Raw genomic sequence first — 64,560 nt, forward strand, 5'->3', positions numbered from 1 at the left:
TTATTGGCGCAAGGGCAGCTTGGCCAAAGAGCGCCAAAAACCAGGGTTTTGAATATTTCTTTGGGGGTATACTTCTTTTAAATAAAAGGGTTAAAAATGGTGTAGGGGGCCATTTAATTAAAAGCAACCTATTGGTGTAGAGGGCTATACTACTAAGAACTATAAGTGGTGAATGTAAATGCAGTTTAGCTTTCAGTGAGGGAGATCGGTGAAACAATTATGGTCAATATAAAATCTTTTGTAAAAACCCGACGCTAAATAAATACTCTAGGACACGACTTCATGCAAACATGGGATTGTCTGCAAGGAAATATGCTGGGTAAATCGGGATGTGGTGCGTGTAGAGTTCTGGGAAGTGTTTGCGTTTGTCAGCGTCGTGTTCTTTGCGTTCGACAAGGTTGTGAATAACGGTGCTTGTCCTCATCTCGAACATTGTCGTCTTTGTGTGCCATTTAAAAGGTAAGAATGTGTGCCGTGTGTGTGTCCTATACTTATGATTTTGTTCCGCTTGTCAGTTATGTATTTGCCTATTTTTGGCTTAATTATATGAATTTTGCTCTCTGTCTGTGTGTCCCATTCTTCTTGCCATTGCTTGTGGAGTTTGCGTCTGATGGCAGCCTTTAGGACAGTGCAAGGTGTTAATGTCCCGTCAATCTCATAACGGTGAGTGGCGGCAGCTGCTTGTCGGTCAGCAGACTCATTGCCAACTATTCCGCAATGGCCGGGGACCCAGAAGGTTGTAATTTGGAGCCCCATGGAGTATGCACACATAATAGTCTTTAGAAGGTGGTTGAAATATGTATGTTTGTGGCTTTTGTCAGACGTTTGAGCAGTTACAACACTAAGCGAGTCTGTGTATATAACTGACATAGGTATTATGCTTCGTATTATGTGTGTAACAGCCATAGTAATACTGTATGCTTCTGCAGTGAATACGCTTCCATTTAGGTTCATTGTTTTAAATGCAGAGCATTTCTTAGCCTCGCCTCTTCCTGCGTCGGACGGCGTCCACAGCTCCGCGTCCGCAGCAGGTGCAGCTCTCCTCTTTCCCTCCTCTCTCTCAACAGCAGCTGGCGCGCGCATGCGTCGTAGTCAGCCCGTTCGCTCCGTCGCGGTCTCGGCGTAACGGGTGCGTGATAGCAGCGCGGTGGGGCGTGGAAGGGCGCGCGCTAGTTGCGCATACGCGCTCTCCCCCCCTCCTCCCCCGTACTGCTCTCCCTCTACTGCGCGCGCTGCAAATATAAAGCGGCTAGCAGTCGCTCGTGCTTCAGTCACTGCGTTGCTCCTTCCTTCCTTGGTTGACGCTCGCTCCCACGTTTACTCGTGTCTGCTACTCCAGCATCACGGAAGAAGCGATGGAAGCAACACTGCCTTCAACCAGTACTGAGGCCCCAATGCTCTGCATTTACTCGTGTTCCCCTCGCGGGAAGGCGCGGGAATTTTTTTGAGCAGCAGAAGTTTGTTCCAAGTGCCGCACATGCTACTGCAGAGCGTGTTTTGGATGCATCAGTGTAGAATTCTGTGCATTGATATTCGTCTTGCAGACTTAGGAAGTGTTGTTGTATGGGGGCCTGAGGGGCTCGGTTCTTGTCAGTTTTAGTAAATGACAAGTCGCAGGACACGGGTAGAAGTTTTCAAGGTGCAACAAAATCCGTAAAAACAGTTTTCTGAGTGTCCGTGAAAAATATTCCCAACTCAGCGGCCTCAGATCTGGCTGTAAAAGAAAAAGGTTGGGGCAGTGAGGAGCGTTTAAAAAAAAATTGCCCCCACCTCCCCGAAGGGAATCGTGAGGAAGTGCGAATGCATTTCTTGCGCCGAGAGTACACGGCGTAGTAATTGTGCCATCGCCTTGAGAGGCGCAGTACCAGCGAGGGGGAGCTGTCAGGCGAGGGGAGAGGCGCAGCGATTGCTCCTCCGGTGACTGCGCTGCCGATGTCTCCCTGAGTGGCTACGATCGCGTGACCCGGGCCCTCGCCGAGAGAAGGGCTGGTGGAGTGGACGTCTTCCTAAAGCGCTACCGCCCCTTCAGTGAAGAGCTCAGGCGACAGCAGGACCGGACCCAACTCCTGGTCTTACAGCGCGCCGACCTCGCTCCTGATGCATCGCCTCGAACGTGTCCCACTGACGACCCGTGGTCCTTCGCTCGGAGTGGAAGCCGGGGCGAGTACTGCGGCGTGTGCTTGGTTGGACACGTCTACGCCAACTTCCTCTCGCATGCCGTGTGTACTTCGCCGCTCAGAGACGACTCGGGGCAACGGTCAGTACGGCGTTAAGGGACAGATCGTGAACGTGTCCATCGACGTTCCGAGCGTGGTGGAGTGTCTTCCGCGGCTGGTTCCCGAGGACGTTGCGATAGACGTACACGTGAAGCAAAGGCTGGTGAGTCCGGCTACGTACAGGCGCGGACTAGTAAAGCGTGGTAGCATCTTGGCGTGGTTGAAGCACCTGGATCCGAATTCGATGCGGTACAACGTTGCGGAAAGCAACATGATGATGATGCGCACTTATTCCAGGCCAATCTCCCACGTGGGTATGTGCCATGTCAGCGACCAGGCAGCGCGCGCCCATCTCCCCCCGTTGCTAAGGAAGACGAAAAGCGCACGCACCCGCAGCTGTTGCTATGCGGACGGCGGAAGGTTCGGGGTCGCTTATAAAGTGCATTCGCACTTAAAATTCTGGTAGTGTGATCGCTTAGTATGGTGTTACAGGGATGCTGAAGTAGCCAGGCCACTTTAACGGCATACAAGAGTGCACTGAATTTACGCTGGTGTTCTAGGGACAATATATCAGACTCAACATGAAGACTTAAAACAGGACTCGTATGAAAAGCACCTGTAGCTAGCCGGAGTCCTAAGTGGTGAAGAGCATTGACCATCTTGAGGGCTGTTTTTGATGCCGACTGATACACAATGCTTCATAGTTATTTTGGAGATAATTAGGCTACGGAATACTCTCAGTAAGCATGTCTTGTCAGTGCCATAGGACTGGTGTGATAAAACTTTAAGTATGTTTAAGGATTGCATGCACTTCATTTTGAGTTGCTGAATATGTGGAATGAAAGTGAGCTTTCTGTCGAGCAAAATACCCAAAAACTTCTGTCTATCGTTCACTGGGATTTGGTTTCCATTGAGCGTAATGCACGGTTCCACTACGATGCCTCACTGCCTAGAAAACAAAACACAGGAGCTTTTGTCGGTGTTGAACCGAAAGCCATTTTCGGCTGCCTGTTAACTCCTAATTGTACCTGTCTTTCGCAAACTGCGACATTACATGATTTGAAACTTATCTGGATGTCATCCACATAAACAGAAGAGAATAAGAGCATGGCAAGACAATTTTTCAGGGAATTCATTTTGACGGTTCCACTATGGTTCCACTATGTTCAGTACAGTACTGTACAGTACAGTACTGTACAGTACAGTACAGTACAGTACAGTACAGTACAGTACATTCAGTACAGTACAGCACCAGCGAAAAGGAACAACTCAAGACACCCTCCGGAGGAATGCCATTTTCTTGGGTAAAGGTTTGCGTCAGCGAGTTAACTACACGAACTCTGAAAATACGGTGGTTTAAGTAACTTGTAATGAAATTTAGCATGTTTCCGCAGATTCCAAGCGAGTCCAAGTCCAATAAAATTCCGTGGCGCCACGTAGTAACATACGCCTTGTCTAAGTCAAAGAATACCGACATGCAAGTTTATTTGTGAATAAAAGCGTCTCGTATAAATAAGATTCAAGGGTAACAAGATTGTCGTTTGTGGAACAATGTACTCGAAAACCTGTTTGCTGATTATCCAGCACACCACGAAACTCCAAGAATTACAGTAAACGCCGGTTTATCATCTTTTCTAACAATCTACACAAGCAGCTTGTAAAGGCTATTGGCCTGTAGCTGCTAGGTAGACCAGGGTTTCTCCCTTGCTTCAGCACAGTAATGACAATTGCCTCCTTCCATGACTTTGGAAGTCGTCCTGTTTGCCATATAAAGTTAAAAAGGTAAAGAATTGCTTCAAGCGTGTCTGGGTGTAGATGTTTTATCATCTCGTATGTTATGTTGTCTGCCCCTGGAGCTGTTTTCCTACATGATGATTGAGCAATGGAAAATTCCGGTTTTGTAGTGGAAAATTACAACCGCGTGATGTTTTCTTGCTGTGAAGAGGCTTATGTTCTGCAATTTTTTATGGAGAAGGAATTCTGTTGAATAGTGCGTAGAGCTGGAGATATGTTCAAAATGCTTGCCGAGGGCGTTGGCCTGATCCTCTAGTGTGTCACCTGTTGTGCTAATAGGTGGGCGAGTGTTTGTGTTCTGACTCTGAAGTGCTGAAGGTATCCAACAGCTCTCTATGCACCTTTTCAATGAAGCCTACGGAGACCGGATTCATATATACACCGATGGCTCGGTAACGAACTCCGGTTCTGCGGGAGCTGTAATTGTGCCGGCCAGATCGGTAGACATTCAATTCAAGCTGTCCAATTTAACAACCTCAACTGCATCCGAACTGACAGCTATTCGCGAGGCTCTTCTCTACCTAAAGCAAGAATTACCACAAAAACGGGCTCTGCTTTGCGACTCCAGGCCAGCTCTCCAGAGTCTGCACTCTGCTCTTCGCCGCGGCCCGTACGAACAGCTTGTGGCCGAGATTCGTCAAGCGAATGATTTTCTAACAAGGCACGGGCACAATAATATTTTTCAATGGCTCCCTAGCCACTGCGGCATTTATGGGAATGAATGTGCAGAAAAAGCGGCTCATCATGCCCATGAAAGTGCCCAACTGGCCGACATCCCGTTGTCGCGCCATGATGCAGCAAGGTCACTGCGCTCCATCGCCCGCGAAATCACGCTGACCGTTTGGAATACGCCGCAGTTTTCAAACCCCCGCCTGTACTCGCTCGATCCTGACCTGCAGCGCCACTTACCCACTAACATGCCACGTTCAGATGCCACCCTACTGTGCCGACTGTGGATCGGAGTTGCTTTCACTAAAGCTTACTCATTCACTATCGGCATGACTGACAGCCCTGCATGTGACGTGTGCTCCACGGACGAGACAATAGAACACCTCTTGTGTCACTGTGTCCGGTTTGCAACGCAGAGACTGCACCTGTCAACCGCTTTCCGGAAACTCGACAACCAGCCATTAACTGCGCAAACTGTTCTGTGTCACAGACGTAGCCCATCACAATCCGAAAAGGCCACTAAAGCACTACTTCGGTTCTTAAAGGACACAGGCCTGTCTGAACGATTGTAGAGACACTGCACCGTTGTTCATTTGTTATTTGGTTAGTTTACCGTTTCAGTTTAGGCTTTATTAGCGCCTACTCTTTTGTTTTTGTAGTTATCTTTAATTTTTCTTTTCTTGCTTCTCAAGCTCTATTCCTGTCTTTTCAATACCCTTTCTTTCCAATACCCTTTCTTTCCTTCCCCACTTCCCATGTGTAGGGTGGCCAACCGGACTGTAACCTGGTTAACCTCCCTGCCTTTCATGCACTGTATTATCCTTCCTTCCCTCCTTATTCATCTCCATACATTGTGTGTATCAGTGAATGAATTTCTGGAGGTCAGGAATGTTCTCCAGCTCTCTGTTTTTGCAGCACGTCGCATTCGTCTCCCTTTGGCTTTTGCTCGTTTAAATGCAATGAGGTTTTCAACTGTTGGATATCTTCTAAAGGTTCCCCAAGCTTTATTTTGTTCTTTGCGTGCAGTCCTACACTCCTCGTTCCACCATGGTCTGCGCCTGTTTTTTTGTTGTTGTTGTTTATTGAAGCTCGAGGGATGGAGGAATGTGCGGCATCGATTATATGCGCAGTAATAATGTCTGTGGCTTGGTCAATGTCTAGATGCTGTATGGATGTGTAAGAAAGCTCAGACAATTCTTTGAACTTCTTCCAGTTTGCTCCCTCTTTAAACATTGCTGGGAGGGTCGAAATTGCAGGGTTGGGAGCTAATTTCAGTATGACAGTAAAGTTATCACTGCCATATGGATTTCGAGGGATGCTCTACTCAACTAGAGGAAATAGAGTGGCTGACCCCAGCGCTAGGTCAACAGAAGAAAATGTATTATGTGCTGGGCTGAAAAAAAGTAGCTTGTTTCTTATTAAACAGACAAGTGCCGGAGGACAAGAATGTTTCTTGGAGTCGCCCTCGAGGGTCAGCCCGTGCTGAACCCCAGAGCGGGTGGTGAGCATTCAAGTCCCCTACAAATAAGAATGGTGCTGGAAGTTGATCTAATAAACTTTCAAACTCTGTTGTTGTTAGGTGGTAGTCGGGCACAATGTGTTGAGCATATAGTTGTTAGCCTACCAAAAATAATGGCCCTCATTGCTACAGCTTCTATGTTGGCTTGTAGGTTAAGGTTTTGGCAGGCAACCGACCTTTAACAACTAAAGCTACACCACCTGATAAATGAGTGCAGCCGCCTGTCTTTTCGAAAGATAGTGTATTGCCTAATAAGGTAAATTGTTGACTATTCAAATGTGTTTCTTGAAGACATATTATGCTTGGCTGGTACTCTGTAAAAATTTCATCTATGTCGCCAAGATGTTTGATTAGGCCCCTACAATTCCAGTGAATTAGGCTTTATTTCAGATTTTATTTGCTATAAGAGGAAGTTTAGGGCGTTGTGTTTCTGGAGTATCATTTGTTTTTGGGTGGTTGAACTCTTGGAGGTGGCTTTTTCTGGCGCTCAAGGGAATGGCGCCTTCCTTTGTACGTTTCTAAAGACGGCTACGCCGGCGTCACATCCATCTCTTCATCTGATGACAAAGGAGTAGCTGATGGGTAAGGCTCCTTCACACTCGCATCCCTAGGAGTGCTGGATGTGCGTTTCCACAGAAGGCTGCAGCAGCGCAGCGTTCGCGGAAGAAGAGCCAGCGACTCGCACATCCTTGCCCGTCAGGCTTTCAGGGGCTAGTAGAACAGGACTGGGGAGTGAAGACTCTCTCACGGCGGTGGTGGTGGACGCCACTACCACCGGTGGTCCACCAACCGGCGGAGCAGTTTGCTGGGCTGCTTGAGGCAACCCACAGGGGGGCGGGGGCAGGACCATGTCTGCACTGCAGTAGTGGGTCGCTGCCGAGAGAAAACGCCGCTCCGCCCCCCGGAGAGCTGTATCGGCATATGCTCTAGACGAGAGCATAGCGTGCTTTTTGCGCGCTTCGGCAAAAGTGATGTTTTCGGTGACTGTATGATTTGCTTTTCGTTTTTGAAAACGTCACAAGACCGGGAATGGGCTGCTTCGGTATTTCCGCAGTTTGAGCATTTCAATGTGTTGCTGGGACATTTTTCGGTTGGGTGGTTGGTCATGCTGAGCACATTTTCCGCATGTCAGCCTACCTCTGCATGTGGTGGTACCATGCCCATAACGCTGACCCTTGGAGCATCTACGAGGGTTTAGGATGTAAGTGCAAACCTGACAGCGAATGAAAGCAGCATTGATGGTCTGAGGAACAGAGCTTCTGTCAAAGGTTAGTACAACATGTTTAGTCTTGATCTCTTAGCCGTCGCGTCTCATAGTAATTCGTTTTACAGCTGTTACACCTTGATCACGCAGTACTTCAAGAAGATCTTGCTCTGTTTCATTCAGAAGTTCTGTTTCAGATATTACCCCGTTCGAAGAGTTCAGGATGCGGTGCGCTGAGACAGCTACTTTGAGGTCACGCCTGATAGACTGGTCTAGAAGCTTGTCTGAGTGGTTATTATTGTATACTTCGACAAGTACATCACCTGATGACAGTCTCTTTGCCTTATAATTGCTACCAATAATAGATTCAATGGATCGTGCCACGGTGAACACGCACTTGCTTGCGAGTGCAATTTCATCTTCAAGAGAGTGAATCACGAGGAATTTGGGAAAATTCTGTGTTGCACGAAATATTTGGCTCTTGTACAGTAACTTATTTGCTTCGGTGCGGACCCTTTTCGGAGCCCGATCAGTTTGGAAAGGGCTCTTTGAAAATACCATGCACCTTAGTATAAGCAGGAAACAGGAGTACTTTCTCCTTTGGCGTTACCCTGATGGTCAAAGAGGTCCCGGAGCTCCCTTCTTGGTACACAGGCAGAGAGCCCATCGGCCGGAGCTTTTCCAAGACTCCGACGGCCACCGCTTACGGCTTCTACCCTTCACCTTTCAACACCTCGCCACGGTTGGACACAGCTTATGTATGGGAGCTCGGGGTCCGCGGTGTCGCTCCTCATCGTCACTATGAATACTCATGGTGCCCCGTGTGGAGAGCTGTCAGAAGGGCTATTGTAGTAAAGGCCAGCTAGTGTGGCATGAGAGAGCGCATTCAGGCATAGCCCAATGTATGTAGCATCTGTTAAAAGAGCTTTACTCATAGATGCAACCGGGATGAACACGAAATATTGCACTCTGGACATACGTCTTTTGTGTGCAGCACCTGTCAGAAGAGCTTTGCATGCAGAAACGGATTGGTTGATCATGAAAGACTGCACTCTGGAGAGAGGCATTTTGTGTGCGGCACCTGTCAAAATGGCTTTTGTAGGAAAGGTGACCCAGTGAGGCATGAAAGATTGCATTCTCGCATCAAGCCCTATGTGAGTGCCTTCTGTCACAACAGCTTTACTCAAAGATTCAACCTTGTTATACAAAAAGATTGCACTCTAAGGAGAGGCTTTTTTGTATGCTCTACCTGTCAAAATAGCTTTACCCAAATGGCCAGCCTGGTTAAACTTAACAGATTGCACTCCGGGCACAGTCCCTACTGACGTAGCGCCTGTGAGAAGAGCTCATAGATACAAGCTGGTCACTCACGGAAGAATTCACTCTGACAAGAGGCCCTAGCTGTGCACCTTCTTACAGATTTTCATTAAGGGGCCTTGATTGCTGATGAGAAATTCCTTCACTTGCAACCTGTACATGTGTAGCATTTGCGAATTAGCTTACTCAAAGCAACTACTTGGTTTTTCAAGAACAATCACACAGTAACATAAGGCCCTGTATTTCTAGTTTCCATCAGAAAATTTTAATTAGGCAGCTTCTCAAAGCCTTTCCAATAATCGTAAATGATGGCACCTTGGTAACAAACTGGAACATTTCGCAAGCATTGTAATCCACAAGCAATTGCACTGTGACAAAAAGCTGTTTGCTCTGTATATCCTGAGGCATCTTTCAAAAAATGTGAAAGATTTATCCTGAAACAGTCTGATGCCAGACGCTTTTGTCAAAAAATGATGTTCATAATGTACAGTCATGAGCTGAAGTATACGTACCACAGGAACGGTTGCCAAAACTGATCACTCCATCATCTGGTCGCACGGTGCATGCTGTCGAGACCGTGCACAGCGCAGGCGCAGCCTAACAGTACGGCACCCATGCCGCTGTCGCTCGTTTCTTCAAAGTTGCCTCACGCTCTGACAAATTGATGCCTGGGGGGCCTGATCCCCTTTTGTTGTCTGCAGACCAAGACACCTTCTGCGGAAACGCCGCGCTGGCGCAGTCGGCGGCAGTGCATCTCCACTGGCACGCTCATGATTATCTCGTGCTTGAAGTGTTTTTTTTGCACTGCCCCCCCGTCATATATTGAATCAGGAAATGAAGTAGAACGAAATCACTGTGCAGTCACAGAAAATAAGACAAAACACCATCGCTGCCGTGTTTGACGATAGTCGCGAAATTATATCGCTCTGAGAATGTAAGCGAACTTGTAAAATTATTCATGCTAGCCTTACAGGCTAAGGTTTTGACAAATACTGCTGTGTTGAGGTATGTACTGCATTACTTTAAGAAACTTCCTTTGCTGTATGCAGCATGCGTGCCATTTCGCAATTGCTTGGGAAAATCCAGTGTCACAACTTTCTCAAGTTCGAGGAACTCACACATACATTTATTGTTCAGACTCCTATTCAATATGATACAATTGAACTGACCCTTGAATGCCCAGCGACTATCGAAACGAATGCAGACTACATTCTCCAATTAGATTTATTTGTACTTGAAAACACTATTGACAGTTCCTGCACACTTCTGTGACAGGAGTTGAAAGTGAAGAATTTGATTCAAAGGGGGATCGGTCAGTAGATGACTGAAGATAAAAAGATTACTAGCCTATTGTCGATGGTATGGAGCAAGAACACGACAATATACTTCAAAAAAGTCCAGTTCATTTACACGTAATATTTGCAAAGAAGTTCCACAGGGCTGTTATTCTCATATGAGGGTACAGACACATGAAGGGGTGCATCAGACACTTGGTACTTCATCGGTCGCTCCCTGACACTCCCGAATACCTTTTTAGATGCGGAGCATCTTATAGCGGTGGCCTGTCCAGCGTCGGCGTCGTCGGCGTCTGCACTCACACTGCGCATGTGCAACTCTCCTCCTTACACCCACAGCTGTGCGATACTACACTATAAAAAAAAGAAATAGTTACCGGCGCCCGGTTTACATCCCACGACTCTCTGGCCGCAACGGGAGGTACGCGGTGCTCTTCCCAGTACGTTACGAATCCGGGACAGAAGTAAGTGCTACGAACGCGCCTTATGTACTTGACTCATTCAAACTACGTTAAGAAGCTACTGATACAACGAAGGCGCGCAAAGCTGAACGTCAACGGAAAAGACGAACTGAAAACTTTAGAGGAGGATGTTGAATTTCCCGTGGGAAAGCTGTGGCGGGAAGCGCCACGCGCCTTGCAGCTCAACCAGCCCCGTCCGCAGCGCCTCTGATGCTGATTGTGGCAGGATGCCCCTAGGGATTGGCCAACCAAAGAATCCATCACGAGATAGGTTCGCGTTCAACCACCGTCGTCATCTTCCCGTAGGGGAACCGCCGAAGAAGAAGAAGGAGAAGACAAAGCTGCGAAGAGGAGGGCGTGTACGTTGCTCTCAGCCGGTGCACCAATGTCAACAACCTTTACCTCACCAACGCTGACGGTGACTACCGAATCTACCACAGAGACAACATCTACAAGAACATGATGAACGAGTTTCGGCGCCTCGAGAACCACCACCTACTCACCGTAACACAACAGTACTTGCGTGCCTTTGTCACCGGTGTGGACCCGGACGCAGAATTCCCTCTGGCGCTAGTAAAAACCAGATCACTCAAGAGAGAGAGAGAAATGACCTTTATTGATTCGTCCTGCGAGAAAGGTGCGGGTCAGGCCACGCAGGGCTTCGGAACCACACGGAACCGCCACGATGCTTCTCATCCTCTTCAGGGTTCCCCACGGGAGGTGTAATTTTTTTTCAAAACCTTCCGCTATCCAATAAAAAGTACCGCTGCCGAACCCGCTTCAGCAGCATCACGAGATTCGCCGAAACCACTATGAAAATCTCCTTACAGCAACCACATTTCTGCCTGCTAGGATAATTTTGTGATACCAAGTTTCATCGATAACACAAACGTAGGTCGATTGCCGACTAGAAAAAATTGCGTTTAGTTCCTGCAGCTAATTTGGTTAATACCTTCATAAAATACAAAAAACTCCTCAGCCGTTTTTGTATATATCCTACATCTTAATAACTTCAGTTTATTAAACTAAGAAATAAAGCAACGTGGGTAAGTCAGCTTCGCTGGATTCATTCATGTTATCAATGCATTAGTGGGCTGCATTTTTTTCCTTTGGGTTTTGATAATTTCGAAGCAGTTTTTAAATGCTCCAAGAACAAGATCTACAGTGAAACCTCGGTACACCTAACTCCGGTTTAACGACATTTTCAATATTGTAAAATTTTTTAAGTTCTCTATCAAACCTTTGCTAAATCCATGTATTTTTATCTCGATTTCACAAAGTCATTCCGTGCAGTGCTTTCAATTTAACGAAGTCTTGGCAAGAAAGAAAGTCGTTGAGCATGCCCGCGTTCGCAGTCAGCCCGGCGCTACCTACGACGTGGTGTGCGCAGTGGCTACTGTTACGTTCACTCGGGTTTACGGAAAGGGTTGTAACAATTTTTGCTGTGTGAGCTCGTTGTGGAGATGCGCTGTGCATTGGCCTTGAGGGGAAATGTAGGCACGATGTCACGAAACATGTAAGAAGCCGTACAGTCGCGTGCAATTTGAATGTAATCGCGCGAGCGTCGACCGACAACGATGTTAAAGCGCTAGACACATGGACGACTGGTGCACGCGATTTGCATGCGACTGATCCGCCAAAATAGGTCCTAACAATTAGTCGTAACGATCAGTCGCATGCGAATTGCGTGCAGCAGTCGTCCATGTGTCTAGCGGTTAACGCCCCCGCGCGGCTTGTTTTACTGCTCTTGGGCCCTTGTTTAAGCATTCTTCTCTTCCTCGGTCGCTGCTTATTCAAGCGGCCATCACTCCCGCGGCAAAACCAGTAACCCCTTCCTCTTTTATTATCGCGCTCGTAGCGACGACATCCCACTTGTATCTTACAGCAGTTCTCTAAAAGGTGCGCACAAACACATTGTTGGCAAATACCGGACATTTATAACAATGGGTGCTTTCGCTGCTCACGATAACTGAGAAGAAAGCCCACACGTGATTACAACCACACAAAATCTCCACAAAGCGAAAAGGGTGGTTACTAGCCACGGGAGTGATGACTGCTTGAAGGAACAGCGACCGAGGTAGAGGACAATGCATAAACTAGGTCCCAGGCCACCGAAAAATACCGCGCTGGGGCGTTATCGTCTTTATTTATCGAAGCTCGCGCAATTACTTTCAAATCGCACGCGTCTGTGCACTGCATTTTAAGTAGGGAGGGGGGGGGGGATTTCACGACCCCAGATGAACGCGGCCGTAGTGTTTATGCCAAGGTGCCCTATGGCGTGCCTCATGCCGGCGAACGCGGTGAAGTAAACGCATTTTGCTGACGTGAGCACGGAGCGTATCCTAATATATTTGCCATGCTTTGCTTATGCGCTTGCAGACGCACGTATCCGTCATTACCAACCGCGGTGCCTCAGTGGCTAAGGCGTAGTGCTGCTGAGCGAGCCCAAGGACACGGGTTCAATTTTCGGCCGCGGCGGCCGCTTTTCTGAGGGAGGCGAAAAGAGAGAATGCCCGTGTGTACGACATTTAGGCGCACGTTAACGGTAACCAGGTGGTCAAAATTAATCCGGCGCCCTCCACTACCGCGCGCACACCTCATAATTGATAGACACCGTCAAACCGCGTAGGTGAAAAGCATGCATCGTATCGAAACGCACCCCACTGACTCTGCCAAGCTTCGAATTGGGCCACTTGGTGATTAAAAATATCGAAATATGATGGGTGGGAGGAGGCATTTAGCCTGGCCAATCAGGCTTTCGGTGCGCAAAGTTACGCGACTCCGCAACTGCCAGTCACCGTGTGAATGTACTGTGTATAAAGGCCCATATACACTTGCGACAGGAGCAACGAAAGCGGTGCTAATTTCTTTTCTTGTTGCTGCGACGAAAAATTGCTTGAATCTACATCAGCTGTAGATTCGAGACAACCAAAATAGTTCAAAAGCAGGCTGAAATTCTTTTTTTGTTTCTAGTAATGTAGCCATATATATGACTACATAAACCACGAAGTTTGAATTTACATGTATTTGACTTCTGCCGGGTGGCTCCAAAAAGAAACCTGTAATTGTTGCTTTTGGTTTTGCAGGTGCTGACCGAGGAGTTAGGGAAGCGTTTGTAGCCAAGATGTTCCTGGCATGAAGCGTGATGGGCACATGAAAGGTTTTACTTACATTGGAGGTTATAAAGCGCTAAATAAAGAATTTTCAATCTTTGCCACATCGTTCCATCTGTTTTGCATGCCGTACTTTGCAACATGTAATCTATTTCATTCAGTATATTTGTTTTAAGCAGCCTGCTTAACTGTTCAATACTTCACTTTTTTAAGCTAACTGTTTGTTCTTTAGCGTGCATTAATGCTGGAAGTTTTGTCTTTAGCAATGTAATGGAAATATCCCAAACATACTCGGTATAGATTCATAAAGCTAATAGGGTAGGTTTCAGTTTTATAGTAAGCTTGAGAAGCTTTACTTGCTGTAAATTTTAGTGCTTTATTGATAACATGCCTTGACGTACTGCTCCAGCTTTAAGAATACTAAATACAAAAGCCCCTTCTGTAGCTTGTTTTGGCAAAACCCTTATTATAAATGCTTGTACCACACACTGTGTGGACCGAAGCTCCGCACCCTATTCATTATTTTCTTGGCGAGAGTGGGAGCAGTGATGCTTGCAGTAGAATAATACAGTGGAAAGTTGTGAGCTTATCGTAACCGCTTTTCAATACGGAACCATGTGTACACTGTGGGCTGTCATATTGAAGGATCCTGTTCACCGAGGTAGTAACTGCCAGCTACAACTTGTTCATATTTATGTTGACACAACAGCCCGCAGTGTATGCATAGTCCTTATTGAAAAGTCATGAGTATAAGCTTGCAACGTTCCACTGTATTATGCTTCTGTAACATCACTGTTCACACTCTTGGCAAGAGAAATATGAATAGGGTGGGGAGTTGTCTGTCCACAGAGTGCATGAGGCAAGCATTTATAATTAGGGTTGTGCTAAAACAAGTTACAGAAGAGGTTTTTGTATCAAGTATTCGTAAAGCTGGAGCAGTGCTTCAAGGCATGTTAACAACAAAGCACTGAGGTTTACAGCGAGTGCAGGTTCTCCCTGATTCAAAAAATTTAGGGCTAGCAGCGGACGTCGGGCGGACATCCAATATCCGCATTTCGCTATCCCCTGGACATCCCCTGTACATCTCAGTTTGGAAATGTCCGATTTTGAACGTCCGCCGGATATCAGGACATCCGGCTGGGACGTCTGTCGGACGTTCGTACGATAAGAAATTCCTTAGCATCGGACCATCGCACGGACGTCCGTAAAAACATCTGCTGTGTTTCTGCGGATGTCCAGCGGACGTCCAAATGTCCGACACCGGATGTCCAACGGATGTTTTAGGGACGTCTTTGGTCCAATGGGAAACTTCTTTTACTAACCCCTACTGCTGTCCATTTCACTCTTTCGCTAACCTTAAAGCCAAGGGCTTCCGGAAGCTGGATGGCTCCATCACTGAGGGCTGGACGGATACTTTTGCACTCCGTTACAATATGTTGCATGGTTTCTGGCTTCTGGTTTCACATAGTTCTTCCTGTACCGGCTCGCGGATAAGCGTTTTTGTCCGCAAGCAACCCGCCCCGCTTCAAATAGCAATGCACTCCCTTTGGTGTTATCGAATACTTTTTTCACTTGCGATCTCCTGCTTTCCAATCCTGTAGATATCTAAGGACTTCTTCGCATCCATCCTCTTTTTCCAGGTCGTTGTCTCTGCTTCTCTCATTTTGTTTTTATTGCCTTGGTCGTTTCCCCTGCACTTCCAGGCTTCATTTACTTTGTCCTGAGCCTTCTGGTTCTTTTCCTCCACTGTGTGCCCACGCTTCATTGTTGCCTACGCCAGCGCCCTGTGTGCTTAGGCTGCTGAAGCCTACTTCAAGATTTTTTTTTCTACGCCTCCTTGCTCACGGTGCCGCCACTCAAGATTGTGCCACTCCAGATTGTGCTTATTATTTTGTTCGTGCATCATTAGGTGAATCTTGTAAGCAGCATTAGCACTCAAATGAAAGCAAAAGTGCTCCGAACGAGAGCCTGGGGAAGTTGCGGTGAAACGGATAGCCACCGAACTAATGGCTGCCATTGACATTCTGGGGAGGCATGCAGGCCAGCGCCGCCTGTTTATGGAGGCGGCGTTGCTCAGGCGAATGTTTAAGAGCAAGCCTTGTTAGTGCTGTCAACATACGAGCTTCACGTAAAGCCTGCCCTGGTCAAGAAATGCCAAGCACTGCTTACGGGCTTCTTTCGTAAGCACTTTCGTAAGCACTTTTCGTAGGCTTCTTTCGTAAGCACTGCTTACGGGCCTGATCATCGAGTGCTGGTGGCAATAAATTGCTCTTTGAACGTGGTCATCTTCGTTTTACCCGTGCTCATTGGGCAGCTGCGGTGCGGAAAAATCAATTTCTTAGAATTTGGCAGTAAGATATTTCATGATGCCTTCCGCTTTAGCGGGAGCACATAAGCGCTGCTCCACAACGTGAAGCAGTCCGCGAGTACCTTGGTCAACTCACAATATTGCTTTATCTCAGGTGTCGCAGTGGCACCACGCGCCCATACTGCAGAGGCTTTGTACATAAAAAAAGTAACTTGAAGGTTTCATAGCACCTGTCCGCTGTCGGCCCGCCGCGCCTAAGCCTACCACTGAACGGAGAAGTGCTGCCATGATTAAAGGAAAGGGCACCTCGGTGAGGTATGAGCGGGTCTGCTGCATTTCCGGTTGCGTGGGACACACAAGGCTGGTGTGTAAAAGGTTTTCGGTCATTCCTGCGTCAACATACACTTGCAGTGCATCGGTTGTCCCATCCAACTCTGAGGGAACGGGGTTGCGCTGCAATGCCTGGTCCACCAGCTGCCGACGGGTCGTCACAGTCGGTTGTCTCAGTTGAAACTAAGCCACGACACATTTGTGAGTGGAAGAATGTCCCTTTCTTTTGTTTCTTAGTCACGTATCAGGCTCCAAATCCACGTCGCTCCACACAAGCGCACATGTGATGCTTCGCTGACTGATACGCTAGTAAGAAAATCTAAGGCCAATTGGAGGCGGGAGAAGCGAAGATGATGATGATGAAGTTGAGGTTTAATGGCGCAGCAAAAGAGAAGCGAAGAGTCCGCGAAATTAATATAGGTACTACGGAAATAAAATCAAGCGATACTTTTACCAAACAGCAAAAATGTAGGTGCAGGAAACACTTGTCTGCGCTGCGTGAACAAGCACAGCGGTTAGGAGCGTGACCACGCATCTGCGAACGCTTTTCTGTCTAATAAGTGAACTTGCTGAACATGAGATATTGTGCAAATCGAGGGACGCGCACTGCACGAGTGCTTTACAACAAATAATCATCTAATCTGCTTAAAATAAAATGCTAACACTAAAAAGTGCAAACTGGCAAAAATAAATATAAAGCAATGTATGCTTTATATCCCTCCCCCCCCTTTCCCCCCCCCCGCAGCGTTGGCTCGTGGCCCAGTGGTCTGGAGCCCTATGTTGTTTTGCGAGTGGTAAGTTCGTATCAGAGAGTACATCTTTTTTGTAAGTTGATTTCTTCGCTTCGGCCGATGTTTTCTACAATGAATTCACCATTTTTGTGCTGTAACATTCATTGCTCCACGAGCAAGTCCGCAGAACGACTGGAGACTGACCGTGATGCGCTAGTGAATTCTCGGCGTGCTGTTGCCATAAGCACCGACTGCTTGCGGACAGTGGGCACAAGCCAGAATCAGTAGACCCTTCGCCTTGCGCGAACACGCTTTTTACGATACAGGCACGAGTGAGGCAAGTTACAAAGATGGGGGGAAAAGCGCATCGCATTTGATTCTCTGCGGTGACGCGGAGGACGTTCGTCCACTGCACAGGCCTCGCCCAAGCAGCTGAAATTGCCAAGCCCTAGCATGGCAAATCATCAGTGGCCAATGTGTCCGAGCTTGGCAATACCTCGGCCGCCAATATTGGCTGGTGTTTGGGAAAGGTGACAAGCCAACAATTGGCCAAGCCCTGGAAGGCCAATATTGGACAACGCTTGGCAAAGTATCTTGCCATGATAATGCCAATGGGTGGACCCCACGCTATTTTCATGCACATTTTTGGCTTTGTGGCCAGTCCTTACGACCAATGCTTATTTTATGAGTTGCCTCGCGGCCCGATTTCTGCTTTATACATGCCAGTATACAGGAAATTATTAAACGAGTGCGCATTATTTATTTAATGCGCACTCGTAAATACTTTCCTGTACAATGGCATGTATAAAACAGAAATGGGACCGCGAGGCACAATAAGCAAACTGCATCAACTTTGCGAAGCAATTATAGATAAGTGACTTGCCAAAAACAATTGAGCAACACAACACACCGGGTCTCTCTGTGTAGCTTTTTTATTATTCACATCAAATATACGAGAAACCTGGCTTAACAGTGGCAAGAATACGAACACACACATGAAAGCAAACACAAACACAACAGTCGAGAAAAAATTTTAAAAAGCGCTGCTCATGAAGCGCGAACCGATTATCATTCGTTTAACTGCTTGAGATGCCTACAAAACAGAAGCATTCAGGTAAATGAAAACAGGACCCTCATTCCCGGTAATTCGCCGACGTGCCAAGATCACAATATGTTGTTGAACAGCACCATTGTAGAATAGCCCAGCTTGGAAAGCTTGTCACTGCTGCACCCGCCACTTGTCCACGGGAAACGCCTGTGCGTCGTAGCGCCTGTAATAAGTAAAAAAAAGTTCACTATAATGCTAAATTCACGCTGCTTACTAAATACAGCACCTATACAAGCCTTACCACATGTCCGTGTGAAAATATTCAGCCTAAAGTTCTAGCTTGTTAACACTCGCAATGAAACATAAAACGTACTGCACTATTCATTTTTCAATACTGCGTTTTACGGTAGCAGTTACTTGGCTCGTTCTTGAGAAAACAGTCCGGAATTTCACCGAAAATGGGCTTCAGTCGTATTGCATTCGCGCAAGGTAATATAAAAAGTCCAATAGACAAAGCAACACGCCAGCGGTTCCGTGAAATTTTGTTGTGCCTTCGCTCCCTTCTGCCCCCGTCAGACGCGCAAGACGCGAACGGAACCGACGGAGAAGCCCAGCGGTAGTGTAATTACTTTGTCGCTCGACAATACCTTTACGTTGCTCAAGAAAAAAATGAAACGAAAGCTTCATTATTAGCTAGAGTTTAATTAAGCAAGCTTAATACATCCGCAACTCTTATACTGCACACGAGTCTTGCTTCAACGCATGCTAAACGTCGTGAACCTGCAGTGGGAGCACGGCTGCTTGTTCGGAAAACACAAAGCCGGAAAAAGGATAGCTAGAACTGGCGTCACACAATTGGAAGCACATGTATGTGACCACTTTTTTCTTCGCAAGTGCTGTCGTTAGCGAGCGCCAGAACTCGCGAACGACAGCTGAAGTTTTGGCGGGAACGAGCGCGAGCACTCCCGCACCGCGAAAAAATGAAATGGTGACTTACGTTTTCAGCGGCGGCCGTAGCAGGCAAACGATGTTATTACACCAGTCAGGTATACTTCACACAGCCACCGACATCAAAACGCACCTCACAGACACGTACAGGAGTACTACCGCAGTTTCAATGCCACAAAAGAGACGGAGCCGTCGGTGCAACGCGTCCGTCCACCGGCCCCGCCGCGGGTTCAAAGAACGCGCAAAGGCACAACGCTGAAGTAGTCCGACGTTCACCGTTGCGGTAGGACACACAAATGACCAATTCCTACTGAACATTTAACACTCTCTCTCACGCTGTTTTTAATAAGCTGCACTTTAGTTTAAGTACGCTTTGTTTCGTGGCACGGTGCTGTGGCTCTTTAGGTACCTACTTTTTGCTGCGTTTTGGCCTGTTCACCGCGCTCTAACCGCCGCGGGCAACGACCGCAGTGCTGCCCTCGAGTGTGCTGCTTGCGCGCCGGGTGCGCATGTATACACGCAAAATAACGCACACGAGTGCTCTACGGCTCTACAGTGAGACTTCATGCAGCGGTATGCAACAACAGGTAAGGCTGTGGGCATTTACACCTGCCAATACTTTTTATTTAAACGTGATACTTGACACAAGCTTGAAAATGATTTGGAACTACTTTTTGTTGTGCGCTGCGCGTGAAAACAAATTCAAAAACACGGCAACTTCAGTAATATTTTGAGTGAACTTGAGTGGTCATTCAACTAACAAGAACATGCCAAGACGTGTGTAAAGGCACTCATAAATACCTGCGTCGCATATAGGCTACTAGTCTTCATAAAATTTTATGATCAAAAATTACGTCTGAATGAGCGCGCTGTCCAGTGCGATTTTTCGCGCGTTGTCCACGAATGGCTTTTGCGTACAGGCCGGCGTGCGGCCAAGCTATCGGAAGCCAAAGGGAAGCCAAGGGGCGTCCAATGATTGGCTATCGGCCAATGCTGCTTGGGCGACTAGTGATTGCTACGATTCTAAGCCGTCCTGGTAGGCTTATCTGACGCGTTTTACAGCCGACATCCCAGAAGCACGGTATGGCGACCACTGAGATATTGAGAATGTCCATCCAACGATAACGTCGGACGCCAAGCATGCTGTTTCAGAGACCCGAAACCGAAACTTGTTTAAATGCTACTATTAGATATCGCCCAATAATGTAGCACCTTTAATTGACGTCACTGTGGTGAGTTGGTGCAGCTGTCACAAACTTCGCATGGTAGTTTTTCTTATTTCAGGCTTTATAAAATAAATACCGCCTTATCATCCGGGTAAATGATGAAAAGTGTGTTCATTTGAGCCAGTCCAGGCAGTGCAAGCGAAAACGTGAGCTTGACAAATTCACTTCCGTGTCCCCTTAATATCGCTTAGAGTGGACACGAATTTAAAACTGTGTGTACTGCTCCCAAGGCCCACCCATTATGTGATACTGAGTATAGACTGGAACAGCATGGCACAACCATTGATTGCGGAAGTGGTGAAATATACGCCAATGGCTCTCTCTTGTCATCGCTGCAAAGTCAGTGCAAGGTCTGACACGTCCGTATTGGAAGATACTGACGTATTCCGGAACTTTCCGCTGGGTTTATGCCAGCCGGGGCACCAGACGCTACTCCTCAGTATTCGACATCAGTATTCGACTTCTCAAGTAAAGTCGTCACCGATTTCACCCTGCTGCACTGCTCATTCAACTAACACCGGGAGCGTGCAACCGATTTTACAGAAGCTGTACTGAGTGTCCTCATCAGAACACAAATTCATCAATGAACAAGTTCAAGAGATATTGGCAAAGGTTGTCATACAGGAATGGTGTAGCTCATGGGCGGCTCCAATCATGTTGGCGAGAAAAAAGACGGATCGTGGAGGTTTTGTGTTGATTATCCCCGATTGAGCGATGTCACCAAAAAAATGTGTACCGCTTCCACGGGTTGAAGCCGCCATCGACTGCTTGCACTCCGCTACGAATTTTTCGTCAGTATACTTACAATCGGGTTATTGAAAAATCCCGTTCGTCCAGCAGACAAGGCAAAAACTGTCTTTTTTATGCCACATGGCCTTTACAAATTCAACATAATGCCATTTAAAACTTGTAACTTTTCTGCCATTATAGACAACTTTTTGCATGGTTTAAACTGGAACATTTTCACGTGCTACCTGGATTACGTGATTTTGTGGTGGCAATAAAGGTACATAACGCCGCCTGGCTATGGTACTTGACTGTATGAAGCCCAGTAAACGAAAGCAGGTCTTGTAGACGTCTACAAATTTTCTTGTTTAGGTGTTCAAGACACCTTGACCTTTACATTAAGACAGCTGCCACACTTGTATACGACATCTTGGCAAGACCTCCGAGATATCTACACAAAACCTGATCGAGATTTTTATAGACATTGTCAAGACGTGATGTAGCCATCTTGTAACTCAACTAACGTGACCCTATGCCTAAGCTTAGCAAGACGTCTTGCAAGACATTCTTGACGACATGACCGAGATTGCTAAAAACTCCAACAAGACGTTTACATGAGAAATATTAGACACCTCATAGCTATCTAGAGTGAGTGCAACAAAAAACACTTATTTGCCATTATGACGATGTCAAAAATATTGCATAGCTCTCTATGCGACGCCTTCTAAGCATCCCGTATACAGAAATAATATCTTGCAAAAATGTTTTCTAGAAGTTGTGGAGAGATATAGGAAACCCTCTCACAGCATCAAGACGACTGTTGTGTCTTTCTTCCCGCTTTACACTTAGGGAATACATAAAAATACGATTATCCGTAATAAAAAAATTACCTATTTTGCTGGGTAAATCTAAAATAACTTTGACAGTGCATGGGTGGGACAGCATAATTGCATTTCACTGCATTTATTGTGGCCCCACAAATTTGAGTGAGCTAAAGCTTGCAGACACCATACATACAACAATAAGCACACTAAGCAACTTCTGCAAGACTAACGAGTTTATTATTCAAATAAATCCTGATAAGTAAAAATAGCATAAAACGTGGCTGAAAGATGTCGAAGTAAATAAAATTTAAAACACTAAAAGTGAGAATATATATACAAATGTTATGAATAAAAGTTAAAAATGATAAACAACAAGTCCTGTTTTGTTGCCATAACAATTAAAACATATTTACAAAAAATGTCTAGATAATGAATGACTTTCAGTCTTGTAGTGAAAATAATGAACTGCAAAAAACTTTAAAGTTATCATTAAAAATAAGCTTGAGTCCACAGAAAATGTATCAAAAATGCGCATTACAGCAAGCACCTATTTGAAGTGGGTGGAGTCTTGATGATGTTTGAAGTGTTAAAAATTCAGGCAGGCTGATCTGTTGGCGGAGGATTAACCTTCCCGCGATGAGATTAATACACTAATCTGAGTATACACAGGCATACATCAAAATAAAATACCAGAGTGACACATGTTTGAGTTAGAACGACACTTTTCGACTACTCAGGGAGGGCCAAGGCGGCGTAAAATGGGCCCGAATCTGCATGGTGTCGAACATAGGCTACAGAAAATAGGGCAAAAAGCGGGCGTTGGGAGTGTAATGGCTGCACCACTGAAGCTCGCCAGGCTTTCTAGAGACACGTGCCCAGTAGAGAAAGAAAAACCTGGCTGTAGTGTTGGGCATCACAGGTACGTCGGACGTGATGGAGGCGTTGTGTACCTGTTCCGTTGGCCTGTGGAAGGGCATACATAGGACAGACGGCACGGTGTATTAACTCCAGGGTACGGGAGCATCAGAACAACGTACAGACAAGAAATAACTGGAACCTCTCAACTCACTGCAGTGAATGCTGAGGGTGTGAGCCATACTTTGGAAATGCAGTCACATCGTTTCATGATTATGATCAGCACACGCGTGAGATAGTCGGCTGAAATGCAATTAGGCGATTTCGAATGTGTCTGTACAATATCGATAGCCTCGTCGGAAAAGGAGGCAGCAGTCTTAAAAAAGAACTGATCACGGTAGTGGCTGACACATATGCGACAGCAGCACGTTGTTCCGTTATTGTGATATTTTATATAAATGCAATCTTTTTCGTATCTCTTGTCTTTCTTGTAGTGTACAGTTTACCCTGGTTGACAAAATTCACTTGGACGTCAGCACTTGTCCTTGTATTTTTTCTTGTCATTTTTGTGGATCTAAGATGATCATTGTGGAATACCAACTAGCAAAAACGCCATCCCTTCCTGTCCACTCGGAGTTCCAAATGAACGCCAATGGGTGCCTAAAACACAAATGGCTAACCTATTGGAACGCCATTTAGACCTACCCATGGAGGTCCCAAGCGGACTGTCGATTGGAAGCCAATTTACTGCACTTTCAATTGGTTCTATCGCAGTGACGCAGCTACTCGATCTGATCGAGTTGCCGCTGCATTAAGTTGATTACCTGTGCCATAAATAGAACTATTGGAATGAACGAATAATTAAGGTCATTTTCTGGTTGTATACATGGCAGGCAGTTCTTTCTTTGAGAAATTTTTCACATGGCTATTTTCATGGCGTGCTCTTCTCCCCTCAGGCTGGTTGGACCTTTAAAAAGTGAGTGGGGAACGAAAACAACATGCTGGGTTTATAATAAACAACAGTTTCACGCATTAAAACAACTAAAACGTTGAGTGACGTGAGTCACCTCTCCGATGAAGTTTGTTTCATGCAAGGAGAACTGAGCTGCGCGGCGGCGTCATGAACCGTTCAGTCGTAACATGAACAGTCATGAAATACGAAGACAAATAATTTCTTAACTAAGGGGTACTGACACAAGCTTTTTAAGGCGAGATAACTTCGGAGATAGATTGGTGTGAACACACGTACACATCTGCAAAATATGAGCGTCACATACAGCCAACAACAAATTTAAAATCAATTTAATGTGTGCAAAACTCCACCGAGCAGCCAGTGGCGGACCTCGCGCAATCGACATTCCCTGGATGTGGAGTAAATTAAATCCAAACACGTCACGAGTTTGTGTTTCCGCTTCCACGCTACCGGCGCTTCTCGCCGGCTCGCCGCTCCGATCGGAGATCGTTGCTTCTGCTCTCGAGAAACGAACGATCCGAACGTTAGCGGCGGAGACGCGGGGTTTCGTTGTCTCATCGGGCAGCTGGCCGCGACCTAAGTTGCAAAGCGACTCCAGCTAGTCTTTTTGTTACACTGGACGCGAAACGTTCCGGGGCCACCAAAAGCGCAATAAGCGAGCCGCACGGCTGCTGCGCAGGCGGCGGCCACGGCCGCGAAGTGGCGCGGGCTTGCGCAGGTAGCTCGAGCAATACCTTGTTACCGCTGAACGAAATGAGACTCAAGTTCCAAACAAGGTAGCACATTCTAGAAAGGAGTTAAAGTCCAAGTGAACTCAAATTTTCGACAACGCAAAACAATGTCACCTTATTGTACACATAAAAACAGTGCGAAATACAAAATACTACGTTTTAGACATGAACGCGAGAGGCGCAAACGGCTCGTGACATTGGCGTTTTCGGAACCGAAACTGAACAGATGCTGAGCAGCAAAGGAGGCCATTACCGGCGACTGGACGTGACGTACGTGATGGAACGGAAGCGGGCGCGATAGAACCGGCGGCCGCTCAGAGCTGCCTTCAAATGCGCCTGGTAGCATCGCGTTTTCCACTGTTATTTACACTGACGAACTCCCACTAACGTTTGCTCAGCATAATGGAGTTAGGCGAAATTCCGACATCGCATTGCTATCAATCGAAATAAAGTTGGCCGCACGAAAGTTATTTTTACATCAGAATAATTGCCGTTGTAGCAATCCTGGGCATTGGGATTGAAAAAGCGGCCCCTTTCCAAAGCTAGTTGCTAGTACGATATCGAAAAGCAGGTTTAGTTATCCGGCGCCTCGGCTATCACATCGCTCCCTTTGAAGGGAACAGACCACACGCGGGCGCAGATCACTCACTATTTTTACTATACATTGCGTGCCAACAGCTTCGTGAATATCTGCCCAGTATTATTCGCCTTGCTGCACATCGAGAACCGAAATATAGAAGGGACCTGAAACTATAAGCTAGCTTCCACAGCTAAATAATGCACTAAAACACGAAAAAAGTTACCTATCTACCACTGTTTCTTACTTTCACCAGATACATGTGCTGCTGAAAACATTTTACTTTCAAGTCAACCAAATCTAGCGCTCTACAAAAGTAAAAAAAACAGTTTGTTTGGGAGAAGAGAGGTTTCGTTCGCTTTCGCACTTCGCGAAGGCGACTGCCGATATTTATGTGGATGTATTACCATGAGCAAGGGTGATTTCGGTTCACCCAGTGAGTGAGGTAAAAGCCGCAGAAACGCCCACACCCGCCTGTACAGCAACTCTAATTAGGTGACAAAATTGCGGACAGGTGTAAAGGATGGAGGTGGTGTTGGCCTAGCCCAAATATTGAAAATTTTGGGCGCGGGAGCGCAAGTGGTAAAGAAATTATTTTTTAAGGTAATGTACCTGACTTTAAATTATTTCAAAGTAAAAAAAGTTTTGCTAACCCTAGAACATTCGCAGGCGCGAGAATAGTTTATAGACTTCTAATGTTTTTTATTTCGCAGAAAAAAGGATAATATTGCTACATATGTAATTAGTTTTAAACATGTGATGGTGACGGCGATACAGCGCGGTGGTGTAGAAGAACACCCCGGGCGAACGCGTCCCTGCACCCGGTGGAGCGCCGTTCAAGTCGCCGGAGAAGCGCGCGCTCTACGGGGCAGGTTCCCCAACCTTCATCACAGGCCGCTCGGAACTTATTTCGGCGACTCTGCGCCATGTGCAAACGTCGTCTGCGCGGAGCTAGTTTGAATGACGACACCTAGTGTGCTCTGTGCTTACAAAGCTGAGGATTTCGTCATGGTGATTTTAAGAGCATAGACTACTTATACGAATATATTTAGAGAAAGAAAACTCTGAGTGCAGTTGGCCTTTAATGATGTGATGGTGGATAGCATTGGAAATCGCTGTCTGCACCGCTTAAGAGAGCGGCAATGGAATATCCGCCGCAGTGTTAAGCCTAACACATCTGTAGCCGGACCTGTAGGCAGACCGGCCGACCGCGCGGACCGCGCATCTCCCCACCCACTGCGTCACTCGTCCTTCTCTAGCCGCGGGAGCAATTTGCACTCACATCGCGTGCGTCACGTTCACGGTGTTGCATTTTAATTAGCGGCTCACGAGATCAGCACGTAGGAGCATTAGGAGAAACTGCCGGCGACGGGGATTAGAAAGTGCTATGGCAGCTCTGCTCTGTGATATCCGGCTGACAGTCACGTGGACAGCTTTGTTTATAGAAAAACCCACGTTTCATGGCACCCCCTGAAACCGAAACTGGGATTGGTTGCATTAAAAACGCCTCTAATTAAACAATCGTCCCACGCTGAAGCAAATGAGGTTTCCATACGTGATAATTAGGTCATTAGTGACTTATCGCAACAAAAAAACAAGATTCTTAATGTTTTGTCAGTGCCCCTTTAGGGTATGTCCCCACCGTTTCCAAAAAAAATTTGAAATTTTGACCGGTAGATTTTATTTCAGATGGACCGAATAAAGTACCGTCTTTTATGATATTCCAAAGTTAGAAATAGAAAAACCATATCTTTAATCATTGTTATTGACAAAAACATGCCCCGAACGTGGCCGTTAAGGGAACATTCATAACTATAAACGGATTGCAGGAATCACAAAAGTTTTGGTCGAGAGGTAGCAAGCTAACCCTACTGTGCAACGAACGAGGGTCTTTCCCATCCGATACTTTGGAATCAAGTTATTGTAAGATTACCAAACAAAACCGAAAATGAGTCATTTTTTCTGCATTCCTTGAAATATGTGACGATTGCTTCAAAACTGACCATCCGTTTTTAAAAAGTCTAGTTCATTGCACAGTCGGGTAACGCAAACAAGCATGCGAAGTTTTATTGAAAAAGAATTATTCATCCTGAAGTTTCAAGTGTTCGCGCAAGAAGAGAAAGTGCGAAAAATCAGGTTTTTAAAAAAAATCAAGAATAAAGTTTTTTGATCAGTGTATAACCGAGGGAATCCTGCCCTGGAACATTAAAATTCACAAACTTTATAGCTAGGGCTCTTCTTTGCTGCCACGAGCGCATTTTTGGCTTTTGTTTCCACCCATATTTGTATTATTTTGCGGAGATGTGTTGTCTCAACCATTTCTTGGCGCTTACCCTCTTTCTCTGCGTACTGGTGATTGCTGCAGTATGCTACGGGAGTGTGGTGGCCAGGTTCGATGCTCACTTCCCTTGAAATATCCGCTGTACTTTTGTTGCTGTCGTTGAAGCGTCACACAGCATCATATATACCAAAAGTAGTATGTGCAGGATCATGTGGACGTCTTGGGAAACGCAGGCCAGTTGTGCAAAAACAGATGATAGGGTCGCTCATACGTATAATGCTATTACCTTGTAGTAAAAATTCTCGCAACGGCACCAGGCAATTGTTCTCCAAGTTCTCAAACGTTGGAGCCCTAACGGATACATTCAGGTCCACATGGTCTTCGGTTGGAGCATTCACTGTGTACCGATTGTAACAAAACTTTCCCTTCTGTCGGCTTTTTAGTCTAGACTTGAGTACGCCCTTTTATTAAAACATCTAGCCCGTGTTATTCCTGTTTTACTAATACTAACACATATAAAAAGCACGAGCCCGCTAGCATTCGCCGCAGGAGCATGAAGCGTGCGCGGCAGTCAGAGACAGAGACGCTTGTGGTGTCACGTTTGCCCCTTGAAAAACTTCAGAGCAATGTTTAGAAAAAGGAAGACTCCAAATTGTCTTTCAATAATTTTTACGTATAAAACTAGAAGATGCCGGAAATTTTTATTATACGCTGCCAACGCTGCAGATATGCGCTGCGTGCAGTTTCTGTTACCGCACCACGTTATTTTCGGTTTCAGAACAACCATTTATCACCTGTTCAACAATTGGCTATAACTGTGGAGGCCCAGTCGCATGACGACGTGGTAAGGCACTCGGTCCTCTTTGTCTACTACAGGGAATCGTATGCCATTCAGGCATAATATAAAGCCTAGTGAACTGTCTTCTGTAGCACGTCCCAGTAGTATACTGTCTCAGAACAATGCCGAGAAACGCGATCTATCGTCTCGGGTGACTTACAATAAGGAAACTTATTCCCCGCGGTTAAAATGTCGCACGTGTCTTTTTTCATGCCACTGCGCTCCCTCCACAATCTTTTTTAAGTGCGAATGCACTTCTTAAGCGACCCTGAACCTGCGTCCACCGGCGATGTCCGCATAGCATACCCACGTGGGGGATTGGCCAGGAATCTCCTCGTCTTCCTTGTCAACGGGGGGAGATGGGCGCGCGCTGCCTGGCCGCTGACATGGCACATACCCACGTGGGGGATTGGCCAGGAATCGGGCGTGAGAAGGGCTAATGCACCCGCTTAAAGGAGTACTGACACGAAATTTCAAAGCTGAGATCCGCTCTAGCAATCAAGTACAACGACAACACAAATAGGTGTCTGTGAATAAATGCATCTTTCTTTCTTTGTAGTTGTGTGTGTGTGTGTGATCTCTCTTTCGCGAACATTACCGAACCGCGCAAATTCAACTCGTGCATTCGCACTCTCACATTCTTCCCCTCGGGGAAATGCGGGGATTTTTTTATGCGCGTTGCCGCCGGTGGGAACAAATTTGTCGTCGTGGTTGTTCCCTTCTTCGCGATACATACCCACTTCAGGGACTGATCATGAATCAGAGCATCGAGAGGCTGATGTGCACGATTCGCCAAAATCATATAACTCCGAATTGGAAACAAAGGTTCCACAATATTCTGCGCTTCTAAACGTGACGGCACGTGAACAACGAAATGTTGGTGGAAGTATACGGGCCAAAAGACAAGAAGAGAGTTTATAAGGCCGCCAACATTACTTCACACTAACGAATGTGTTATAACTTCTTTCCGGTTTTCGATTTCAATACGCGCAAGCAGACGCAAGCGGACCCTTAGGAATATTTTTTTTTATCCGGTAGCTTGTTTTCCTCGTTTTGGGCAACGCCGGTAATGCCACAATGCCATATGCCACATGCATAAAACTCCGGGAACGTTCAGGCGACTCTGTTCTTCTGTGGATTACTGCTTCAAGTTAAATCACACAACTGAATTTTGGGGATGCCTTCTGAGGCTTGTAGGCTTTATAGTGTGTTAATTGGGCGCCTGAAGAATAAGAGGAAAAGAAGGAGCAAGATGAGCGGGACGGGCCACGACAAAACTTGTCAAGCTGCTGAGCGCCCTCTGCCGCTTCGGGATCAGTGGGTTAAGGCCGAAACAGGCTTCGAAGTGGTGGGATACTGGTGATGATAACGATGGTAATTTGTTGTTGTGAGGTTCATCATCGTCGTCGTCGCCACCGCTGAGGTGGCGTTCGAGGATATATACAAGGTGGTGGGACAGACAGACAGACAGACAGACAAATAACTTTTCTGTTTGGTCCTGAGGAACTACGTTGTGGTTGTAGTTGCGCCCTTACGAAAATGCCATATTGCCGCGAACCATACATTGGGTTTGTTTATTTGTTTTGCTTTTACCGCCCGGCTGCGCCGGTCTGCGTTATCTCTGCGCAAAGGAAAGCGCGTGTTCCATTCTTTCTTTCTGTGCCGCATGTGTTATCTGTTGTGATAGGGAGAGCATTCCGATCTAACGTGAGCGGCCCAGAATAATCTTCTTGGATCTACTATGTTCTCGATGCGAATCGATGTTTCGAGAACCACGCGCGCCGAAAGATAAAAAGCCTGCAGTGCGGACGCCGGGGCATTCGATTCGACGCCACTCGCCTGTGCAAGTCACTTTGTTGACCGCTGCTTCGCCGCCTCTGTATTCTTTTGAGTTGTTAGGGGAGCACAAGTTCGCTCCAATAAACGTATTTCTCATTCAAGACAACTGCTTCGTCCTTGTCTTCGTGACATCTGGTGGAGGTGCGGGGTACGCACCCTTCATGCCCACTACAACCTCTGGAAGACGCCAAGCCAGTCCAACAAGAGCCAGCCTCCGCGTGCAAGATTTACCACCCGAGTTCGGTCTACTACCGGAGAAGACGAAGAAGAAAGACGTCGCAACCAGCACCATGCTCAACCAAGCCAATCCTCCTGTCGTTCTGCAGCAGCCACGGGAACCGCCATCATTCCGAGGAGCCCCCGCAGAAGACCCAGAAGAATGGTTGGAAAAACTGGAGCGCGTCCGGAAATTCAACAGGTGGGACGACGCAGAAACGTTCCGGCACGTTTTCTTTTACTTGGAAGATTCGGCTCGCACTTGGTTCGAGAACCACGAGAGCTCCTTGACAAACTGGGCTCAGTTCAAAAGCGAGTTCACTAAGACCTTCACTACCGTGGTCAGAAAAGAACGCGCAGCGCTTTTACTCGAAACTCGAACGCAGCACCCCAACGAAGGGGTAGTGATCTTTGTTGAGGAGATGAAGAGGTTGTTTCGACGTGCGGATCCGGAGATGACAGAAGAAAAGAAACTAAGGTTTCTCATGCGAGGGGTAAAGCAGGAGCTTTTTGCTTGCCTTGTCCGCAATCCTCCCAAGACGGTGGCCGAATTCGCGTCTGAGGCGGCCGCGATGGAGAAGACGCTGGAAGCTCGAACGAGGCAGTACGATCGCCCGGTCAACGTGATGGCAGCAAACACAGAGGAAGTGTTCCTTGGAGAATTCAGCAAGGCAGACACCCTGCAACCTTGGTTCATCGCTGCACTCGTGAACAGTTGTCCTGTCCACTTCAAAGTCGACACAGGAGCAGATGTGAGTGTAATCCCTGCTTCACAGTACGACGGCAGCCACATGGAAGCACTGAAAACTCCAGATAAAAGACTCTTTGGGCCTGGCAGGACACCCATCAACACGAAAGGAATGTTCAATGCAACAATCTCGTGGGAAGGCAAGTGTGTTCAGCAACAGATTTTTGTAGTGGAAGGCTTGCAGACAGCACTGTTAGGACGTCCAGCCATACGTGCTCTTGACGTATTGTCACACCTGGACGCAGTTGAGGCTGGCAAACAAAGCTCAGCACGCAGAGCATCGTTTCCCGAGGCGAGGCCAGAGTTCTGCCAACTCTTCACAGGACTTGGCCAAATGAAAACTGTCTACAAGGTAACACTCAAAGCAAATGCTGCGCCTTACGCAGTGACAACGCCTCGACGAGTAGCAGTCCCACTCCAGCCTAAAGTCGAACAAGAACTACAGAGAATGCAGCATCTTGGAGTGATCCGGCAAATTTACCACGCGACACCATGGTGTGCGCCTATGGTCATTGCGTTGAAACAGAATGGAGAGATCAGGATCTGCATTGACTACACCGAGTTGAACCAGCAACTGATCCGGGAAAGGGTCATCATGCCTACAGTTGAAGAAAACCTGGCAAAGCTGGCAAATGCTAAAGTTTTCAGCAAGCTTGATGCAAATTCCGGATACTGGCAGACACCCCTCGCACCAGAGTCTCAGGACTTGACCACATTCATCACACCGTTTGGCAGATTCCAATTCCTGCGTCTTCCCTTTGGCATTGCAACAGCCCCTGAGTTCTTTCAGAGAGAGATGCTGCGCATCCTTGAGGGACTCCCCGGAATAGCGTGCCACCAGGACGACGTCGTAGTTTTTGGGAGAGACCAAGCTGAGCACGACGCAAACCTCACTGCAGTGCTTCGGCGGTTTAAGGATGCAGGAATGACTCTCAATCCACAAAAGTGTGAATTCAGCAAACGAAGAGTCAAGTTCCTGGGGCACATCCTTGACGAAAACGGCATCGCTGTTGACCCGGAGAAAACTGAAGCCATTAGAAGGATGCCACCGCCAGAGAACACAACTGAACTCAGGTCGTTCCTGGGCATGGTAAACCAGCTGGCAAAATTTCTCCCGGGACTTGCCGACAAGACCAGGCCACTCCGAGAGCTGTTGCTCAATGAAGCTGCTTGGTGTTGGCACCACCCTCAACAGGAAGCTTTCGACCAGATCAAGGAGGATCTGACGACGACACCAGTGTTGTGCTACTATGATCCAGAAAGACCTCTGACGATATCAGCAGACGCCTCCTCGTATGGCTTAGGGGCAGTTCTTCTCCAAACAAATGACGAGGGCAAGCGACAGCCAGTGGCATACGCTTCCAGGGCAATGACGTCGACTGAGCAAAAGTACGCCCAGGTGGAAAAGGAAGCACTAGCCACAACGTGGGCGTGTGAGCGCTTTAGGATGTACGTGCTCGGTCTGCAGTTCAGCATAGAGACTGATCACAAGCCCTTGGTGCCTTTGTTTTCAACAAAACGCATTGACGAGATGACACCACGTCTGCAGCGCCTCCGCATGCGTGTGCTGGAGTACGACTTCACAATTTCACACATACCAGGAAAAGACATGCACACAGCTGATGTGTTGTCGCGCAAGCCACTACAGTGCTCCGGCAAACACCTCGCATCGGTCATAGAAGAGTACGAACTTCTCACAGTTGAGCAGCTACCAGCATCGACTGATATGTTGAACAGGACAAGAGCCGAACTGCAAAAAGATGCAACAACGTCACTGGTCATGCACTACTGTACCACCAAGTGGCCCAAAACAGAAACGCTGTCTCCTGAGGTGCGCAAGTATGCTAGTGTCGCCGATGAACTGTCAGTCGTACAGGGACTTCTACTTCGGGGCACAAGGATTGTCTTCCCCCCCTCTTTGCACACAGAAGTTCTGCAGCGACTTCACACGGGACACCAAGGCGTTGTGAGATGCCGAGCAAGGGCACGAGAGTCTTCGTGGTGGCCAGGAATCAGCCAGGACGTTGAAACGTACGTGGGCAGATGCCCAACCTGCACGGCGCACCGTCCAGTGGCACCAGAACATCTGCTTCAGACACCACTTCCAGAACGGCCATGGCAATCGGTGGGCGCAGATTTGTTCTACCATGAAGGGAGGAACTACATAGTGGCTGTCGACTACTACTCAAAGTTTTTCGAACTGGAAGAGCTTAGTGGAACACAAACCAAACATGTCGTCCACTTCTTTGGCGATCTGTTTGCTCGTTATGGCATTCCAGACATCATGAGGTCTGACAATGGTCCACAGTTTAGCTCACTTGAGTTTCTCCAATTCACAAGCAGGTGGGGAGTAAAACACGTGACCTCCAGCCCGCATTACGCACAAAGCAATGGCGAAGCTGAGAGAGCTGTCCAGACTGCCAAGAACATCCTCCGAAAATCTACGGACGTAGCGGAAGGCCTTCTTGCTCACAGAGCCACACCAGGTCCAGAGGGTTACTCGCCAGCCGAGCTTCTGATGGGCCGCAAGCTCAAAACGAATGTCCCCACTCTTCCTGGATCCCTTCAGCCGAACTGGAAATATCAGCATCAGTACCGGCAAAACAACGAAGTCATTCGTAAGCGTGAAGCCACACACTACAACAAGCGGCGTAGAGTGAAAGACAGGCCACCGCTAAAGCCAGGTACAGTTGTCCAGATTAGACAAGGGAGCCAACAACACGGAACCATTGTTGAGGCCTCCAATGCACCGAGATCTTACATCGTGCAGACGGCCAAAGGAAGTGTCCGTCGCACAAAAGCACATCTGCAAGCGATACCAGACCTTCCACCTCCGGTCCAAGCACAGAATGGCTACACAGAAGCAGCCAACCACACCACCCGCAGTGGTCGAGCCATTAGACCACCGCCACGCCTGAACCTGTGACCAAGTCGAGGACTTGTCTTTCAAAAGGGGAAGGTGTCGTGTCGATACAACCATCACGGCACTCTCGAGAGAGAGGGCGCCACGTACCAGAGCGGGGAATGCTGGGTCGGGGAACGGCCGAGCAGGGAGTGGAAAAAACATGGCTACCGTGAATAAACGTGCATGTTAACAGTTCTCGCTCTAGGTGTCTTCGGTAAAACCCCCGACAACACGACAAAATGAATATTGGGTCTTCGGGCAACGTTATTTCTAGGTGCAATTTACGTAAAATGCCCGAACAGCCAGTGCACACGCATTAAAGCTACTCTCATATGTCTTCAAGACAATGCCGTCATTGTTTGAGTCGCTGTGTTTGATAGAATTTCTGTCACAATCTCTACTTGCGGTTCACCGTAATTCAAAAGCCTTCATGTTGAATAAAATGATTGCGCTAAAAAGGGACACGCACGTTGTGAGGACAGACACAAACGGCGCAAACTTCCAACTACTTTTTATTGCCACTGTGTCAACTTTACAAAGGACGATCGCGCATGCGCACGCAAAAAGGAGAGATTAAACATTCGGTGATGCGGTGGCCAAGAAAATCAATTCGCTTTCGGTAAGAGCCAGCGAGGGCTTGCTAACACACTTATCACCGAGTCTTGCTATCGCCTCAGCCTCAGCGATTTCTCGCACAAGTTGCGTACGACCACGAGATAAAATTGCACTCTTCTGCAAGATAGGCTTACAGCCGCATCTCAAACATAAAGCCGCATCTCAAATGAGAATGGTTATGACATTCTCTCACTTGGGCCGAAGTTCGCTGTTGAGACAAGATCTCCCCAAGATCTGATATCCTACGTCCGGGACGTCTCTAGGCTAGCCCCGGACGACGAGGTGTGCCGTAGCGTCTCGGAGGGCGTGGATGTTCTGGTGAGATGCAAGCAACCCAGGCCAAAGTTTCCTGTCAAAGGGGTGGCCGCCGTTCTCGAGGACAATTCGGTTTGTGTTCTTACTGCCGATAAGGAAGGGGGTTTTGCTGTGTTCTGTGTAGGAGATTATAACGCCAAAGCTCATGAAGCGATCACTGCTGTTTTTAACTGCCATAAAGGTGTGTCCCTATCTAAAGTAAAAGCGAAAGCTAAGCAATTCTGCAATATGCTTAACTCCAAAAAACTGGCCAAAAACATCGGAATGAGTAGGCGGGATCACCCTTCAAGTTTTCTTTAGTGCAAAAACGCACAAACCCGATGTCCCGTTCCGCGTGATTGTATCAGAAAATGATGCTTGGCAAAAGCCCTTGGCCTTGTTATTACAGGCCAAACTCGGCCTTTTATTTGTTAGAGATCCTTTTCTTGTTAGAGACTCGGACTCCTTAATCGACTTTTGAAACGTGACCCGGACCGGCGTCTCCAAGCGTTTTCAGTTGACATTAAGGATTTGTATTAATCCGTTCCCCATGACAGGGTACTATCCTGTACAGAGCAAAATATTGACGAGTTCGGTGTTGTGTCCTTTCAGAACGAGGTCGGTATGTCTAGCAGGCACTTTTTAGAGCTTTTACAGTTTTACCTGAAGTCCACTTTTATTACATGGGACAGTGAATGCTACTTGCACAGCCCTGGTGTTTGTATCGGTTCTTGCACAGCTCCCATTCTTAGTGACCTGTTTTAGCCTCTTTAGACCACGAAATTTTAAGCCACACGCAGGGTAGCTCTGTGTGTAAAGCTTTTAGATATGTGGATGATTTTTTAATTTTTATTGACTGCCCTTAAGACCTGTTTGCTGTGGAGGCGAAAAAAGCCTTATCAACGTTTCGACAGTGCTTAACTCCCTGTCATGTTACCCACTAGTTGCCGGTGGAAGGGTCAATCCGGTTTCTTGATCTTCGCCTCACCTTCAGTAATAGCCATACATGCTGGTCCTATGAGCCGCGAGCCAATAAGCCACTTTTGCCATATACGTCAACCCATTCTAAGCTCGTAAAGCGCGCCATCGTCAGTCAGTGCTTTAGGAATGCTCTAAGAAAGTCTTGCTGCTACTCCATCGGAACAAGCTTTGAACAACAAAGCGATCGTCTGTTTTCAACAGGGTATCCTAAGCCAGTGCTGGTGTCGGTAGCGGAAAGAATTTTGAGAGAGGCGAGACCCAGTGCTCAACATACAGGTGAAGATATCGCATTCGGCAATCGCCCGAAAGTTGGTGTTGTGCCCTATACGCACCAGATTTTCCACAACCTCAAGAAGATTGGGAAGAAGGCGAATATTAAGGGGGTTTTTTCGGCGCCCAACAAGCTTGGAAAGCTGAGCAGACTCACGAACCCCAATCGCCCCACCCCAGCGAAGTGCAACAAGAAGCACGAGAAGAGGTGTGTTGCCTGTGCCAGCCGGGTAGTGTACAGCCTCCCGCTCAAATGTAAGAGGCAGTAAATTGGGCAGACCGGGCGTTGCCCGAATGATCGGTTACGCGAGTACTGCAATAATATAAAATCTGACACTGGTGGTGTCTTGGCGGCATATTGTTTGAGATGCGGCTGTAAGCCTATCTTGGAGAAGTGTGCAATTTTATCTCGTGGTCGTACGCAACTTTTGCGAGAAATCGCTGAGGCTGAGGCAATAGCAAGACTCGCTGATAAGTGTGTTAGCAAGCCCTGTCTGGCTCTTACAGAAAAAGAATTGGTTTTCTTGGCCGCCGCATCACCGAACGTTTAATCTCTCCTTTTTGAGTGCAATCATTTGCGTGCAATCAATCTTTAGCGCAATCATTTTATTCAACAATGGAGTACCAACGTGCCCAGGACGCTACACTTATTCAGCCTTTATGTATTTATGCCCCGGATGCCTTGAACGCACAACATGACTCTGGTATACGTGACGGTAATGCGAAACACATGCCCAGAAATTTCATGTATTGTTATGAAATGAGCTAACTGGTCTTACGTCACCCGTTAGGTTGAGTATTTCAGGTGGCACAGAATGTCGCACAGGGCTTTATACACATTCACTGGTCTGTCAACACTGGTACGGACAACAAAGAGGTTGGGATTGGCCTCACCATTGCTAGCTGTAAAATCTGTACAATAATATTGGTTATTTTATCAAATATCAACAATAAACTATGAAGTGCGTCTTTTTAAAACAAGGATATTATCACCATGCAATACCATAAATTCATGATTTTCCACAATTTAAAGAAACAAGCGGTACTTTTGCCTCCTTGCAGGCATGGCGAGAGACGTTTTTTCTGGTGAGGTCAAACATTCACTACAGCTCGTCTGAGATCCCGCACAGATTTTTTCGTGTCACAAGCCAAGGAGCGGCGAAACCCATCTGGTCAGTGTGTGAATTGGGCGCCTGCAGATGAAGAAGAAGAAAAGGAGTGAGATGAGCGGGACGGGCCACGACAAAGCTCGGGAAGACATGGACAACAGTGATAGCTCGCACTCAAGAGGGCCCAGCAGCGTTCGACTGGAGTCGGTGCCTTCCAAGGTTGCGAGCGGCTTTTACAGATGGAGCATGCCCGTGCCTCGGGAGCAGTGGGACCCCCGCGACAAAAAGCTACTTGAAGCGGTGAAACCGATGGAAGAGGTCGAAGACATCCTGGGCTACTCTTTCCGCGATAAGGTGAGTCCGTTCTCTGCGCTGCTGCGAAAAGCCGACATTCCAAAAATGTAGGAAGCAAGCCAGAATCTGCTCGGCGCAGAGTCGCTCCTTTCACGGCGTAAGTTACTCTGCGCCGAGCAGAGTAGTGAACTAGAATGATCTAGTGGCGCGAACGGTGAGGAAGGGGCGTGCTCTTGTATGTAGAAAACGCCAGGTGGCGCTACTGCGCCCTCTTAGAGAGGCGCCACAGCGGCAGTCGCTGTACTTCAGGCGATCGGCAGTGGTTATGGCTGTCGTTGTTCCGATGTTGGGTAGTAATTAACCTTTACAAAAAAAAGGCTCGCGTCTGGCATCCCCGTTTAGCTTGCACTTCGGAGGCGCAACCCGGACAAATGCAGAAATAGGTACAATAGGAGGAAATAATTTGAATAATGAGCAGTTAAAGATCATCGCTGATAGATTGGAAGATGAAATCAATAAATACCCAGGCGAAAATTGGGATTACGGCGAAATGATTGCGTTCATAAAGGGTAAGATGAATGAAGCAAACGAACGAAACCGATGGAAAGGGAAGAGAAAGCCGAGAAGCTGGTGGAATAAGAAAATAAAAGAGGCTATTGACCAGCGAAGAAAGGTGTCGAGAGAACATAGAGAAGCAAAAAGAACTGGTATGGAACCGGAGGTAGTGAAGGAAAAGTGGGAGGTCTACCGTGGGAAAAAACTAGAAGTGCAGAAAATGGTGCAAACAAAGATCAAGCAGAAAAGCGAACAATGGATGGCAGAAATACGGAAGAAGGACAAAAGCGCATCCAAGAAGTTTTGGAACCATGTAAAATCACTAAGCTCAAAAAACGATAACCATCAAAAATTCCTGATTGATGAGGAGGGGGAACATTTAGAAGGAGAGCACGCGTTGGCGCATATTCATCGAGTGATTAGTGAGAAGTTTAGGACAATAGTGGTAGGGAAACCTGCACCGATAACATCAGCGCCACAAAAGACTGCGGAAAAGGAAATAAGTTTGAGCAACCTTGATTGGAAAAAAGCAGAGCAAAAGGTTTCCCCCCAGACAGCAGTGTGCCCGGACGGAATACCAATGCAACTGATAAACCTACTTGGACCTAAAAGTAAGGAATCGTTTATGAGGGCAATAGATAAGGTGTTAGAAACCAAACAAATACCAGAGGACTGGTTAGAAAGTAGGATGAATTTAATATATAAAGGCAGAGGAGACAAAGCCAGTATTGATTCATACAGACCACTCACAGTAACGTCAGTGGTGTATAGATTCGTAATGCAGGCGATAAAATTAGAACTTCAAGCGTGGATGGAAGAAAATGAACTACTTGGGGAACTGCAGAATGAATTTAGACAAGACAGGCGACTGGATGACAATCTGTTCGTGATAACGCAATGCATTGAAATAGCGAAAGCACAGAAGAGACCACTATGGATTACGTTCTTGGACATTAAAGGGGCATCTGACAACGTAAACAGAGAACGGCTGTGGAGAATGCTGCAACTCCAGGGATTAGATGAAGAGTTAGTACAGTTCCTTATAGCAATCTATAAAGACAATAGGGTGCACCTTACTTGGGAAGGACAGAAATGCGCGCAGCAGGTCAACATCCATCGGGGACTGAAACAGGGATGCCCTTTGAGCCCAATACTGTTCATGCTTTACATGGCAGGGTTAGAAAAGAAACTGGAAGAAAGTCAAGTACGGTTTAGCCTAACCCATATGCTGCAAGGCGAAGTGGTACAACAGCATATTCCGGGAATGCTATACGCAGACGACATTGTTCTATTAGCTGATAACCAAACCGATATGCAGCGGCTAATAAATACTTGCGGCCAGGAAGCCACTGACCTCGGATTAAATTTCAGTGCCGAAAAATCAGGAATAATGGTTTTCAATGACGCTACAACCGACGTAGTGTCTATCCAGCAAGGCGAATTACCTAGAGTGAAGGAATATAAATATTTGGGAGTGTGGATAAACGAAGGGGATAACTACTTAAGTACTCACGAGGAGCAACTTAAGGTTAAGGGAAAGCGAAACGCAGCTATAATGAAGTATAGAGCTCTGTGGGGGTATAACAAATATGAAGTAGTAAGAGGAATGTGGAAAGGAGTAATGGTTCCGGGTCTCACGTTTGCGAATGCTGTACTCTGCTTAAAATCAGACGTTCTATCAGGCCTTGAAGTAAACCAGAGAACGGTAGGACGTTTGGCCTTAGGCGCGCATGGAAAAACAACTAACGAAGCAGTTCAGGGAGACATGGGATGGGCGTCGTTTGAAGTTAGAGAAGCTCAGAGTAAAATATGCTTTGAGATGAGGTTGAGGGCAATGGATCAACGAAGGTGGGCAGCTAAGGTATTTAGGTACCTATACTTGAAAAGCGTGGACACGCAGTGGTTAAGAAAGACTAGAAGGCTAACGATGAAATACGGAAAGAACAGTGGGGAATCCAAAACAGCCAAGGTAACCAAAAAAGAGGCAAGGCAGATTGAAACGAATAAATGGAGGGAAAAAATGGAAGCTAAAATGTCGTTAGAGATGTACAGGGCTGAGAAGATGAGCATCAGAAAGGAAACTTTCTACGATAATTCCCAGGGCAGTGCTTTGCTTTTTGACGCTAGAGCAGGTTGCCTGCGAACTAAGAGTCTTGTGGGGAAGTATTCACAAAATGATGGGGTATGCGTGGTCTGCGGAAAAGAAACAGAAACTATGCGGCACATCGTGTTAGAATGTGAGGGTATCCATCCAAATCTACATGAAGGGAATATTGGGCTTTCAGAAGCCCTAGGATTTAAGGGTATCACAGAGGAAGTTAACTTCAAGGCTGTCGAGGTTACGAAAAGAAGATTAGAATGCTGGTGGACGAAAAGCAGAGAAGGGAATATTGCCTAGGGCAGTTACCACCTGTAACAGGGAAAAAAAGTATTTTGTGCCTAATAAGCTTTTTGTGCCTGCCCTAAGCAGCGCTAGTATTGAACCAAAAGTGTAAAACATAGGTATTTTAGTCCTTTTTGGTAAGATGACATGTCATCACCCCGATACAAAGGGGAAACCAATAGAAATCATCATCGTACCTTGCTAGGAACGTTTTGTTGCAAATCTGCCCGTTTGAGCTGCAGGGAAACGGCTATAAATCGAGTTGTTTGGTGTCGTCTGCTACCTGCGCAGACGATCGATAGGAGCGTACGCCTTCGATGTGCTGCCGGCGGAAAACTGCCATGTTTAATTCTTTACGAATGGATTTACTTATTTGTATTTACTGTAATAAAGTGCCGGCATGAACCTACTTGCGAATTTGCCTCCACGGAAGCAAATTATAACCAGTATTCACGCGTCCAGTAGCACCCGTGAGTGAGGAGGAGGAGGACAGAAACGTTTATTGAAGCGGAAAGTGCTGTTCTGGGTGGCCTTCCTAGTCCGGATAGCCGCGAGTCGTAGCAGCTGCTCTTGCCCGAGACACGAGGTTAACCTGCGTCTCTAGCAGGCAGCTGGTAAGAGAGTAAAAAAAAAATTAATTTAGGCGGCCTATTCTACTCCCTATATTTTGCACCCCAAATGTTTTCGAGTCTCACTTGCAGCGTGTGCGTGACATTGACAGGCCGGTAAGTAATACAAGAAATGCGAGCTTTTTGTTGTTTTATTGTAAGTGCAAGAAAGTTTTGAAGGTAAAAATGGAAACGCATTTTCTCTAGGTGGGAGTCACGACAATGGCATAGCCAAGCGAAGTTATGTCGCATAAAGGTGCTAAAAACAAAGCAAGACACCTGCGAGTTTATGTTGTGCGACTCAGCTTGAAGTACTTCGAAGCCTGGCGCTTTCGAGTGTTGCTGCTGTTAATGTTCTTAGTGAAAAAATGAAGGCGGTTTGTTAGATAAAAAGCAGTGAGCTCGGCTGCCACATTTTTGCAGTTGTCAGGGCAGCCAAGATGGAGCTCCCTTTTTGACTTTAACACCTCCACAATATCAAGAATTCTGTCTGAGTGGAACTCTCGAAGGCTAAACCACGTAGTGAAGGCATTTTCCAAATCAGCCACAAACTGGTAAGAAGCGCAGAGAGGTATAGAAGGCGTCCGTTGTCATTCATACCCGTGAACTCAGGTATACTTAAGTTTACCGCTTCTTCTTTGGTAATCAAAAGCAAATTTAGGCAGCTTTCACAGCCAGTCTGCCATATACTCTTCCTTTCTGCATAACCAGCGATGTAGAAAATGAGCTGGCTGTCACTCGATGCTTCTTGGGAATGATCTGGAAGCTTTCGCAGGAGTGCTGTGTCTGATGCATCGATGTTGCTTTGATCAAGGAGTTTGTCCACGAGTTCCTGCTTGAAGCTGGGAGCCCTTTTTTGGCCAGCATCTGCATCTAACAGTGAACTAAGGACGCCACGCTCGCAGTTCCTCTTGGAAACGGAATGGGCAAGGTTTTTGAATGCGAGACAGTTCACAGTAACCACGAACTGCTGAGGCGTCTGGTGCGAATTGCAGCCGACGAATTGCAGGATTCCGAAGAGATGCTCTGCAGGATCCTGGCTGAGACGACTAGTCATCACGTTTTTGAAACCTACATGTTGTGCGAGGTATTCCAACAGTGACAGCACACTGGACAGTGTCACGTGCAGTCCTGTGGCTGTCGACTGGCTTAAGAAGCCACCCTTTTCGTTGGTGTGCTTCTCCCATGCACCGAGGAAGGACAAAAAGTAATGTAGCTTGTCCACCGACGAAGAATTTGGTCGTAAAGCTTCAGCAGTAAAGCGAGATGTCATCACTCGGATTAGGTCACGGATGGTCCTGAAAGAAAAGCATACGTTTTATAGCACACATCAGGAAGTACATGTCTGGTGTCGCATGGTTGCATCTAACAATTGCCACCTGCTAAGGAATTGGCTTCGTGTACGCAAACAAAAAAATGTAGCATAGCTGAAATTTCCCCGCACGCCTCCTCGACCCCGCCCTGTACAACTTCACTCCCTTGATCACTTTGTCGCTGAAGAGCTGGAAACCTAAAGGCAGCCTCTGGACCTCGAAATCGGTGGGATCTGTGTGACTAGAAGTGATTCCATGCAGGGCTTGCGGAGCAACATTTTTTTCCATCCAAAGCCACCGCTTCGCGTACAGCCTGAAGAGACACCTAAAATATAAAAAAGGTTGTAATTTATACACCTCCCTAGATGAAATAAATATTATCTTGGTGAATCCAGCACAACCTGTCTAAACTTCACTTACATCGCCCTGTGGAAGTATGTAGTCGGAAGTCAGCAGGCCATTGCGGAGGCACCTAATCAAATGGGGAAAGTCCGATAGGAAGTGGAGCCGACGCTCTCGATCAACAGAATGCGGTGCGCTACACTTCGTGTTTCTTGAAGATGCACAAATTTCCATCAAGGGTCACATATTTCTGTTCCTAGTTGCTCCGTCGCTTGTTATGAAGTCGACATTGACCCCTGATTTCTCCGCCAAAATTACAGTTTCCAGCATTATTTTTACCAACGACGTACCTTTTATGTTGTTTTTCGTGGCAAATGCTGCAAGCACCTGAGTCCATTTACCAACACATGGGACAAGACGTATTGCCATCCCATGGTCATAGACGGTGTGCTTATGTTCGTCTGATGTGAAGGGGCCAAGATCCATGAAGCCTTCAATGTGGCCACCGTTGTTGACTGACAAATGTTTGGACAATTTCATTTCGTCAACCAGGAGGCTTCCGTGCAGCTTGAACTCATTCATTGAGCTCGTTTTCTCCCTCAGCTCGTCAAAAACTTTCATGCTAAAGCCAAACCCTGCTTTGTACGACTTCAGATACTTCCTAAAGGTTGTTTTGCAGGGTACTGCAAGTATTTTCTCCTTTCTCAGGTGCTCGTACGGCGCAGGGCTCTTCATTTTCATCATCAAGCAACTTAACACTCATTCATTTGAATATCTCATGCCTTTAGTGCTTCTCCGTGAGGAAGACTTGAAAATGTGACGCACCACCTCACGCTGCTTGGGTGGAAGCCCCGCTATCTTCGCAGTGGGAGCGTCTTCAGAAATTTTCGTGTTCCTTGCCACTGTTGCTGCAAGTTTTTTTGTAGGCCTCTTGTATGGTTTCGGAGTCGTGCAGACTTCTGTTTTTCAACCTTCAATCGCTTAGCAACGACTTTTCCTCTCGCCACGTGAACTCTTGGTCGTGAGGTGGCGGACTTCCTACTTTGCAGATGTTTCCGTTTGGCCTTGCATTCTGCGCAAACGGCACCTAAGCCAAAAAACAAAACAAAACAAGGTTGGCACGAGAGAATAACTCGCAAGATGCTGATACAGCTAATTTTCTGAGCAGCAAAGTTTGCAATGAACAAATTACCTTCAGAGGAAAATTTCCCCAGGCACTTAGTGCTGAAGGCAGCGTCTCCAAATGTGGTCGTTTGAGATCGCAGCTTCGGTGATAGCACGTGCAGTACATAACTAAACTCCGTAGCCGTCATGGCACCTTTGCAGGCCCGACTGCAGTCAGCTTCTTCCAGCACACTGTTCGCAACAGCTAGGGAATCTATTTCAACGCTACCGCATAAGACACCGCGGAAAAATGTTTGCGCCGACACTTTGTCGTCATGTGGGCGGAAGAGCACGGATTTCTCGTGAAACATTTCTAGCTTTTCTTCTCTTCGTATCTATGTGGTAGCGAAAAGAACGTTTCGATCGTCGGTACAATTTTGCCGGGACCAGAGCTTTGAAGGAAGCTTGACTTCTTGGAGAAGGCTCATTGTGAAAGCATCCTATTCCACAGAACTTGCGACTTCTTTTGGTGAGCCCTGCGGAGAGAGAGAAGCCTCGAGGTGTGGTGGCGCACCTCATCATTTTCGCCTCTTGGGCTTTGTCGTGGCTTCTTGCTGGCTACCGAAACTGAAACTCTTGTTGTTGCCCGTCTTTTTCTTTGCGGTTTCCGCGTGCTCGTTACAGAATTCGACGCACAGTCAGGCAGAATGGCAGGTACTGCACCTGGAGCCAGTGACGGCTTCCCGCGTGCAAGTCGCACTTCACAGCCGTTTATGACGTGGATGCAATCCCGTAATATGCACTCGAGCTACACGTGGCGCTCACAGACGGCTGAAGATATGGTCAAGGGTTTGTCTAGTCTTCCCAAATTTTGTTCCCACTTTTTGCGCAGTTCATCGTTCAGCGGAGCGGCGAACAAAGACGCCTTGGGTGCACCTGGGTAACCACTGGGACAACCCGGAGCAAAGCACTAGGTGTCCATCCTTCGTTTTGGCATCGCGCCTACCCGGCCTGTCTATATCCCCTATTCGACAGCACTCGCAATAGCTATTTACCTGACGACTGCATTGCTTTTGCTGCTGTAGGGGAACATCACGGAAACGTAAAACACGCAGAAAATGCAAGGCCGGCCTCGACCATACAGATGGACAGTCTGTATGACCGCGCGCCGCCAACGCATCGCACATCCGCTCGTATCGCCTGCGACACTAGCAGACGACACAGCGCTACTTTGTTTGTAGCCGTTGCCTGATGGCTCAAACGGGTCTGATAACCAACCGAACGTTCCTAGAAAGGTACAGGGGCAACAAAAGTAAGCGTCTTTCTTCCATAAAGGTTAATTACTGTACCACACTAAAAAAACTCCCACCTCCCCTCGCGGGAACCCCTGTGTAGATGCGACGCATAGGCGGAGCGGCGAAGGGACCGCGTTTTATAGCGCGCATAACTTTGAGGGGACTGCGTAAGCCGGTCCCAGTCGATGACGACGTTGGCGTACTTGTAAAGCGGCGTGGACTCTAGGTGTTTGAGCTAAGCGTGGATGTTGCTTCGCAGGAGAACGGCACACCGGTTATATGCGCAGCGCGCCCGAAGGAGAGAAAACCGCGGAAGAGAGAGTACTGCACATGCACCGGCCCCAGCGCGTCTGCCGCGGCTATGACGCAACGTGCCGCGGCTATGACGCAACACAATCCAACACAATCCACTTTAATCCAATCCAAGCCAAGCCAATTCAATCCAATCCAATCGAATCCAATCCAATGCCCCTCGCGAGAGAGTGTTCGCTATCGGAGAGGAGAGGGGGTGAGTGGCGGAGAGCGCAGCTGGCGTGGCGAGGAGAATGGGGGAGGGGTGGACAACGCCGACGACGACGACGAAGACGACGGAGGGACACGGCGAGTGAATCAGATGCTCTGCATCTAAAAAACGGCAGCGGCAATACCTGGCGAGCGCCCCTGGCCGCGGTAGACGCGTTTTGCTTCAGCCGAACGCTGCAGAGCGCTCCCGTTCGTGCCACTGGATCAAGACATTCTAGTTCACTGTAGCGTAAGGGAGGTGGTTACAAGGAATATGGTGGGTAGTCTTGGCAAGAAAGTTTGCTGTCACTCGTCCCTCCAGTGCTACGCGACCTCACACGGACATTTTTTAATTGATGCAATTTAATTACAAGCCACTTTACAATTGTTAGTTTACAAAGCAAAAGCTTCACTAAATTTTCAAGTAGTAATAATTTCTTATTACCAACGCTCGCACTAATTACGGTAAGAAAACCTCTTGTTTCGCTGTTGTCACATTGTGGAATAATTTGCCTGTCACGGTCAAATCATCATCTATTACGTCCTTTTAAAAAAATCTTAGAGAGTTTCTGTTGGTTTATTTGTGATCCTGTTTTGTTCATATTTATGATTGTTGTTCTCTTGTGTTTTCTTATGCTTCTATTTCCTTTGCGTTATCTTCAAATTGTTTGTATAACTTTTGTTAATTACTTTAGGCTTACTTTTTGAGTGTGTGAACATTATAGATTAACTTCACTTGTCTTTTATACGGTTTTAATTACATGATGAGCTCTCACGACCATTTGCTGCTTTTAGGAATTTATTTGTGCATTCATAATCGAGGGTCCACTTACAGTCTGTTGATTCTGGGACCCTCGTCTGTATATCAATATATTGGTACTGTTTTTTATGAAATAAACTCCCCGATACCCCCCCCCTTAAAAATATACACGATAGAACTGCGGCTACAAATTCATAGCCGAGGGTTTAACATTTTAACGGTATTTGGTGCGGAATGGCTTAAGTAATCGTATTAATATAAACGTGCGAATAAATTATGAAAGACTGCTTTGCTGGCAGTCGCGTACTTCAGCAAAAAGGGGCCTACTAGATTCAGCCAGCAGTTGTGTTCGAGAAGTGCAGAAACAGCACCGGAAGACGGAAGCAGGAAATTCGGAAGTGCACTATATAGGTGTAGCACTGTTGAACATGAGAAGAAAAATGGCAAGACAGATGGTCTTCGCTTTCCACATCGAGTGCATGGGCTCGCAACTTCATAACAGTAGCCGACCGATTTTTCGGACCTGGAGGGGAACGAAAATTAGTCCGAACAAAGAGCAGTCCGAAATATCCGCGAGTCGCAAAAGGGACATTTATTTCATTTAAACGAGACTGAAGAAGCTGAGACGTGGGCAGGGCATGTAATGCGAAGGCAGGATAACCGCTGGTCATTAAGGGTAACAGACTGGATCCCCAGAGAAGGCAAGCGTTGCAGGGGGCGGCAGAAAGTTAGATGGGCAGATAAGATCAAGAAGTTTGCGGGGATAAATTGGTCGCAGTTGGCACAGGACCGAGGTAATTGGAGAATAATGGGAGAGGCCTTTGCTCTGCAGTGGGCGTAGATAGGCTGGTGGTGATGATGATGATGAAGAAGCTGAGAATGGTTCCTTGTCTTAAATTTCTTCTTCGTGGGAGAATGTCTGCTTGCATCTCTTCGTCACTTTTTTTCGTGAGCATTGGAAAACAACGCCGAAGCGTTGTCATTGTGTTTCGTTGGTGGTTGCGGGAGGTCGGGAGTGTCTTTGTCGGAGTCAGGGTCGCTTTGCGGCAGGGCGGTCATTTTGCGCACCATCTCGTCGTCCGTTAGCTCCGCGCACAACGCAATGTTGCTGTCCCCTGCAGCAAACTCTTGTTACCTGCCACAACCATGGGCGTCCGGAAGGGGGGGCAAGGGGGGGCAACTGCCCCCCCTTGGAGATTGGGATATTTTTATGCACTACAAAAAAGCTGCACAGCTTGGTTTGCCCATAATTAAAATAACTTTACCCTGAAGGGCGGAAGATAGGAGAGAATGACACCGACGTTCTCTTTTGTCCCGTCCTTTAGCGCAAAATTTTTTTTAATTATGTACGTGAACCAACTAGCCCAACAATCCACGCTAATCAAATGATTAGCACACTCAGGTCCTGCGTATCCGTATGGAACGCTCTTCAGGACTGCGGTCAACATTGCACTTTAGACAATGGGGATCTTCGACTTACAGTCTCGGACTTGCCACAGACTCCCCGAGAAGCAGTCCGGCGTTCGATTTTCCCATGTATACCTATGGCTTCGGGGAATCCTCGGACTACCCGCGAACTCTCCGCGGTGACTCCGAGACTGTAAATCGAAGAGCCCCCTGACTAACATTGCCGGTCATGTGACGGCAGTGAAACAGACTGCCTGTGCTGGCTATTGAAGACTGCGAACAATTCTGATAACTTTGACGGTTTTTTGCTTTTTTTATGCAGTCATATTGCAAGAACATCATTTTTCGGACAAATTTGCAACTATATTTAGCTTAAAATCTTCACCGCTACACTAAGTAGGGAGAGCGTAACATCCTGCAGTGCCGTCCCATTACCTTGTACACCCTTTTTTCGAAATTGCGAAATGTCGGCACCACCCAAGCCCCGAAACAAAACCAATAAATCAGCCCCTCAAAACGCTTGTACGCCTGTAGTGCATTGAAAGTCAGCGACGCCAGTAGTATCTTTATTGTGTGAGCCATTTTAAAAGACTTCATCACACACATGTCATCTCGCAATTTGCCAAGAAAAATCCCAGGCGTCTGCAGCTGCTATTCAAGGAAGATTGACGGAGTGCAGTTGTATGTATGTGAACGTATTGTGCTTTGTGCTGGTGATCAGTTGGCGTGAGTCGAGAACCCTCACGCAGCGAGACTGACCACTCTTCTTTACAAAGTGACAGTAACTTTTCGCATTTTCTTTATTAACTTTATTTCTTTGTTCGGTAATGAAATCCAATGTATATTCTCCAAGTTTGGTTCTAATTCGCTGTTTGTAATTATTGTAACCACAAATAGCGCCTTTTTGGTGCTATCCAACCGTACCCTCCCCACGCCCCCCCCCTCCCCGGCTAATGGATGCACCCCCTTGCAAAAAGTTCTGCGGACGCCCTTGGCCACAACATACCCTCGCACTACCCCCAGCCGCTCCGACCTTCTCCAATGAAGAGGAACGCCAATGGCGACTCAACCTAACACACGAACTCCCCTGCCGATATCGACTTCACCTTATGCACCCTTCTTTGTACCCCACCCCTTTGCGCCCCGACTGCGGGTCCCTCGATACGCAAGACCACGGCATGTGGCAGTGCCCCCAATATCCATTCCCCCCTTTCACAGACCGAGAGCACTGGGCGAAGGCGTTGTGCAGCTCGGACCATTAGGTCCAGGCTACGATCATCCAGCGAGCTGCAATGGTCACCGGCCGGTTACCACCGCCGGTCACCCGCCACCCAGACTAGCACCATGGGGCTGAAATAAAGTTCTCTCTCTCAAAGTGGGTTACCCCGGCGGGAGTGAAGCCAATCCCCATCCAATCCGAAGCTAGCCAGCTGGTTAGGATTCAAAATTGAGTCGTCTTGGAGTCGCACCCCGACTGTTTCCCGGAATATTTTGTCCGAAAAATCGAACTTTTCGCTTACTTTGAGCGAAATATCCGTTCTTCATATAGATTACTCCTATGGGACAAGTGGGGGTTTTTCGGGAAAGTCCGGAATATCGAGCAAGTCCGATTTTGTTTAGTTTAGTAGGGGACAAAGAGAATAATTACACAGGACAAGCGCTTGTCCTGTGTAGTTCTTCTGTTTGTCCCGCGTTTTTCTGCGCTTTTAATCACCATGTAAACACAGGTATATTTGTTTCTTCAGTGATATAACACGTCTTTACCCGTTACAAAGGGGGATACCATTAGCAGTCGTCATCATCATTATCAGCAGCAGCAGCAGTTCTCGACGGCGCGTGCTCTATTGCAGACGTTTTGCAATTGAGGGTGGTTTTACTTCGACGCTGATTTGAAGCGCGCAAACACGCACTGGCGCTCCAGCGCAACACCCTCTGCTCGCCGTACCTTAAACGTTCCACCTTGTTTATGGTCTACCCACCGCGGTGGCTCAGTGGCTAAGGCGTGCTGCTGAGCACGAGGACGCGGGTTCGATTCCCGGCCGCGGCGGGCGCTTTTCTGATGGAGGTGAAAAACGAAAACGCCCCTGTGTACGAGATTTCGGCGCACGTTAAAGAACCCCATGGTTGCCGAAATTAATCCGGAGCCCTCCACTACGGCGCGCCTCAACGCCTGCGTGGCGTCGGCGCGTTGAACCCTAAAATCAATCAACTAAGTTTATGATCTCTCAACGAAAATAATAGAAATACTGTTTCTTTGAGGTGACAAAAACTGAGAAGCCTAAGAGGGTGCGCGCTCCCCGGTACCTTTGCACCCAAAAATCGTGCGTGCGCCCCGCCATCACCTCTCCGTATGTTTTCTTTTTTTTTTGTAGGAGGAATATTTGGGAACACCCAGAAAATACAACACACACCCATTAAAAGCGTTTCAGGCTAAATTAATTCAAAGTTGCAGCTTTGAAACCCAAAGCAGCACCAAATTCTGTTCTCGTATAGTGAAGCCGGACATCCTAATACTGAGAAATTTTGACACGTAGATCGTTAACATGCGGTTTTCGCCATATTTTTTTTTTGCTAAAGCCACTGCGCGAGCCGGGGACGCTGGGCGGTTGCCGCGAGGCATGCGCTCACTAGCGCGCAGAATTTTCTTGGTATTTTAACGCATTACGTGCCACACAATACGGGCTGCTACAATAGCTCGTCTGTTAAAATGGAGCAGGAATGCGTCATCTATTGCTTACTCCTCACCTAGCCGCTGTGACTGAGCAATTGGGGCTTTGCGAAGTTTCACCATTAGGCTTTTCCTGCCAAAATAATGTGAAGGCATACAGTGTCTTGCATCATGTTTAATTATAAGTTATTGTAAATAGTGGCCTCAATGTAGAGCCCCGGAAATGGCGGGATGTGAACTCACGACGTCAAGTGCAAGACGTACGCTGTATTCTCTACAAATTTTTCTTCCAGTATATGACAAGAGCACCCATTGCAGATACAGTGATCTCAGGTTTCGCTGCCTCCTGTACGAGATACGCTCTATTAAACTGTTGTAGTTCACTGTATCCGGTGCAAGGAATTGAACCGGCAGTTGTCCTTGTCGTACCGTATTTACTCCCCTAATGATCGCACTCTTTTCCAAAAAAAAAGGATGCGAATTTCGGGGTGCGTTCATTGCGCGGGGTAAATTTTTCGCGAAAAACTTTTGAGCACAGAAAAGGCAAGCGAGTTGCGAGTCAAAATATTTACGATAGGTCTCATTAACATAATAAAAATAATAAATAAAAACAATAAAAACTCCTCACACCACCGCCAGCCGCTTTACGAAGTGACGCAGAATGCAGTGTTTTCATGAAATACGGAACGTGCCGGAACGAGTTTGCTACGAGGTGACAACAAGGCAACCAATAAGTGAATAAGTGGCTGTTGCTGTCACAGTGCAGGATATCAAAACAGACAAGCGGGCCGACGCAGCAAGCTTAGTGCATTTTTTTTTTGCCTTGTGTCTGCATTATGTGTATTTAGTTAGAGTTTCTTCCTCTTCAATATAGAACGCATCCTTGCCGATATCGCTAATGCCTGCATGTCTGCGACAATAACGTTGCCATGTCCGCTTTTAAAGGGAAGAGAGAGATAATCAACTTTTACTGAGCCCTTTAAATAAGGTGTGTGCGCGCAGGCACCAGATGGGGTGGTTCCCTAGTCACGGGACCCATATCTGTCCAGCAGCTCCTGGGCCCTGGCCACCAGTCCGTACTGAGTGGCCAGGTCGGGCTGGACAGCAAGGTCTCCCATCGCTGGAGGGGGTTGGGGATAGGGGTGGGTGGAAGGGAAGGTGGGGGGGTTTTGAGTTTCGTGCACTCTCCTATGATGTGCGTGAGAGGGCCTCTCTTCTCCTTGCAGAACGGGCACGAGCTGTCGTGCTCTGCCGGGTACATCCTGTTCAGGAGCACGGGATGGGCTAGCGACCCGGCTTGCATGTGAAGAACGATCGTCTGATGTCGTCTGTCCAGCTGCGGATGCGGACCGGGAAGCCTACATTGCTCGCTTCGGTACATTTGGACTATGTCTTTGTAGCTCTTGGCGGGGTGCGGTAGCTCGTTTTCGGCCCGGATTCACATTTCTCGGGCGTGGTGGTCGGCGAGGAGGTTGCCTTCCACCTGCGAGTGAGCTGGGACCCACACGAGCTTGATCGCTTGTCCCGGTGGCCTTCGTTTGTTTAAAATGGCTAGTGCCGTGGGAGAGACTCTCCCCCTCCAGTAGCGCGCGTATGACGCCTTGGAGTCGGTTACCACGGTCTTCGCCTCCGGCGTAGCCAGGGCGAGGGGCATTGCCACATTTTCTGCTTCGGCCGGGTCCGTTGTGCGCACCGACGCACTGGTGACCAGCTTGTCGGTGGTGGTGACGACCGCTATTGCCTTCGTGCCAAGTTTGGGGAGCGAGGCGTCGACGTAGAGTACCCGAGGGTCCTCTTCCAGCTGCCTGGCCATAGCTTTGGCCCGCGCCGATCGCCTCTCGTCGTGCCTTCCCGCTTGCATGTTACGGGGTAGGGTTTAGTCTCGATTTATTCTTGCCACTCCTTGGGGAGCACCGCCGTCTTTGGCTGTGGTTCGATCTGCATCTGATCTTTCTCAGGACGGCACGGCCGTGCTAGGTCTTGCTCAGCAGTATTCGTTGGTTCGACAGGTGAGCCTCGATCAGCTCTTCAGCGGTGTTGAGCGTGCCCATGTCCATCAGACGTTGCGTCGACAAGTACATCGGTATGCCCATGGCGGTCTTTGTTGCTTTTCTTATCGTTGCGTTGAGCGCTTCGCTATCCACCTTCATCAGCCGGAGGTAAGGGGCGGAGTAGGTGACGCGCCACACGACGAAAGCCTGCATCAGACGCAAGGGGTCTTCTCCCTTGAGTCCTCTGGTCCGGTTGGCAACTCTTCTGAGCATGCTCGCGATCTGTTCCGACTTGTTCTTGATTTTTGTCAAAGCCGCCGTAGCCCTGCCGTCGCTTCGCAGCAACAGGCCCAGAATGCGGGTCTGCTCGGTCGGAATGATGTGCGTGCCGTCGATGGAGATGGTCATGTTCGGCGACCCCTCCTTCTTCGGTCTGCCCGGTTGCACCATGAGCAGCTCCGATTTCTGTGGAGCGCAGCTCAGGCCGCAGGACTTAGCGTACTCGTGGACGGTCGTTGCCGCTCTCTGCAGCACCTCCTCCGCCCAGGCGTCTGAACCCGCGCGACTCGTCCACACCGTGATGTCGTCGGCGTAGAACGCGTGGTCCACGCCTTCAATCTGCTTGAGTAGTTCGGGTAGGGAGAGGAGGGCCAGGTTGAAGAGCAGAGGCGACAGTACCGACCACTGAGGGGTGCCCCTGTCTCCGAGCTCCACGGGTTCCGACCGTTCCTCGCCTATTCGTATCGTAGCCGTCCTCTTTGTGAGGAAGTCCTTGATGTAGCCGAAGGTCGTGCGGCCGCATCCCGTCTTTTTTTTTTTTTTATTTGAAAGATTTCAAGAGATGAACGTAACATATACACATAAGGTGGAGGGCAAAAGGCTACAGCCTGACGAGGCCCTTCCTCCCAAAGTAGATTGCACCGAAGTCGGGAGCAGCACACACCACAAAATCAAATGAAAAGAAAAAAAAAGATACAGTATTTTCTTATATGGTACAGAAAAGGAACAACACAGCGAGCATATTTGTCGAAGCCCAAAAAACAAAATAAAAAACATCGTAAAAGGAAAAAAAAAGTACATACACACACATAAGACATCCACTAACAATTTTACCGCAATAATTTACAAATCAGCGGAAAAGATAGAAAAAAGCATGACATGCACACGTTTAATAGAGCCAACAGTTCAGTTTAAAAGTGAAAACATGACAAGGAAGTCAAGTTTAACACAGAAAGTTACTCAAAAATAAAAAACAAGCTTAATTAAAGTAAGAAACGCGAACGTTACACTCTTTCAGCGAAAATTATAGTCTGCTAACACATTGAAAATTGGGTACAGTCGAATCCACTTATAACGATACCGCTTATAACAATATATCGGATATAACGATGGACAACGATTGCACCGTCCAATTTTGTATGCTTTCTATGGTAAAATAACCCGCTTATTACGATGCTCCCAAACCGCGATATCGGATATAGCGATTGAATCCGCTTACCGCGTGCGCCGAAAATGCGAGCTGCCGCCGGCCCTGGCGCCGGAACTCGGCGCCGACAGCACGCGACGCGCCTTGCATCCCGTCCAATCCTCAGAAAACGAGTCGACTGCGCCAAGCGAGAGGAGGAGCAGCTTTTCTTCCCGACTCCCCTCCCGGAGCCGCTGCTTTGGCCTCGTCCGCGCGTCCGGCCGAACCAACGTTCGGCTGGTTCGGCCAGTTCGGCTCGTACTGCTCGCAGCTCGGAAGTTTCCCTCGCCTTTTCTGCGCGCCGAACTGAGTGCTTTTTTTTTCTCCGCATCTGCCTCCGTTCAACGTTTCACCAGTTTCACTGCGGAGTCGGACTGAACGTTCGGACGCCATGGCCGATTCGCCTGCGGCGCTGCGGCGAGCATCTAATTGCCTGGAGCAATTAGATGCTCTCGAAAAAGATGTGCGTCAGCTTCGCGTGAAGCAGTCAAAGCTGACTGACTATGGCTTTTCTGCAAACGAGTAGTTGCACTACCTCACTTGCATGCTAATAAAATGTTTTGATCTCTCTTGTGGCTTTTTTTTCTCGACCCGCTTATAACGATTATCGGTTATAACGATGGGATTTTCTTGGCACTTGGATATCGTTATAAGTGGACTAGACTGTATATCGTTGTAGCAATACCTGAAGCAAATGTTTTTTAAACAGTTTTATGGATTTAAACTCTTTAATAAGCGCTTCAATCTCCTCGTTATTATTTAAAAAGTCTATGACCTGATATTGCTTCAACTGAATGCCATAATTCGTTCTAATTCTCGGCTTTCTGTAATGTTGTTTTCTTAGGGGGTACGCTGTCTGTGGTGAAGATTCCAGATTCGGAAATAAGTTGGGGTGTTCATAAAATATGTGGTGGATATCCTGCGCGCGTCTTAAATTAACTAAATCATGGATTTTTAGAATGCCCAAGCTTCTCCACTGTTGTTTTGTACTATCTCTATAGGATAAATTCGCAATAGCCCTGATAGCTTTTTTTGTAGTACAAGTAAAGCATTCAAATTTGAGTTTGTAGTATTGCCCCAAATCAGAAGACAATAGTGCAAGATGGACTGAACAAGAGCAAAATACAACTGCTTTTTAAGCCAACAGGGTAACAAACACTGAAGTTTCCATAAAATGCCGACAGAACGCGATAACTTAGTACATATGTGATTTACATGATCATTCCATGACAATGCATTATTAAAAATAACACCCAAGAAACGTATTGAGGGGACCACTTCAAGAATCGATTCACGAAATAGAAGCACTGGAGCAAAATCTAACTGCTTATTTTTTGCTCTAAATATTACGCATTTTGTCTTTTTGACATTTAGTTCTAACTTATTTCCTATTAGCCATTTGGATAATTCCTGAAGCCACAAATTTGCATTCTTGGTAATGATTTCGAGGTTGGGACCTGTAAAGAAAACATTAGTATCGTCTGCATAAAGAACTATTGATGGGGTTCTATTGAGGTTCTCCAGGACGCTCGCGTGAGACACGTTGTCAAAGGCCCTCTTGAGGTCCAGTGCCAGTATCCCCCGCGGTGCGTTCTTCGTGGCTCGCTTGACTACTAGTTCGTTCAACTGAACGAGGACGTCCTGGGTGCTCAGGTGTTGCCGGAACCCGTACATGGTCGCCGGCATCTGGTCCGTGTCGTCCAAGAACGCTTGAAGTCTCCTGAGAACCATGCGCTCCACGACCTTTCCCGCGCAGGACGTGAGCGATATCCGGCGCATGTTCTCTATCGTCAGTGGCTTTCCGGGCTTCGGTATGAAACGTACCTCGGCCTCTTTCCATTCGGCAGGCAATCGCGAGCTCTCCCAGGCCTTGTTGATGTGACCCAGGAGCCCGTGCGCCCCGTGTTGCTCATGTTCCCGAGCAGCCTGTACGTAATACCGTCCGTTCCCGGCGCGCTCTTCTTATTGCTATCGTCAATGGCTGATAGGAGCTCCAAGATTGTGAATGGCTCGTCCAGAATTGGGTTCTCGGGACCGTCGTACTGTTCGGGTATCGGGTATTGGCCCTTTTCCGTCTTGAGGTAAGTCTTCTCCAGGTCTTTCAGCAGTCGCTGTCCGTCCCCGTCGTAAGCGTTGAGGACCTTGGTCAGGTTACGGTTGCTCGCAGTCTTGCTGCTCAGCGGGTCGATCAGGTGCCGCAGCAGGCACCAGGTCTTGCGCGCCGTCAGCTTGCCCTGCAGTCCGTCGCACATGCTCAGCCAGTTTTCGCGGCAGAGCTTGCTTGCGTACTCGGGAAGAAAACCGAGGTACACGCGACCATCATCAGCTAGACATGGCACACATACGACATACTGTCGCGGCAAGTTCAGGGTGCGATCATTACGCGAGTGCGATGATTATGCGAGTGAATACGGTAATTCAACCTCGGGATTTGGTCTTTTGAAGTCACGCGACAAGCTACGAAGCTGGTGTGTCGAGTGAGATAATGAAAGTGGTTGGTGCGCTGCCGTCTCTTGAGTGTTTAGCAACCTAGCTGCTGTCATCATCATGCTCCCGCGACGTGAAAAATCGAAGTGATGAGACCGTTAAAGTTTACACAACATACGACTCTCGTAGTAAAATTACCCTTTCTCCAGACGTTACATCATGTATTTCTGAACTAACACTCGAGCTTCGCGGCACAAAATGCCTGCCTGGAATCAGCCCTGTGGGTTCAAAACGCAGTAGAAGTCATGTCTCGTTAATATGGACCTCATTATTATGGACACCCCGCAATATGGACGAAAGTTTTCGTAACCGGTCTCTCGCCATACGATTCTGCCCCGTTAATATAGAAACCCGCAGTCCGGACTATGGACGGCTGTTTTGTTGACGGAACGGCTAAACACACGCATTTCTGTCTCGTTGTTATGGACACGGGCCCACAAAGCAAAAAATATAAAAAATGACGGGTGACTCCCGAGGCCCCAGCGCGTACCAGGGTTTTACTTTTTGCTAAAGCATACAAAGCCGAAGCATGCACTTATCTCAGAACGCTCTTCCTCCCAGTACCATCGAATTAGATCGAGAACATTCGTGATCACTGAATAACACTCTAGGATAGTGACGACAGGGTTGACACCATTTTCCCATCAAACAAGATTGCCCGGCGTGGCATACACCGGAAATTGCAACTCCTCAGGCTCAGGACAAGATAACAGGACAATACTGCAGGCCAATATTCGCTGAGCATAACAGGCAACGCTCCTCTGGTCAGTTCGGTGGACGAAATGGCTGGTGATGAGCGCAAGCAGAACGAGCTTTCCCTTATGTACCCTTAAACGATTACTCCTAGAACGAGCTTTCCTTAAATGAATATTTCTTAATGTTCGTGTTTTTGACCTGGATTCGTAATTATGGACGACTAACATTATGGACGATTTTTCTGGGGAACAGACGTGTTCATATTAACAAGACATGTCTGTAATAGCATGTTGCCCTTGAGCACAGCTTGGCAGCGCGTAGCTGGAGTTCATGCGCACAGCGCATCATTGAGCACACTGTGTGTACAATCGAAGCCTTTCCTCCTTCCCGCAGGGCTTCCTGCTTGTGGCGTTCACGCACGAGTCGTTTCCGGCCTCGGCGCGTGTGGTTCCGGGCTGCATGAGACCGATGGACTTTATGGGCGACGCTCTGCTCAAGTTCCTGCTGTCGGCGCAGCTGTACGGGTGTGTGCACCCCCTGACGTCGGGAAAGCTCACCCAGACCCGGCAGCAGCTGGAGTGCAACCGGTTCTTCGCCTTCCTCACCGCCCATCTTGGCATGCACCGCCTGCTTCGGTGCGGGTCTCCCGCCCTGAGCGATGACATTGTGAGCTACGTCAAGGAGATCAAGGGCAAGGTGAGTGGGCTTGACACCTATAAACAAATATTCGGCTGTAGGCGCATCGTAGGGCTGTCAGAGCATGGCAATTACTGTTGTTCCGAAGTTGGCAGACTGGTGTTTATTAAAGGGACCCTGTAACACTTTCGATAAACCCTTTCACTCTTTCCTTCGCGTCTGGAAGCACTGCGAAAGCTATAGTAATCGCCAGCACGGAGCAGCACTGCGTGATTTGCTCGTCGCACCAGATACGCCTTCCGTTTCTGCTTTGTTTGTGTGGCTTTATCTTTAAAGTTGCTATCGAAAAGCGTTCATGGCTGCAACTGAAGGGAAACCGGCCAACAGCCGCTACATGGCCTTAGTGACGTAATTCAGGCCGTCGCATCTCCTCAAGACCAGGAAAGAGAGAAAAATATTTTGAGCGTGTTTCCAAGGTACCTGATGGGCGTAGAGCAGTAATTTTTGGCTGAGGTACTTTGCGAACCTGTAATCCAAGTACGGGGTTTGTTGGGTGACTACGTTCTGCAAGCATTCAAGATTTCAAGAAAAGTTGAAAAAACTGTTGCAGGGTCACTTTCAAAGCACCCTCCACTGCCCCTTTTCCACTTCTACAGTAACTTTCGCCACTTTCCAGCGTTGAAATTTTTTTGGTCGCATTGACACATGTCCCCTTTCTGTGTTTGGGCCCCTGGGAACGAGGGTAGACAGAGACAGACCAGTGACAGAGTAGGTTGTCTTCGATGCCCAATTTTGGGCAGTAGTCGCGTAGAAAGTGAGCAGGCACCTCCAATCGACAAGAAAACAAACTAATGGCACAGCTAGGCAAAAACAAAAATGTGAGAGCTGTCCGAAGTACAGAGCAGTGATTCGCCATAATGGGGTGTAGCGCCATTATCCGCTCACTGCTACCACTGCCATTCAAATTTCCCGCCTTCGCAGTGCGCGCGCGCCCTCTGCCTGAAACTGCGCCAGCAGAAATTCTGTTCGTTTCGTGCTTGCTTTTCCTCTCGCACCTACCGGCGTTGAACTTCCGCTTTTTTTTTCTCGCTTACTATCATAAAAACCAACACAACGGGCGTCCCCAACTAAATGAACGTGGGCGCTGCAGGTTAATTACGTATATTTTGCGTCAAATGTACCAACAGTTTTCTTTCCGGTAAACAACAGGGAGATGTATGACAAGCGGAAGTGGTTCAAGAGTGTCGAACGCTTATGACTAGCATTAATAAATAAGCTACGCGTAAAAGTACCGTCACTTCGTGCCCCCGGAAGCGTCTGGCGGCCATTTTTTTCTGGCTTGTAGTGTTGCCATCTCCCCACGAAACCGCAGCCGTTTTGACGGGCAGACTGAGTGAGAGAGAGAGAGAGTAAACTTTATTTGAAAATAGGGAGAAGGGAATGTAGCAGGAGTTATGGGTGAAGTCCTATTTCCAGGACTCCAGTAGCAAATGCTCCTAGCTTGGCTCTCTCTCGCAGCTCACGCTGTCTCGAAAGGTCCGAGCTGGACAGTGCTAAATCCCAGGACTCTCTAGAGGTTTGGTAGGTTTTCTTTTGCCAAATTATAGGGCAGTTCTAGACTGTGTGGAAAAATTCCCTTCTTAATTTGCATTTGTGGCATTCTTCGTTGTATCTGTCTGGGAACATGAGGAGCAGTCTGGATTTGTGTGAGAAATCATTGGTTCGTAGTTGTCTTATGTTTCTTGCTTCTTCGGCATCTACCATGTGATGCGGTGCGGGCATGGTCTTTCTCGCTTGCCTTTGTACGTAAAGGCTTTCATTAAGCGACATGAAGGGAGGGAGGGTGTAAGAGTGGTCCGTTTCCCTGCGGCTGTTGATTTGCGTCGCTAGAGATTTGCGTCTCATTTCCTTCAAGGCCTTCGTGTGCTTGGCTCCACAATATTCTATGTTGGCCTTTTTGTTCGGCTGGTAGAATCTTCCTGGTTTCTATGGGAATAAGGCCGTATATTAGATTTCTAATGGCTCTTGTGGAGTCCGCGATGATGATGAGGTTTTTGTTGTTATATTCTCCCCATCTTAGGGCGAGTAGTATGGCTGTGGTTTCTGCCTCTTCAGATGTTTGTTTTCTGCTCATGAGAAAGTCCAGGAGTTTGCCCCCTGCATCCACAATTATGGCTGATGATACTCCCTGGTGGTTGGTGGCGGCATCCGTGTATACTGCATCTACATTTTTCCCGTATGTATGAGCGGTCGCCCTAGCGGCTCTAGCGTCCGCGCAGCAGAAAGAAAGAGAGAGAGGGGGAGAGGAGAGGCGCCCAGAAACAAAATGGCAGCGTCCATCTGTAAACAAATATCATGTGATGCCGACCGACCAATGAAAATCTTGACGGCACATACAATGAGAGAAAAGAGTGCCGTAACTTTATTAGTGACATTAGTCTATGCTCACTAACGGCGGGGGAAGTGGGTGGACGATTGTAAATAAAGGAAGCGCAGATTGCACGAGCTCGACTCTCTCCTCGAGATTGAGTTACCGGCACTTTCTCTTTCTTCTTATAGCCGGCTCTCTGTTCTTTCCGTATACAATTTCACAGTATTTGACATTTTTTTTATTGTTTATTGACAAAAACGATGTGCAATAGCTGTCTGTCTTGGTGCCAAGGCAAGAGGCGGCATTGAAAGCCACCTGACTGGGCCTTCGGCACCAGACAGTACACGCAGCAAACATGAGCGCGACATACTTCAAACCAGATTGCTGGACCTCAAACGCTCAAAACACACTAAATCATCAAACATCAAACATTGCATCGAATCAATCATTACATCGAATAAAATATAAAATGTTCAAACGCATTGCCGATTATCAAGCGCATGCAATAAAAAAAACACATACAGAGTGTCAAACACTTTGTCAAACAAACAGAGTGTAAAAACATTTAGCCTTGGTACTGACAGTGCGCATATTTCTGCGGGCCTAATGCCGTTCTGGTTCAACGTGTCGTAGGAGGAACCACCAAGCGAGCCCAAGTGTCCGCCAAAGCCCCTGGCCGACCTATTCGAGGCCCTGGCATGCGCCGTCTACTTCGACTCCGGACAGGACCTGGCTACCGTATGGCGATCCGTTTTTCCCAATCTGCGGCCACACATCGAGTCCCACGTTGGAAGCTTGAGCGGGCACTTTTAGTTCGCAGACCCGGCCTGGAAATGTGTGAAAGATGCATAATAAATTGGCTGCCTGTCGGACGACACGCCCGAGTCAAGTTCATTTAGTAACCGCGGAAAATTGCACACACTAGGATAATGCGGCACTATGATATGCACATATTCGTGTTTTCAGGAGCCCTTAAAGGGGTACTCACACACAATTTTGAAGGCCATGATAACTTCGGAGATAGGCTGATGTTAACACACGCATTATCTGCAAAACATCAGGGGGCAAATAGCGCCTAGAACATATTGTTACGTCCGGGAGGGATTTATTAAGGCAAGAACGCAGGCTCCGGAGGCAGGGAAAAGTCAAGCACCGTTGAGCACGACGCGAGCAGCGGTCCGGCTTCTTCTTCCTCTAGTCCAGAGAGCCCAGCTCCCGCATCCTCTTTCTCCTCTTCAGCTGATCCAATCCACTTGGCCAAGCCAATGTTGCAGAATTGGTTTACCGTTACAATATTTAAAATTAATTTTAGAGTGTGCGAAACGCAACCGAGCAGCCAGCGGAGCACCTCGCGCCATCGACATTCAATTTCATGCCCCCAAACGTACACTTGATAGCCCGAAAGATGTTTCTTGCAAATGCAGCAGAAGGATGACAAATTGGGCTTCGGAGCAAGCAGCGCCAAAGAATGAACGGCGACAGAGCGCTCAACTCTCAACGGAATTGTATTAGAAAAAAACATACAACAGTAATCCATCGTTAGAGCGAAATCGCTTTACTCGAAATATCGCTTTATTCGAAATTTCTTCTGGTCCCTACCCAAACGCATGTTTGGGTAGGGACCAGAAGAAATTTGCACTCTGCCCTCTGCGTCTGCTCCCTTACAACCCCCGTCGTCTACGACATCGGCTCTTCGACGCCCATATAAGGACGGTCCGGCGAGAGAGAGAGAGAGATAGAGGGGAGAAAACTTTATTCAGCAGTTATATGCGTGGGGGATGGCTTCTTAGTCCAGAAATCCAAGCGTCGTCTTCGCTTGTTCCGCCCTCCGTCAGCATGACCTGGTCGGTGAGGTGTGCGCTGGACAGCGCCCGGCGACACACTTCTTCAGTGGGCTGGGGAGAGCAGCTGCCATGCGGTTGCCTCAAGGTTTGCTCTACTTTGCTCAGGTCTTGTAAAATCAACGGCACGTGGCTACCGTTATCGAGGTGCCCCGATGCGCCACGGAATTCGTCCTGTTCACTTCCTGCGCAAGTGACCAAGGAGCGATGCCCGGCGCAACCTGATTGCCTCCACGACGATCTTCTGCCCTCTGCGACTGCTCCCGTACAACCCCCATCGTCATCTACATCGTCTCTTCAACGCCCTATAAGGACGGCCCGGCGAACACTTCTTCAGTGGGCTTGGGAGAGCAGCTGCCACACGTTTGCCTCATGCGGTTGCCTTTGTTCAAGTTGGTTTTCGATCTTCTCTGTTTGCTAAGTGCTCTAGCAATGTCAACTTGCTGCTTCTCCCATGTTCGGGGACGGTATGTGACATTGTTGGTGAATGCATTCTTGTTGTGAAGTTCTTACTCTTAGGTGGGGACATCGAGGCAAATCCTGACCCTCTTAATGATGTTGCTGAAACTGCCCCCCCTCAGGATCCGATTTAGAGTAGCGACGTTCTATCTCTGCTTAGGTCGCTAAACGGCAAAATCGATAAAAATCACGTTGAAGTGCTTTCGAAACTGAACGAGGTAAAAAAAATTCAGTTAAACTTTCAGAAAGATATTACAGACATTAACTAAAGACTTCTGGCAGTAGAAAAAAAAAATGACAGCGTCTTAAGGATACTTACCGTCCGGCATTTCTGGTTCCGTCACTGAAGCAGTACGCTGTGAAACGGATTCTATTACGCGTCGCCTTGACGAATTTGAAGGTAGGTCACGTCATGAAAACCTATTTTTTTATGAGCTACCCGATAGTCAAACTTAGTCATTGGTTGAAACGGAAAATAAAATTCGCGAAGTGTTTCTATCCTAGAAACGCCGCTTTCCGAAGGGGAAATTGAACGCGCCCATAAGCTTGGCAAGTTTGACCATAGCAAGCCTAGACCATTTATAGTTAAATTTTCAAATTTCAACATAAAAGACTTGGTATTTTCATCACGGTCCAATCTGAAGCCTTCTAATGTAACCGTAACTGAAAAGATTTCTGCGTTGAAACAACAAAGTAGCGAAAGAAGCTGACCGAATTCGGTAAGGCCAGCGGACTGCCGTTTTCAATTCACTACAACAAAGTCTACATCAACAAGAAATGTTACATTTATTTACAGCCTTCTGACAGTGTGCGTGAAATTATTGTTCATAAAAATTATGCCCCTGTACACAATGCTACTAGTGCAAGACGCGCAGCTACACACGGAACCTCGCAGTCATAGCTAGGCGGTGAAATCAGTTGTTTGCTCTCAGATATTCGTAGTGTCCTAAATAAGCGTGATGAACTATCCTCATTCATTGATACATGTAACGCAGATGTCGTGGCACTAATTGAGACTTGGTTATCTGCCAGGGTGGCAAGTAGCGAAATTTTACATCGTCAAAAGTCTTTTCATTTTTATCGTTGTGATCGAGGCACACGAGCGGGTGGAGGGGTGCTCATTGGAATCGCAGACACTCTTCAGTCCTTTTCTCTTCCAATTTCATCTCATTCGGAAATAGTCTGCGAAGGTATTCGCAGAAAACACGGTGACGTAATATTTTGTGTTTGTTACGGACCACCAAACGCCCCCGCATCATTTTGTAATGACCTCCATGACGTGCGTAATAACATTACAGTAAGGTTTCCCAACGCGTCTTTTTTCTTGGGGTTGGGGGTGGGGATTTTAATTACCCCAATATGGTTTGGACACAAAGCTGTCCCGGAGTTTTAGGCTCGTCACAATGAACTGCCGAGTTCCTTGATTTGTGTTCAACCTTTAATTTTTCACAACTTGTGATCAGACCGACCCGCATGTCAATACCGAGTGCCAATGTGCTTGACCTAGTCCTTACCACTTGCCCAGATCTTGTTTGCTCACTCGCTTGCACGCCAGGGCTCAGAGACCACTGTTTCATCCATTTTATTAATAAAGTGAGCACAAACGAAACTTGTGGTAAGCCAAAGTGCGTCCGTGATTACCGAAAAGCTAACTTCTTGTCGATTAGTAAAGACTTAGAGGTATTTTTTATTGATTATATGGCCACATTTTATGAACGAACTGTCACAACAAATTGGGCTCTGTTAAAAGACAAAGTGCATTCTCCATAAGTATATACCTTGACGACTCATTTCTTGCAATCACCGGTCCCCGTGGTTCAACATTGCTCTTAAACGTCGCTTAAATAAAAAGAAAAGGATGTTCCGCAAAGCAAGGCAGAGAACTAACAACACCACGTTATCCGCGTATCGTAGCTGCAACTTATAATTTCTAAACGCTATACGAAGCACAAAACGAGTCTTTTTCAATAATATTCTTCCCTCTTTGCTTGTACAGAACACCAAAAAGTTTTCGAACATCATTCGTGGCACGAAAACAAATTTAATATCTCCAGTTGACGAAAAGGGCGTAGTTGTACCCCATTCTGAAAGCTGCGTTCTGCTTAATGAAGCATTCAAAAACGTTTTCGTACCGTGTCAGCCACATCCTCATTCATATCCCTGCGGTACCGCAATACTTACTCAAATGGAACCACTAGTGGTAGACTGGGTTAGAATAATACCACTAATCACCAAATTAAAGCTTTCCACATCATCAGGGGTGATGGAATACACTCAAGATTTCTGAAAACACTGACATTTATTGTTCCATAATTCTTGCGGAAATTTTTACTCAATCACTTAATTCTTGTGTATTACCTGACGATTTGAAAATTGGCAAAGTGGTACCATTCTTCAAGTCTGGTGATGCACATAAGCCCCTT

At 47.4% G+C, this 64,560-nt stretch overlaps 1 protein-coding gene across 1 annotated transcript; it reads left to right on the forward strand.

Moving 5' to 3' along the window:
• The first annotated feature begins 36,987 nt into the window (after positions 1-36,987).
• LOC144159756 (endoribonuclease Dicer-like) lies at positions 36,988-60,650 on the forward strand. The gene is made up of 3 exons (XM_077691450.1): positions 36,988-37,315; positions 57,224-57,526; positions 60,471-60,650. Exons 1-3 carry the CDS (start codon positions 37,052-37,054, stop codon positions 60,648-60,650), a joined length of 747 nt encoding a protein of 248 aa, XP_077547576.1. The 5' UTR covers positions 36,988-37,051.
• Positions 60,651-64,560: the final 3,910 nt, after the last annotated feature.

The sequence above is a fragment of the Haemaphysalis longicornis genome, unplaced genomic scaffold, assembly GCF_048455015.1.
Source record: "Haemaphysalis longicornis isolate Haplotype H1 unplaced genomic scaffold, Haemaphysalis longicornis Haplotype H1 scaffold_10, whole genome shotgun sequence".
Classification (NCBI taxonomy): domain Eukaryota; kingdom Metazoa; phylum Arthropoda; class Arachnida; order Ixodida; family Ixodidae; genus Haemaphysalis; species Haemaphysalis longicornis.

Excerpts from the sequence above, each read along its gene's own strand:
- LOC144159756 (XM_077691450.1), top strand. The coding sequence starts at position 37,052 with ATGAAGAAGAAGAAAAGGAGTGAGATGAGCGGGACGGGCCACGACAAA. Across the intron at positions 37,316-57,223 it reads GCTACTCTTTCCGCGATAAG|GGCTTCCTGCTTGTGGCGTT; the intron begins GTGAGTCCGTTC and ends TCCTTCCCGCAG. Across the intron at positions 57,527-60,470 it reads TCAAGGAGATCAAGGGCAAG|GAGGAACCACCAAGCGAGCC; the intron begins GTGAGTGGGCTT and ends AACGTGTCGTAG.